The 72,089-nt window shown below is 37.0% G+C and overlaps 2 protein-coding genes and 2 long non-coding RNA genes across 6 annotated transcripts; all 4 read right to left on the bottom strand.

Annotated features, from left to right (window-relative positions):
* Positions 1–14,980: 14,980 nt before the first annotated feature.
* Positions 14,981–30,301, bottom strand: LOC104596253 (very-long-chain aldehyde decarbonylase GL1-4-like). The gene is made up of 10 exons (XM_010257338.3): positions 30,088–30,301; positions 29,762–29,985; positions 29,446–29,678; positions 27,236–27,455; positions 25,702–26,077; positions 25,503–25,610; positions 24,852–25,052; positions 16,881–16,979; positions 16,594–16,770; positions 14,981–15,329 (listed from the first exon to the last, which is right to left on the bottom strand). Exons 1-10 carry the CDS (start codon positions 30,145–30,147, stop codon positions 15,144–15,146), a joined length of 1,884 nt encoding a protein of 627 aa, XP_010255640.1. The 5' UTR covers positions 30,148–30,301; the 3' UTR covers positions 14,981–15,143.
* Positions 30,302–44,589: 14,288 nt separating this feature from the next.
* LOC148804283 (uncharacterized) lies at positions 44,590–47,454 on the bottom strand. Of its 2 annotated transcripts, none has more exons than XR_016068595.1 (5): positions 47,271–47,454; positions 45,362–45,515; positions 45,110–45,218; positions 44,936–45,006; positions 44,590–44,790 (listed from the first exon to the last, which is right to left on the bottom strand). It is a non-coding gene; the product is annotated as an uncharacterized LOC148804283 (long non-coding RNA). The 2 variants fall into 2 exon arrangements; XR_016068596.1 differs by having other exon boundaries at positions 47,275–47,454.
* A 9,120-nt stretch (positions 47,455–56,574) lies between these two features.
* LOC148804282 (uncharacterized) lies at positions 56,575–59,294 on the bottom strand. Its single transcript, XR_016080834.1, has 3 exons — positions 59,205–59,294; positions 58,883–59,094; positions 56,575–57,016 (listed from the first exon to the last, which is right to left on the bottom strand). It is a non-coding gene; the product is annotated as an uncharacterized LOC148804282 (long non-coding RNA).
* Positions 59,295–66,585: 7,291 nt separating this feature from the next.
* LOC104596252 (very-long-chain aldehyde decarbonylase GL1-5-like) lies at positions 66,586–71,850 on the bottom strand. 2 transcript variants are annotated; one of them, XM_019197544.2, is made up of 10 exons: positions 71,740–71,850; positions 71,135–71,358; positions 70,802–71,034; positions 70,486–70,705; positions 69,957–70,335; positions 69,746–69,853; positions 68,341–68,541; positions 67,981–68,079; positions 67,340–67,516; positions 66,586–67,019 (listed from the first exon to the last, which is right to left on the bottom strand). In XM_019197544.2, exons 1-10 carry the CDS (start codon positions 71,797–71,799, stop codon positions 66,858–66,860), a joined length of 1,863 nt encoding a protein of 620 aa, XP_019053089.1. In that variant the 5' UTR covers positions 71,800–71,850; the 3' UTR covers positions 66,586–66,857. The 2 variants fall into 2 exon arrangements, with proteins under 2 accessions (XP_019053089.1, XP_019053090.1); XM_019197545.2 differs by lacking the exon at positions 67,340–67,516.
* Positions 71,851–72,089: the final 239 nt, after the last annotated feature.

Here is a 72,089-nt window from a genome sequence, read left to right as displayed (position 1 = left end):
CGCAAGTGAAGCTGCCAAAGAAGTCGTATGGATGAAGAAGTTCATTCATGAATTGGGAGTAGTTCCATGCAGCACATCACTCATTCCAGCGTTATGTGACAACACTGGAGCTATCGCCCAGGCTAAGGAGCCACGATCCCACTCAAATTTGAAGCACATCAAGAGGAAGTACAACGTATTGTGGGAGATAATTGGAAGAAGGGATGTCCTAATTCAGAAGGTAGCGTCAGCGGAAAATGTAGCAAACCCATTGACTAAACCACTAACATAGAAAGTGTTTGAGAAACACGTGGAAAGCATGGGACTCTGACTTATACCAGATTGAACCTAAGTGCAAGTGGGAGCTGTTAGGCAATGTATGCCCTTAGCTCCAATCAGAATGATGTACATTATGACATTTAATGTAAATGAATAAAGTACATGTTTGATTCAAGTTATTATGGTGTGTTTCTGCGTAATACCCTTAAACTAGATACATATGAGACTCGAGTTAGTTTAGAATCTTCATAGTCGTTGGATAGACCTGGGGAGATTTATCCTACCAAGGATGGCACTGATGTGCCGCCATGTTGGTTGGGGTGGCTTATCTCAGCTGCCAGGGTGAGACCTGAGGTACATGCAGTGTGGGTTTTCTTGAAACCCTAAACCGGACCAGAATTCCAGTATTGCATTGGACCTTGGAGATAGATGGGCAAAACAGGAATGTTACACCTGACCCCTAGACTCGATTATGATACTGCACTAGGTGTTAGATTGGGCTGTCTTTAATATGCCAATCAGTGAGATCCTTAGAGGGGGTCAAAACCTGGATATATTGGGACAGTCTGAGAATTCATCTGAATGGGTGATCATAGTGACAGGATCAGTCCCTTTGTCGGACAAAGTGAATGATCAAGGATGCACTCTCTCTGATGGAAACCAAAGTTGCCGGCAGTTGATTTCAACCGTTGAAATTTGTTTTGAAAAATATATATATATAGAGATATACATATATATTATGGTTTCAAAATGTTTGCAAAAGGTTTCAATTCTCGGGATCCATGTGAGTAGAGAGTGTAGCACTGTACCTTGTAGCCAAGGGAGAGGTCCCCTCTTCTCGGGCAGTGTTTGATCATTATGAGTTGAGAGGTTAAGTATAAGACCATTGAGGGTAATACCTGATGGGCTAATCTTGCATTTGCCCACAGTCCTTTGATTTTTATAAGATGGCTTGACCAAGGGAACATTTAGTGTAAATGTTGGGCCCATTAAAAGCCCATGGTGATGGACTCAAGGGTTCACTATCTCCTACAGTGAATTCGGCGAGGACATGTAACAGAGGCTGGGCTGAAACCATGTGGTTGATGTGTAGATCAATGTTTGGGTCCCACACCATATAAGGATACCCAACTGGGCAGCAGTTTGGAGGATAAGTGAGCACATGGACTTAATGGGCCTAATGTCCAATTCGAACTAGTTTAATATGATTAATTAAAGAGGGGTGGTTTTGGGATTTAGATCAGTAGATAGGATAAGGGATTGTCCCTATCCACTCAAAGAGTCCAGATCCAAATAGAGATTTGGATCAAGAAACTCTTAATCAGATTATGAGGACTGATCTTTCTCTACAAATAAGATTAGGGATTACCCTTATCTCTTAAAGAGAGTCCGGATCTAAATACAAGATTTGGATTAGGAAACTCCTAATGGGATTAGGAGAAGCTCTCTTTAAGGCTATAAATAGAGGAAAAGGGCGAACCCCAGATCATCCTTCAAGATTACTGATTCAAGAAAGAAGACAGTTGCAGTTGGACTGATGCCATTTTCTGCTCTTGCCTTCTCCTGTTGTTGCTGCCATTGCTAGTTCGATCTCCACTTGTAGGAGCGATCAAGAAAAGTTCTTGATATCAGTTTTTAGAAGAAAAACTGATCCGAAGTCGTGTTTACTTGCCCTCCATCAGATTCTTGGTGATGAATCAGGTTCTTATTGAAGAACCACCCTACTGATTCTGTTCCACTCTACGCTGTGTCATCTTCAGTGGGAGCAATCTTTGGTGATCTCCTTGGGTGTGAACACCTTCATTGGGAGTTACTACTACTCTGTATCAGGTATTTCCCTCTCCTACCTTTTGGTTTCAGATCTGGTTTGGTTTAGGGTTCAAGATTGATCCTTGAAAATGCAGTTTTCTAAAATAGGGAATGTGATTCCCACATGGGAGAGAGAGAAATATTTGAAATTTTGCCCAACCTACCTGCAGGGGTTCGGTCATCCATATGATGGATCTCTCATCCCTTCACCGTTTGCCTCATGGCCACTCCCAATCATCCTCTGAGACTGTAGGTCCTAAAAAACACAATGAGTAGAAAAGAAGGTTATGCTACAGTTCATGGATTTAGTTAAGCTACTAACAGATAAAAGATTTGTATTAAGTTTAGGGACATGAAAGATAGAGGATAAATAAAGGGTGTCAGAGGTCTTTATATCCCCTTTACCGAAAACAGGAACAAGAGACCCATCAACAAGGGATATTTTCTCATTACTAGAGAGAATGCAGTATGAACATAAAAGGTTAGACAAGTTGGTCATATGGTCTGATGCACCAGAATCAATGATCCAAGGGATTTTATGATTACCTAAAACTGAAGCATGGTTTGTAGAAGCACGAATACCTGAGTGAGAAAATGTTGATGATGATAATGTGTTGCATGAAGAGCGAGATGTAGAAATATTAGCCTCCAAGTGATTTAACAGCCTTTTGTACTTTTCAAATTATGCCTTCATTGCTGCCAACTGTTCAATGGTTCTCTTCACTCTCCTTACTTCCTCCTTTTGGTATTGTGGCAACATTAGCTGTCTTAGGCTTTACTGTCTGACTGCCCTTCTATTGTTGTTATTCTTAAACCGGTTAAGAAAAATATCAGGATGAAGCTTCCAGCAAGTGTCCTTCGTATGCCTCGGTTTCTTGCAATATTCACGTACCTGCTCTTTCTTCTTAGTTGGACCCTTTGGCTTTATTCTAGCATGTGCAAAGTGTTCCATAGGTGGACTCTATAATTGAACCTGCCACCTACTCTCCTCACTACTCACCATAGCATATGCCTAGGTAAGAGTAAACTCATCTTTTGGCCAGAATATTCTACCTAATGATTGAAAGAATGGTAAGATCCATCATATGGATGCCAAAAGGGTGCGGAATGGGTGAGTGAATTTGAAAAATTTCTTACCTTTCTTCCAACTAGGAATCATATTCCCTAAAATTTAGAATACAGTATTCAAGGGTTTGACTTGAACCAAAACCGAACCAAATCTGAACCAAAAGAGAAGGGAAGGGATATACCTGATTCAGAGAAACAGTATCTCCCAATGTTGATGTTCACGCCCAAAGAAACTCCCAAGAACCCCTTCCACTGAAGATGACACAGTGATAATGAAGCAAAACCAGCAGTGTTCGTCCCATGAACATGTCCTTCTTAAGAACTCGATGGAAGCAATGAGCACCACACACGATCAACCTTTCAGCAAAGATTGATATCAAGAACCTTTCTTGATCTTTCCCTCACAGAGAAAACAAACTAGCAGTAGATGGCGGCGGCTGCTAGAGGAGAGGGCTAGAGTAGAAGGTGGCAAATAGCTTTCTTCTCTTTAGGGTTTTCTCTGAGATCCTATCTCAAGATGTAGTGTGTTCTGCAATACCCTTAAGGTTTGAGTTCTTGTAATCCAAAATTAGGGTTTCTCCTCTTTTCTTAGTGATTAAGAAACCTCCTAATCTCATTAGGAGTTATCCTAATCCAAATCTGTATTTGGATGAGGAGTCTTCTTAATCCTATCTGCAGATTAGATCAGCCCACTCCTGATCTTATCAGGAGGTTACCATATTCAAATCCTAATTTGAATTTGGTTTCCATGAGTGGATAGGGTTAAGACCCAATCCTTTTTGGCTTGACCTAACCTCAGATCCGCCCCTTTAGGTGACTGATCAAATCAGCCTAGTTCGAAATGGGCTTTAGGCCCAATATGCATTAAGTGCTCAATAGGCTTCCAAACTGCTGCCCAGTTGGGCTTCTTTGTATGGTGTGGGACACAAGCATTGATCTACACATCAGCCACATGGGTTTGGCCCAGCCTCTGTTACAAGGCCTAGCCGAATTCACTGGAAAGCCCAGTGAACCCCTTGAGCCCATCACATGGACTCTATGGGCCCAACACTTACACTACGTGCTCTCTGGGCCAAGCCATCTTATAAAAACCTAGGGACTGTGGGCAGATGCAAGATTAGCCCATCAAGTATAACCCTAAATGGCCTTACACTTAACCTCTCATCCCATAATGATCCAAAACACTGCTCGACAAGAGATGACCTCTCCCTCAACTACAAGGCACAGTGCTGCACTCTCCTCTAGGATGGACCCCGACAACCTTTTTGCAAACGAGTTGAAACCGTACATATATATTATATCATTATAAATATATTTTTTAAAACAAAATTCCAACGGTTGAAATCGGTTGTCGGCAGTTTTTGGTTTCCATCAGAGAGAGTGCATCCCCGATCATTACCTTTGTCTGACAAAGGGGCTGATCCTGTCACTATGATCTCCCACTCAGATGGGTTCATGAACTATCCCAACATAGTTTTGACCCCCTCTAAGGATCTCACCGATTGGCATATCAAAAACAACCTAATCCGCCACCTAGTGCAGTATCATAATCGAGTCTAGGGGTCAGGTGTAACTTTTCAGTTTTGCTCACTCATCACCAAGGTCCAGGGCAATACTGAAAATCTGGTGCGGTTCAAGGTTTCAAGTTGAACCCTCACTGGATGTACCTTGGCTCTCACCTTGGCGGCTGAGACAAGCCTCCCCAACCAACTTGGCGGCACATCAGTGTCAGCCTTATCAGGATAGGTCTCCCCAGACCGACCCACTGGCTGTGAACATTTTAAACTAACAGGAGTCTCATTAAGTGTCCAGTTTAAGGGTCTTACACAGAAACATATCACACAACATGAATCAAACATGCACTTTATTCATTTACACTAAATGTCTAAAGTACATCAAAACTGATTGGAGCTAAGGGCATACAAACTGTCTAACAATGATGTCAAACTCAGGGTTGAGTCCAGTAAGAAATTCAAAAACCCAGTTTCTTTCCACCAACTTCCTAAACATTTCTGCATCATTCTTACTCTCCCTTACAACTGTCTCCATAACATCAATTTCTTGCCATAAGGATTTCAGTGTAAAATAGTAAATTGCAACACTCTTCTCCCCCTTTCTTAGGCTCTTCACATCACTTTTCAGCTTGTAGACTCTAGTCACATTCAAATTCCGTGAATAAGTTTCAGTAACACTATCCCCCTTGGCCGAGGACATCCAGAGATAGTGCTAACTTATATGAGGCTGCATAGAGTTGGCCAACCATCCTATGATAGTACAGTTCTCCTACATTCATTTCTCAAACTCAGGGTTTGCCTCTTCGGGTTTCACTTTACTGCCTGTGAGGTACCTTTATTTTCCTCTACTACAAACATAAATCCTTATAGACTGTGCCCAAACAAGATAATTTGTCCCATCTAGCTTAATTGTGGTCACACCAGTCAAAACGAAATCTACCAGCCAAGCCCAGAAATCGGCACTTGCTTGAGCTCACTTCTGTATTGCTCCATTAATAAAAAAAAAATCAAAAAATCAGAAATTTGGTCTTTATAAACTTACTTGAAGTCAAACCAGTACCCGGATGCTTGAAAATTAGGGTTTCACTACGTCCAGCAATTGGGGAGAAAGAGAGAAGATACAACCACTCCTATAAGAGTTTCCCAATCTCTTCCAAACCTGAACCGCCCTCTTTTAGAAGTCAAAAAACACCTCCCAAGCATAGAGCGCCACACCCAAAGCTTCACTTTTAATTGTAACTTTGAAAATCTCTAATCGGCTAGGGTTTTGAGCAGAAACAATACAACACCACTTCTTGGCAATATCCGACCAGATTTAAACTGTCCAAACCGTCTACCAACTAGGCAAAAGATCCTCTGAACTAAAGAGGACCTATCTCTCCAGACATTTTCTTAATTGAAGGGTGTATGGGAAAAGAAAATGAAGAAAAGAAGGAAGAAAGAAACCTGCTCTAATACCAAGATGTGAATCGGTCCTCTAAAACTGATGTAAACTTGGAAAAATTAGAGAAGAAAAGGAAGAAAAGAAGAGAACAGCAGTACGAGAGAAAGAAGTTGAAGAAAAGAGGGAGAAGAAGAGTTCGAATGTCTCTTCCCTTCCTTCTCTAATCATTTTACTAAACTTTAATATTAACATAATTACAAATATACCCTTGAGTGGGCAACCAGCTAGGCAGTAACATAAGAAGAACTAGAAAAAAAAATAAATAAATAACAGGCCCATTAGCTAACAGATAAACAAAAACATATTATAAGAAAAGATATTAGGACCCATTCGACCCAGTCTCTTTACAAAAGTCTTGAGGGCTTTGGTTATTAATTATTACGTGCCCCAAGTTTTCAATCGCCTATTGTAACCATGTTTAAACCTATATTTTCTATTTCATGTGACCATTAATCACAAAACCCTAAGCTTAGGTGGATAAGATGATTGTGAGAGATGGTGCCACGTTCACCTAATATGATCCATGAGATGAAAATGAGTTGGGCGCATCAGAATTGGTTGGGTTAGGGTACGTATATTGTTTCATGTTCACACCCTCATTCCGGCCCACTTCTCCATTTATGGGTTGCTGTATAAATGGGCGGGCAGGTTCAAGTTGAAGCTCAAATCGTCACCCAATTGCCAGTTTGCCACCAGTTTGTATTTATGAGTTATGGTTCCGTTTGGAAAAAAGTAGTGTGTAAAATCTTGTATTTTGTATATATTTATATTTGTATTCTTTTCAAATTGAGTCTTTAAATCGACAGTACAAGCATAGTGACAACATCACCGTGATTAATTAGGTTACTGTAGGAGTTACACTGTTTGGTGCCAATATTTATTAGGTTATAACTTGAACTGTAGGGATTGAGATTCGAGACAGGAGGGGGAGTTCATAAGTGGATCATTTTTCTACTTTTTGAAAGTCTTAGTGTGTCCCATCTTGATTGATGATGGATTTTGATTCTTCTTCAGTCCACTTGTTCTGGAGATGCCTTCTTGCGTGTCTCTGCTTCTAACCTACTTTAACAGAGGGACCGAGACAAAGAACAAGAGATGTAAACATCTTATAAATTAAGATGGGCCTTTCACTCTTTTTACAACTGAATTTGTCAGATTATATTTATTGGTCTGCATTATTTGGTTTAGTTTTCTGATGAATTGATGGAACTAGGCTTTTATTATTATTTTATTTGATTGAAAATGACAAAAAAAATTTCAAACAAATGACACATCGATATTGATTAGGCATTAATTGGGGTTTTATTGTTCAACTCAATCCTCTTCAAAAATTTTTATAAATTTTGTATAGTTGGGTGGGGATTTGAGATAATACATCGAGAAAAACAATAAAAATTTCCAAGGAATAATAGACCACAAATTTCCCTATATAAAAAATAATACAATTTTATTGACATGACAGTTAATTTTATTTTAGAAAGTGAAACCATTCACACCAACAAACACCCCCTTAATTATTTTCTTCTTCTTAAGAAGTAATAATTATAATGTTGCTTTATGATTTAGTCGGCAGAAGTTTTATTGCTATATGTTTATTTTGGTTTCACTAGTGGAAAACTCCACTTAATTGATCATGGCTTATCTTTGTGATGCTTAATTAATGATGATGAATGAATTTTGTCTCTGGGTTCATTCTCATTGTATTGAGTTTTAAAAAATGATCTTTAAGGGTGCGTTTGGTACCCTTGGAAGATAAGTCAACAGAACCAAACTAAATGCCACCAAAATATTGTTTTATTTTCCTCCCGGTGTATGAGATGGGTCTCTTCCAATACCAGCTTAAGAAAAAAGCCTCCATACCTGTTTTAGATAATTGGGTTGGGATATTTTAATATATAGTATAGATGATTTATATGTATTGATCAAAAAAAAAGTATAGATGATTTATATGGTGCATCCCCTGACAAAATATCAAACCAAAAAAAAAAGAAGAATGGGTTTCGAAGACTGAAAATTTTGGTAATTAATAGATCATCCTAATGAACCAATAGACTGAGCGCTAAATTTCCCAAATTTTTATCACTACTTTTACTGAATGTGCTTTCTTTTCCCCCAAATGGGTCAATAGGAAAAAAAAGAAGCTAGATGAACAAAGTAGAGGAGAAATTAAATGGAGGAGACAATTGTGTTACGAATTGGTTCAATCATTCCAGCTGACTGACAAGTTTCTCTCATAGCTATTGGGGTCCATATATAGTGTTACACTAACGTTTTTTAACTGGTGAAAAAGGAACAATACAATATCACTTATTAATTTTATTATCACATACATTGCTTTAATCCACGAAATTTTGTTGACATAATATAGATCTGTTTGTTAGGTATTTACAATATTTAATAATTATTTTTTATATCTACTTTGAGGTGGTCCAACCGGCCGGCCAAAGGGGTGGTTACATGGATGGAGTGGCTGTGATCCAGCAAAAAGGATTTGAGATCTTGAAGAGATATCTCTTGATGGGTAGCTAGGTTTTGATCACCATGCATGGTTGCTATAAAACTAGGTAGTTGGTATATATTAATAGGGATAAGGCAGTTGGCTTCCCTTGCAAATCAAAGTAGTTGGCATTTATTTATAGGGACAAATTGCAGTCCCCTCCAAGTCTATTAGTAGCCCCCCCCCCCCCCCCCCCCGAATTTGGCAACAATCCATGGACAAGATTCAGCCCACCCCTAGAAATCCTAGCTCCATCCTAGGGGTGGACTGAACTATAAAAAACCCTTATTTATATCAATTATAAGCTGATTACCCTGTATGTAGTTGGCACATATATTCACACTAGCGGGGATTTGCGCATTAGTGAAATAATAAGGAAGGATTGCGGTGTTGTTTAAAATAAATAATCATTATTTTAAGAATTTATTATAAAAATAATTTTGTAATTTGGATTGATTAAATTAATAATTTTTAACAAAAATAATAAATTATTGTTAATTACTTAATAAAATAATTACTTTTTCCATATTATCCATTGGTGTTCTATTTTACTTTATTAATGATTAAATGTTATAATTTTTTGTAAATGCTAATTAAATATTAGTAAATATATAAAGTTAAGTTGTAGTCATAATTTAAGCCCAAACTCGAGGTTTAGGACTTCGGGTTGGGCTTTGGATAATTATCCTTAACCTGACCCAACCCCCTAAGTTGCACCCCTAGCGGGCAGGACCCAAACTAACCCCTAAGCTCAACTTGGAAGTTATATACATATATATTTATATAACAAAATTTATATTAATATATGGATAAAAATCTTTATATATTTTTATAATAAACTAAAATTAAATAAAAAATTTAGTTTATAAAAAATCATAGTTTTATAATTAACACAGGTAAGCTTGTCCCTGTCCAATTATCCTGGATTTGGATGTTAGAACTTGCATCCCATTAATAATCAGATTAGATGCGAACTTAACCCTTTTCAATCCAACTAAAATTCGAGTCCAATAAAAAATTATTATTTTATGTATATATGTAGTATAATTATGTATGCACACACATATATATTATGTATAATTATATAAAGTTTATAATTGATAAATTTAATACTTTATATTTATATACATTTATTATACATATATACTTTAAAAATAATTTTTTTTTCAAAACTATTTTCAATTTTTGGTCATTTTAAAGACAATAAGATGGTTGCATATTAAATCAGAAGATGATCCAAAACCCGATATAATAATCAGATGTGAATGTGGATCTAAAGATTTTATAATCGAATGTGGATGCAAATGCAACTGGATCGGATTTGAATCCAATCCGTTTATAGTCCTACTTTACACATTATGTGTGAGGTTGGTGTAGATCTGAGCTAGACCAAGGTTAGAAGAAAATAGTTGGCTGAACTCGAAACTTTGTAGGTCTAGCCGGGTTTGGGTAAGTTATAAATGATCATCCCTAAGTAAAAGGAGTCGTATGACATTTATAATATGGCCATTATTAGTTTTATTATTTTAATTAATTTTTATATAGAATGCAAATGGTCTAGTTTATTACTTTTAATAAAATTTTTATTATTATTTTAATTATCCTATTAATATTAGTTTTTTAAATAGAATTCAAATATATTTAATTTTTAATTTATGAACTACTATTTTTTTACTAATTTCTTAATTTTTAATAGTTGCTAGATAAAAAATTGCTAAAATTTAATATTTTTATTAATTTTAGTTATTAGGTTTCAAATTATAGTTTTCTGGCAATTAACCAATTAATAGGCTTTGAATATGAATAGGGATGGTAATGTTCCCCATCCCATCAGGTACTCAGCTTCCCTAACCCCATTGGGTCGAGGATAGAGATTGCGCTGGTGGGGATGGGGATTGATAGTAATGCCCAACCAAGGATGGGGGTGGAGATGGGAGACTGAATTCCTCACCCCACCCTAACATTGATTTCCCTTATTTTAAATAAATCTAATTTTAAAAATAATTTTAATTTAAAAATTTCTAGGGTTTAGGTTTCCCAACAAGGAACCCATCTTCACTAGGAATCGAGGATGAAGGGTCATTTTTATCATCAACAAGAATTAAGGTTGGGGACAAGGAATATGGTCCCCACCCTATTGCCATTCCTAGATAGAGGAAGGAGAGCCATGATGACATGGCATGTATTGTTTTATTATATATATATATAAAGAAACAAATGAATGGATATGGTAATCCATTTGGAGTATTGGGAATAAATTTTAATTATTTAATTAAAATTTCCAAAAATATTTTACATAAAATTTTAATGGCTAGAGGGCCCATAAGAATGTTTGGATTCATTTAACATGTATACAAGATTGACCAATTGGAGAGACATGATCAACAAGACTGGTCAATGGCAGCAAATGTAATTTGCACCACCTTTGGCACCAAATACTTGACCCACTTATTGTTAGATTCTGATTGGTGCAACTAGAGCCCTCATTCTATACCATATATATATATATATATATGCTAGTAAGTTTGCACATGCTTTGCACATGACAAATTTATATGATGGTAATGGCAATAATATTGTATTTAAAAATTTTTATAAAACTTGTATTTTTTTGTTTTTATATATATTCTTTTATTATTTAATTATGGCCTCATGGGTTGACCCATTTGATTTGTATGGTTGAATTTCTTACTTGCCACATGGATAAAAGAAGGTTTTGTTTTTGGGTTATTTTTAAATAAGAATTTTATATTATTAAAACTATTGGATATAGATCTAATTAATAAAATTTATTTATGAGAAAAAAATACCTTTAATAGAGAGAAAACAAGGTTTAATATCTCATATGTAAAGTTGGAAATGACATCGTTTTTAAAAATATTAAAACAAATGCCCATTGGGTTCTACGAAAAATTAATGGAATAATGAATATACAGAATCCTGATATTAATGCCAATACTGACATATTTGTGTTTAACATGTTAAACCTTCCATCTTTGCCATACCATAGTGTTTTTATATTAATATGTACAAGAAGGGGACTTTTGGATTTTGTATTTATAATAGCTTTTTTAATTTTGTTGTTGTTGTAGTTGGAAAAGTGACTTTGATTAAAGAGCTAATTGAGGCAGATCTTATAACAAATTTTAAAACTTTGTAATTTACTTATCAAAGAGGATGACAATAGTTAATAGTTGTTTCCAATGCAAAAGTGATGGTAGAGGCATTGAATGGCAATGAGTCATCGATATCTTGGTGTTTAGGTTATTACATAGATAAAATTAGGAAACTTGGTAAATAATTTTCTTTTGTCACTTTTATTTACAACTCTTGATCTTTCACTAAACTTGTTCATATTATACCCTAAAAAGTTAGACTTTTGAATAAATGTTGTATATGAGAGAACCCCTATTTATAGTGCTATAAATGAACCAGATTCGGATCAGATTGAGCAAAATCCAAACCCGACCCAATTATTGAAAACTTGCATTTGAATCCAATTGGATTTGGTTTTAATTTGGATCTGCATTCATTTATAAAATAAAAGGTTAATTACTTTTTAACTTTTATATATAATAAATTAATATAAATAACATATTGAAACCAATAAAGTTAATTATTTTTTATAACTATAAATATAATTATATAAATTTTATATATTAAAACCAATAAATATTAAAATATAATCAGGTTCAAAGTTTAATTTGGGATTGGATGGAGTTAAATTCGAATTTGATTTGATTATTAATCAGATGTAGATTACAAAATATGAATTGTAGATGAGTTCAAATTTTTACTATAATTTTTTATATTTCTGTGTGTAAAAATAATTCTGATATGTCAAACTTACTTTTGTTATATTTCTATGTGCACAAAAATAGTTCTGACCAAGTAGAACTATTAGTCTCTATCTATATTATTTTTATTTTAAAAATTTATTATCTAACTACGACTTCATTGGCTAACCAATTTGATTTGAATGGTTGGATTGCTTTGTCACCACTTGGATTAAAGAATTATTTTGTTTATGAGTTAGTTTTAAAATAGATGGGTTTATATTATATTAAAAATGTATCTAATTAATAGAATTTATTAATGAAAAAACAACTTAAATATATGACTTAATAAGGGTGAATGGGAGTTAATACCTCAATGTAAGACTTGATGATAGGGAATTAAATTAAGTGAAAAGTAATAGTGGAAATTATGTTTTCAACCCTCACAATTAGTTATGGACTAAATTCACCAATATGGGTATTTTAGTCAAAAAAAGTTTCATGCCCTCAGTCATTTAATAAGTAGTATAGATGATTAATGCAACTTCAACCATCTTAATAAAGTTTTATCAAAATACAAATTTACCCCTTAGATAACTTAAGTTGAAGGGGCAAAATTTGTCCAATGAAAATTTCAGAAATTTAGACTGCACTTATACTTTTATAAGTAGTATTTATATTCAGTAACAATTATCCGTAGGAACTATTTTGGGATGCGATTTTCATGTGTGGTTGAATGTTGAGATCTAAGGGTGTATACACAATTTTTTGTGAGATTTGGGTTCAATCATTCTATCCAAATGGACAAACATTAGATGCCTAATGGGTACATTTTTGTGCGTCAATAGTATTATGTTGCATCACATTGTATTGGTCTGATATGCACTATCACATAGATATATGCTATTGGAAACTTCGAATTAGTCATAAATTTCTTTATTAAAAAAATTCCAAAGGCAAATGTGACTTGAATTAGTATTTTTAAACATTAATAAATGAATAATCGATTAAATCCACATTTATATCAAAATTTGGTTTTTAGTCTCAAAAAATTATATGAATAAAAATACTAATAAGAATAATTTTTTATAATTAAAACTTATGAATTTTCATATGTGATATTTATCATTGATAATAAATGATTAATTGATATTTTAATTTACATTAAATAATAACATATTTATCATTGACAAAAAAAAATTTACAAAAAATATTTGAGAATTGTATGATATCTAGGTATCATATTTTATTTATCAAAAAATTTACAAAAAAATTTACAAAAATAATAACATATTTTATTTATCAATAAAATTGTATGATATCTAGGTATCCCACTATATCTATTGTAATGTATTTCTTCATGTGTATACCATATCATTAAAATGTGTGTTTCTTATGTTTTTATACCTTATCTATGGTTATTTTAACTTTAAAATTAGTGTTATTGATGTATTTGTGAGATTTATATCAATTTTCCCAATGTATCCATGTATTTCTAAAGTATATTTGTATATGTATCTATATCTAAGTTTACCGATATAATACTCGACACCAATACTTTGAACCTTGGTTGCCTTGGAATCTGCTATAATAAACAAGATGCATATAACAGGTTACATAGCCCAATCATGAATCAACACATCATCTATAAATACGGTTAACAATAATTGATGTGTTTATTTGTGAATATGAATTATGTAGCCCATTGTACAAGTTTTGTTTGTAGCAGATTTAGTGTCATAAATGATCTAAGCATGGTTCAAAGTATATATCATACATCTCAGTGTATCAATGATTTATACAATGCACCTTTTATTTCTATTAATTTTATATTATTTAATAAATAAAATAAATAGGTTCCTGAAACAACATTAAATAGTTATGTCGAAAAATACGATATGGTACGCTCGATACAAGACCTAACCTATCAATTCTTTGAACCTTGGTCGTGGTAATTGCATCATTTATGATTGGCTTACATTGTCCATTGTACGTTGGTTGAAAACATTTCCTTGTGACCTCCAATGAAATGTGCACACACACACTAGCACTTGAAATAAAAATCTGTTGATGTGATGCCTTTAATCTATTGCAAATTATGGCACGTATTCACATTTTTTTGAGGGGTCTCTCAATTGTCGGGATGTCATGTGATCAACTCAACTACTTGATTAATGCTTTTGTTGGCTAAATTATCGAATATATAGGAAGTTATATTGTTATTTCAAAGAATCAAAGTTAGGAAGAACAAAAGGGTCAAAGTGTAATAGATGCATGATTTAAGTGTTCATAATTTAATTAGTCTTTCTGTACACAGTTGGGATAAGGCTTAAATGATAATGAAAGTCTTAAATTTTCATATTTATATATATGGGTGATGTTGTTTTAATATCTATCATTTCCTTCTTTCTTTCATTTCCTTTTAAAATAATTGAATTTACAGATTACTCCATTAGTTATGTAGTTATTACTGGTTTCTAAGTTTGCAACTTGAGCCGGTTCAGGTTGAGCTTTTGTCAAAATTTGAATGAGCCCCAAGATGAAGCAATGTAAATTGAGATGCATTAATTCTTAGAGAAACTAGCACTGTAATAATGATAAGTAGATATACGTATAATAAATATTAAATAATAATAATAAATCGCTTATAAGTTTAATTTCAAAAGCCATGGTCAATGGTCAAATATTAGTAAATACATTTCAATGTTTTATGAATGATACATTGATACATCTGTACCTAATTTATTTCACACCCAACAAACACCAATAACTCTTAATTAATTAAGAGATGTGAAAAGTGGGGACTGGGGGGACAAAGGAAGGAAGCCATGACGCAGAGCCGCAACGTATACCTTGTGCACATCAAGCATGGTTTCCCCGCATTCATGTTCTTTCCATCCTTCCAATGCATGCACTATTCCTGCTATACGCCATGCGCTCATCACCCTCCTTGGCAACCAATTCTGCAATCATCCATAAACACATAACTCAATTACCTCTAAGAGGGAGTGTCAATGGTGCAATTCATCATCAGAAACAGCTCAGTTGCATATGCAGCTCTCTCTGCAACCTAAAACAACACCTAAGCTCCACTTCAGTCTTGGCTATCACCTCCTTGTAATACCCCACTTTATATTAAAGAATGGAGGAGGTAGGAGGTAGGTTATTTATTCGGGAGGAATTAATATGGTAGGACAAAGCAAATTGAGGTCTTCCCTTTTTTCTTTGAATGAAGATAAGAGTAATGTGGTGCAAATTTTGCATCAATCTTTTAATTAGGTTCAGTTTGAAAAGAGTGTAAATACAAATATGTACAAGGTTTGGAAATACCATATATACAAGGTTTTGTACCGGATATATTTGTATTGCATTTTGCAATGCAAATAAATTTGCATTGATGTAAAATTATGATAGTGCAAATGATTTGAGTGTAAATTCTAACCTATTTTTGTTTCAAATTTTAGCTTATTTTGTTTGATTGCAGTACAAATGAAGTAAACAAGAATTTGCATTTTTTACATTTTGCACTCCCATGCATTTGCACTGGTGCAAATAAAATTGTACTGCAATCAAACACAGCTTTAGGCTGAGTTTGTAAGGAGTACAAATGCAAATACGTAGAGTACAAAACCTTATATTTTGTATGTATTTACGTTGTACATATTTCCATTTGTACTGCTTCCAAACTGAGCCTTATGTGCAAATTTTACATTGCCAATGAATACAAATGAAACAAAAACTGCAAAGTTTGCATCAGTTAGGAATGCAAAATAATACAAGATACAAGGTTTGACACTATGTACATATTTGTATTTGTATTGTTCTCAAACTGAGCCTTGGAAAGAATACAAGTACAAACATGGATAGTACAAATACAAATATATAGAGTGTAAAACCCTTCGAAATACAAAATACAAACATGAACAATACAAATACATATACAGAATACAAGAATTTACACTCTATTTATATTTGTATTTGTAGGCTCAGTTTGGAAAGAGTGCAAATACAAATATATTCAGGGAAAAAGCTTCTATATGGTATTTCTAAACCTTTTATTTGCAATGTATATATTTGTATTTCAACTCTTACCAGACTGAGCCCAAAGTACAGTTCCACAGCTTATGGAGAGAGATGAAAATTAAACGAAGTTCCAAATGCACCAATATAGAATAATTGATTGCAATGTATAAGCTTGAATTAGAATGTGTATGATGCTCAACCAACCTCACATGAATGGACGTTCTCAAAAGCCTTGGGGATGGCCATGGCCGGTGTGTTATAATAAATACAATCCTTGCGCACTTTCTTCGGTGGAAAATGTGAGAATGGAATAAAATGAGTTCCTTTTGGTGCCTTCCTCTGCTCTTCACTTGTTATAACTCCTTCATCCACCAACCATACCTGCACTAGTGCAGTGCTGGATGTTCAACTGATCTAACAACTTGTTTAATCCTCCCCCTTCCACCATTTATGATCTATCTATCTATCTACTTGAAAACACTGGTACATACCTTTTGGGAGTAACTACTTGAAAGGCTCAAGTTACTCCACAACTCCTTAGGAAGTCGTAGTTTAAGCTTCTCAAGATCATCCTTGCATGCCACAGCTACCTGTTCATGGTGCGGTGTCCCAAGTTATGTCTTTGAAGGAGATAAAAGGGTTTGGAGTAGATCAAAGGACAAGGGTCTCAGTAGTAAAAATGATTTTTGCACTCATAATGTCGCAATGAATATGGCATTAAACAAAACAGAATGGTAAAATAGGATCGATATAGCCAATCCCTTAAAACTAAATTTAATGACTTAGAAACAAATATTAACTAAAAATAAATTTAATATTGTATAGGGTATATAATGACTTAAAGATTTTTCTCACCTATTGCATTGGTGATATTTACCTGCATCGATACCCAATTTTGGACTTTGGCCGTATTGACATTTTGATCATTGATCACTAGTTGCCTCTCAAACGTGAAGAGTATAAAGCACAGTTATATGGCATTCATGATATCAAGTTAGGGGTTAATCATGGCCCAACTAGTCTAGGGTAGTTTCGGGCTTAGACTGATCTAATGTGTAAAAGTCCAACACAGGCCAAGCACAGACTGTAGGACTAATTGTGGTCCAGGCTTGGGCTAGAAATCTAAAATTCTGATTCGGTCCCTCTGGCTCAGTGTAATATTATATTAATTTTTTAAGTTGATGCAACATGTTATGGTTTAACTGTGTAATAAAATTTAAATGCATACTTCTCTAAAAAAATTAAAATTTAAATATAAATAATACAAATAACTAGCTAGATTCACTGGTGGAGTCTAGTGGATCTAAGTAGGGTCGGGCCTAAGCCTGTTTTCTAGGCCAAAGGTATGTACCCTACTTTTTTTAAAGTTGTAATGCCCGGCCCGGCCTGAAATGATGGATCACGGGCTGTATTGGGCATGATACGATTGTATGGGTCATATTGTGCTGCCTGTGGCCCGTGGGCTAACATGGCCCAGCACATGGCATGGCTTGGCCCGTAGTGGGCCGAGTGTAGCTCGCCCAAAGAACTAGTCATTAGAGACTCCCTCCCCCCAATAACTAGTTTCAACTTTTTTGGGGGGGTTCTAGAAATACCCCCCAATAGCTATAAACAACTATATAGGGGGGTATTTATGTATTTTGGCTTGGGGGAGATAAAATGACAATAATGCCCCCCAACAACTATATAACAACTAGTTCAATGAGGTATTTAGGTAAAGTGAAAAATTACTTTACAATGATCAAAATACCCCTCACAACAATTAAAAAATGGCTAGTTTTTAGGGTATTTTGGGGAATTAAATTATTTTTAGTTCCTATAAATAGCTTTATCCTCCACCATTCTCATGACACCAATTCTCATACTCTCTTATACTCTCTTAAATCTCAATCCCTCATATATCACACTCTCACATATACTCTCATACTCTCTCTACTCTCTAATTCTCAACTTGAATCAAGTTTCAACAAGAATAAGACTTGCTTGGATATCTCAAGTTAGCAATTTTGTAGACTTAGAGGCTTCAACCGTTGAAATAAAGTTGAGATTCTGAACCAACAATCTGGTTAAGTGCAATTAAATTAATTTTTATTTTTTTATAATTAAAAAAATGGTCAACTCCTCTTGCTCTTGACGCCAATTCCCTAACGTGCTCAATGTCGATGTTCAGTCACAATATGATAGTGCTAGCGCTGATATGAATGTTATTGATATTACTGACATTCCCACCACTAGTACTGCTACTAGAAGTAGGGGAAAGAAAAAGAAGAACACTAGGTTGATTAGCCCAATTCGGACAAAAATAGAGGTTAAGGGGAAGGGAAAGAGAGTCGTTTGTCAAAAATGTAGGAGTGAATTTAGCTACAATAGTAATGGTAGTACCATTCACTTGAGAAAACATTTGAGACACCATATGATAAAAGAAGGGAAAGAAACATCACAAGCACAAATAGGAAGTGAGATTTTTGGTACTTTTAAATATTCGCAAGAAAGAATGAGTCAAGAGTTAGCAAAATATATTGTACATGTTGAACACCCATTTTTATTAATTGAAGATACTAAACTTGAAAAATTTTTACATAGATCTGTAAATCTACAATTTAAAAAAGTTTCTAGAAATACTATTAGAACATATAATTTAAAATTATTTATTCATATAAACAAAACATAATTTCTATGTTATCAAATCTTAATTCTAAAGTTGCAATTACTTCTTATGTTTGGACATCTAGGTTTAATATAAGTTATATATTTGTGTTACTGGTCATTTTATTGATGAAAAATGGTTTTTACATAAAAGGATTTTAAGTTTTACTAGGCTTGAATGGTCACGTATTGGCCCAATTATTGCTACACATATTTTAAATACTTTACATATTTATGGAATTAAAAATGAACTTTTTTCTATTAGTTTTGATAATACCAATAATAATGATTCAACAATAAATATTTTAAAATCTCAATTAAAACAATGTTTAAATGGTAAATTATTTCATATTAGATGTGCATGTCACATCTTAAAATTATGTACTAGTGGGGACCCGTGTGGTGCATAGGACTTATTAAGCGAAAGCTAAATAATAGAAAGACTCATTTACTAAAATACCCCTTATAGTTTCGTGGATTTAATAAAACATACCCTATAGTTAGCATTTTACTAAAAACCACTTATAATTTGTAATGGATTTAATCAATCTTTCATTAGATGACAGTGGAAAATGATAGTGTTAACCCTAATGTTCATTTAAATAAGTATAACCAAAAGAAAATAAAAATAATAATATCATTTTTGCCCTTAATAAGACACAGGTAACCACTCTATTGGCTATATTTGGTCAATTTTGTTTTCTGTACAAAAAAGTGTTAGGAGTATTTTTAGAATAAAATTCATAGGTTTAATGGCTAAACAAACACTCCTTAATGAAATGTTAATTAAGTAAATAAGTTGTAAGATATATGGGATGTTTTAGTAAAATAAAAATTATAAGGTAGGTGTAAGTAAATATGTAAAACTATAAGGTGTGTTCTAATAAATGACCCTAATAGAAACACATAAGAGTATACAATTGTTTTACATTTTCAAAATTTTAAATAATTAATAATTATTCATATTTTATATACTACTTTTAATAAATTTTTTATAATACAAAAATAACAATAATTAATTTTAGTTAGGTTTATTCATCAAACTGATGAAACCGATCAAGTCGACTTGAGTTGGTCAGTTTTCTAGTATTTTAGGTTGGCTTTGGTTCAAAACTTTTCCAATTCGACCAAGTTGGATCAATTTCACTTTGGCCATTTGAAAACCGACCAAAATTGAACGACCTAACCATGGATATATATTAATTTTTTATATTTCAAATATAATTTTAATACGGAAAAGTGGGAAATTTCCCATATTTATTAGTCTAAAATGTTTTATATCATAAATCTAATTTTTTAATACTTGCACTATAATTTTCAAATTTAAATTTAATTTTTAAGTTTAAATCTTTTCAACTGATTGACCAAACCAAAAAATTGACCCAAACTGGTACAACTTGTGTGGGTTGGTTTTCACAAAAGGCCAACAGGTTTTAGCTTACCAACTCCCCAACCTGACCAAGTCAATTTGGTTTAACAGTCTCATCTATGACCAAACTGAACCAACTCATGAACACTCATAATTTCAACTAAATTAATAGTCTCATCTCTGATAAATAACAATAGTTTAATATCTAGTAGTCATTGAAAATTTATAGTGGAAATAGACAATTATTGAAAATATATTAATAATGAAAAAAATATAATAAGTACTAAAAATATATTAACTTAGTCAATAAATAGTATAATCTCAAATATTAGATTAATCTCTAATAAGTTATAAGAGAAATACAATAAATACAATAAGTGCAATAAATTAAATTTAAAATTTTCAATAACAGTAGTTTAATCTCCAACAATTATTGAAAGTTTTCTATTAAATAACAAAACAAAATAAGTTTATATATAGTCAATGAAAATGCATTTATCACAAAAAACAATAAATAATTATTGATATAAGTGAAATTAGTTATTTACAATATTATGTAAAAATATTAAATTATTATTACTTTCAATATTATGTTATAATTATTTTTCTACTTTTTAGATTTTTTAAATTTATTACATAATTTCTTTATTTTAACTTTTTCCAATCTAGTTATGTTAAGTATTTTGTTATTTAAATACTTAAATAATATGTAAAATATTTAAACTTTAAAATATTAATTATTTATTGGGTTTAATTATCTATAAAATCATAATTTATACTATTATTACATAATTTCATTATTAATTTTATAATATATTAAATTATTATTAATTTCAATATTAAGTTATAATTATTTTTCTACTTTGAAGAAATTTTTTAAATTTATTACATAATTTTGTTATTTTAACTATTTAAAATCCAGTTATGATAAATATTTAGTTATTTAAATATTTCAATATAATCTATAAAATATTTAAATTTTTTGTTATTTGAATTTTATTTATTTAAATCTATTGCATATTATTAAATATTTGGAAAACATTTAAATTGATAATCCAAAAAAATGTAATTTAAATTGTTAGTACATAATTTCGTGATATTTTTTAAAAGTATAAAATTATTTTTGTGTTTTAAATAAATATTTTAAAGTTATTATATAATTTTGTTAGAATATTTAAATAATTATTAAATTTTTAATCCAAACTTTATTTAGGTAGACATAGATAAAAAGTAGGGGAAAGGATAAATAGGAATTAGAGATATTTTGGAGAAAGTGGGGGAGGCTATATATATATATATATATATATATTCAAGATGCTTTAAATATTATTTATCATCATATTTCTAAAATTAAAAATTGTATAATAGATACTAAAAGTTTTGGAGCAAGAAAACAAGATTTTAAATATTTATGTCAAAACTATGGTTTAAAATATAAACATTTTGTATTAAATGTTCAACATAGATGAAATTCTACCTATTCTATGTTAGAAAGTTGTATTTCTTACAAACAAATTTTTACTGATTTTTATAATACAAAAATGCCACAAGATATTGTACTTGAGGAAGATTGGGAAATGACAATTTGTACAAAAGAGTTTTTACAAAATTTTTATGATGTAACTAATGAATTTTTTTTTGTGTTTATTACTCAACTAGTTGTCTTTTAGTTAATCAATTTTTTATGATTAGTGAATGTTTTGCAAAATATAGAAAAACAAAATCCACAATTTCAAAGTATTTTTGAAATAATGGAAAATAAATTTTAAAAATATTAGGAGAAAATTTCTCTCATTTATTGCTTAACTACAATATTAGATCATAGGATTAGGAAAGATGATTTAGAAGTTTTACTTGAATCATATTGTGAAAGTATGAATATTGAAATTGGAAATAAAAAAGAAGAAGTTAATATTATTTGAAATGTATAGTTTATATGAATATCGAGTGGTAGGGTATAGGACATCTAGTACAGGTGCAAATTCCACTTCTAAAACAGCTAGTTGTAGTAGTGGAAAAGACGAAATTTGGTCTCTAATATGTAAGAGGCAGAAATCTACAACCACTTCATCAACAAGTTCATTTACTGAACTTAATTTTTATTTATAGGCAAGTTTTTCTACTTTAATTGATTCTTTCAACTCGAAGGAACGAGATAATTTTGATATTTTAGCCTGGTGGAGAGGACATGAAAAACTATCTAGTCCTTGCCGCCATGGCATATGATCTATTAACCCTTCTGGTGCATACAATTCCCACGGAGTCTTATTTTAGTGTAGGTACTAGGGTGTTGGACGACAAGAGAGGCTGCATGAATGATGAAAGTCTAGAGATGTGCTTCGGCCTTAAAGATTGGTTGGATGCTGAGAATAAATTACAAGACAAAGGAGACATGACATTACACCTAATATTTCACCTGAAGTAGATGATGAAAATCAAGGAGATGAAGATCTATGTGGAACTTGAAGAAAAATGATGAAGTCAATATATTTTTTATTTTTTATATATACTCAATATTTCAATTATTGTATTTTTTTTCAATTTTTAAAATTATTGTATTTTTTTTATTTTATTTAAATTAGTTGTTATTTTTCAATAATGTAATTTTTTATTTTCAATTTATAATTGTATTATATTTTTTATATTGTATTCCATTTTCTATATTTCATTCGTCCTTTGACCATTGTATTGTTCAAATTCAAGAAATAAAATTCCCATTTTTTCCAATTTGTTGTCCAATTTGTATTTTAAGTATTTAAGTATTTTTTTTCATTTCTTTGTTAGATTTTTTATTTTTCCAATTTGTTCCGGAAAGTGAAGTATTTTAGTTTTAGTGTTTATTTAGCAAAAAAATATAAAAGAAAATCAAAATGAAAAAAAAAACAACTTGGCCCGATCCAGCCTAGGCCCAAGTCCCAACCCATAGCCCAGTCTAACATGGGCTAGGCCCATGGCACGACTTGCAACCTGTGGCACGGCCCAGCCCAGCATATGCTTGGGCCATGGGCCATGCCAGGCCAACCCCCCGAAGTATCCTAGGGGAGAGAACCACGACCCGACTCGGCCCGCATGTCGACATGGCACGGGCTGTACGCGGGTTGTGCCATGCTAGACCAACATGACTGGATTTGCACCTCTACATTTTTTTTTGTTTAACATCTTAGGTTGTGTTTGGTAAAGTTGTTTTGGTGTGTTTGAACCCATTCTAGAATGAGTCACAGCAAAACATGTCCTTTTAGGGGTGTATCTCGTACCAAAACAAGTTGTGGCTGGTTCTAGAATGTAAAATCTTGTGCTAGTCTAGACAAACTTGGATTTCCTACTCACTTTCTCTACATGCACTCTATCCACCAATGTTTTAAAAAACGGCCCAAAACCAAAACCGTTTTGGCCACCAATTTTTAGGTCAATGGTTCAATCGTTCGGTTCGAACAAATGACCTGTTCTTACACAAAATTAGAAAAATAAAAAAAATAATTAAAATATAAAAAAGGCCAAAAACCATTGAATGGGTCAATGGTTCGACCACCCGGATCAACAAGTTATTGACCAATTCAACGATTTTTGGCCAGGGACCAGGTTTGGGGTAAAACAGAACTGATTGCTTGGACAGTTCTCGAGGAGAATGGTCCAACCATCCAAGTCAACAATGGTTTTAAAACATTGCTACCCACAATAAACTACAGCTTCACATCTTACAATACAAGATTGGGATGTGTGGCTGCAATTCAAGGCAGGTAGAGACTAGCTAGAGAATAATGGGCAAGAAATCTTATTTGAGTCCAGACACATTAATTTATCATGTTCTCAAATGCACCACACCCTTCATCTGTGTTTATCTCTTATTTGCTCCTCATCACAGTATGGGTGTCAATTGGACTCAATTTAGTCCAATCCGATTCAGTCCAATGTGAGTCCATTATAAATGGACTAGGTCCAATCCAATCCAATGAATATTTTAGACCAGTCGAATTCAATATCTGAACCGTTCAATCTATTTAAATTTGTTTTGATTTAGACTGATTTCAACTCAAACCCGATCCATTAACACCTATATTCTTATATATATCAATGGACTAGATATTGGCTTAATCCAACCTAATCCAGTATGAATTTATTACAGACGGACCAGATCCAATCCAATCTAATAAATATTTTGGATCGGATTGATCCAATCCAATATATTTTATTGGTCCGTCCAATCCATCCAAATTGATTTTAGACTGAACAGGGTCCAATCCAAAGCGGGTCCATTGACACCCTTACATCACAGTGCAGAAACTTATTTTTCTAATCAGGACACACCACACTACAGCTCCCAGAACAAAACAAGCCCTTATTCCCTATTTTGGTCCAGTCTGACCCATATCTTACGTAAGCTACTATTCACAAAATAGTTTCGATCATATCACTTGTAGGCTTTCATTAGAAGAGAAAGACAATGTACCTGAACCCCTTTTTGGCATAAATAGAGGGCAATGGCACTAACAATTTTGTACGGCTTTCCTCTTAAAAGTACTTGTTTTGTTCCCTTTGGTATGGTGTTAAGAACAATAGCAACCACCAAGCTACTCCCGTCCACAAGTCTAATCTTGAGTTTTGGGTGTTTCTTGACATACAGTTCGCCATTTCCGTTCAATTCCTCTCCCTGTGCAGCACAAATCTTCTTAAATGTCAGTATTAACAAATTTCTACTGTAGATATCAACACCCTACTGAATGAATTTAAGAAAATGAATGACTTTTAGCTTTAGATTTTGGTCATAAATTTGACATACAACAGAGGATCAGACTGGACAGTCGAATCAGCTGATTTACAAACCGGACATGGCTCCGAATCTGATTATAGACCCCAAAACTCTTCAACCGGGATTTGGACTGAATGGCTGAACCGTTTGACGTAAGAACCGATGGTCAAAGCAATTCCATTTCCGGTCCGATTTCCAAAACCATGATACTAATCTATGTTTTATGGCTAAAGCTAAAAAAATCATGTTTTAATTAAAGTTCTATGCAATAATTAATACTCACACACTTCTTTTTTGATAGATATAATACTGACAGACTTAATCCCCCAATACAAGAAAATAGAACCTTGCCTGGTTTAGAAGTCCCAAACTCAACACCCTGACACCTCCTGCATCGGCTTCCAGTACAGCTTTCTCAATCAAACCATTGATTGAATCTCTTTTCCAAGAAAACAAATACTGTAAAATAAAATCTAATCAATGCATGATAACAAATATCACAAACTATATGAACTAAAGAGAGAGAGAGAGAGCAAAGCTTCTTAATTACCTGGAAACTGTATCTTGGTATCGCCCATGTTTGCATCTTGAGTTCATTAAACAGATTCCTCTCCACAGTAAAGATGGAACTGGAGATCCATGCAAACAACATGGACACGTACGTCACAGGCCATAACATCCATAGATACCATTTTGGAGTGTAGGGTCCGGAAGCTAATGAAGCAAATCCTGGCCGTAGATGGTAGATGGATTCTAGCGTAGTCAGATGTGTTAGATGGACTACATGTGGTGTCTCCTGCTGTCCTTTGTGTGAAGTTTCATACACTGTATCAGAGGAATCATCCATGGTGGCATACATGTAATCATATATAGGCATGAAGAGCGAGTAGTTGGTTCGAAATTTTGTGTGGTGAAGAGAGTGGAACCTGTGTTGGATTAAACATTAATTAATTCTCTACATGTTAATTAGAAATCAAGCTTCCATAACATGGGTAAGGGTACAAGTAGGGCAGTCTGGTCCGGGTTCAAGCTCAATCCAGGCACAACTATAAGAATTGGGTCCAAGACTCGAAGTTGGATCGAGCCTGAGGTTATGTTTAATCTGCTTAACCCAAACTCAGTTCACACTGAAATTTGATGCATGCAGGTTGGGTTAGTCTGGTTTAAGGGTGTCAATGGAGTACTGGTTTTGGATTGGATCCCGTTCAGTCCAAAATCAATTTGGATGGATTGGATGGACCAACAAGGCATATTGGATTGGACCAATTCGATCTAAAATATTTATTAGATTGGATTGGACCTGATTCGTCCATAACAAATTTATATTGAATTGGGTTGGATTAAGCCAATATCTGGTCCATTGATATAAGATAAGAATATATGTGCCAATGGATCGGGTTTGGGTTGAAACCAATCTAAATCCAAATGAAATTGAACAGATTGGGTGGTCCAGACATTGAATTGGACCGGTCCAAATTGATCCAAAACATTCATTGGATTGGATTGGACCTGGTCCATTTATAATGAACTCACATTGGACTGGATCGGATTGGACTAAATCCAGTCCAATTGACACCCCTAGTCTGGTTAATTGGTCACTTCAAACTAAAATTTAACATAAATGTCACCACATCAGCACCACATAGGTGTGTTGGCATTAATTGTGCATGAAACCACTGTTTGGTTTCACCGTTTATTAAATAAACACTAAAAATCATAAATGCTTGGATTTTAAGAAAAATTAAATTCTTGTTTTCTCCAATACCCCAACATTTTTTAAAATAAAATGCTTATGTGGCACACTTTTATGGGATATTAGTCTGAGGTAAAAAATAAAAATTGTTTAAAGTAATGACCAACCGAACAATAAAAACAAAAAAAAATTATTTAAAGTAAAGTTGCACAAATAAACGTTTAAAGCAATAAATGGCCCATCTATGAACACCCACATTACCAAAGATATACATAATTAAACTGGACGTTCAAGCTACATATAATGATATTAATAGAATACGTTGTGAATTGTTTCAAAATCAGAATGTTTAGTAGTCTAAAATGAAAGGTTTAAGGGTTTTTAGACTTACGATGGAGTATACATGAGATACTTGAGAAAGGGAAAGATGCTGAAAAGCCTCTTTGGCACCATCTCGAAGTTGCAGTGCCCCATATTGTTCATGAAATCAACGTAAGTGAAATACAGACCAATTGCTCCAAGCGAGATTGTCCCAGTAAATACCGTGGCCATGATGGGGATTGAGAACAGGCTAAAATAAAGCAAATGTTCTGCAAATGGATGAACCACAGCTGCCACAAGCAGAAAACAAATTAGAGGGAAGTTATATATATATATATATGAGTAAGATTTAAGTACAGAGTGTTCGTCTGTATGAATGATATCCTACGTACTTTCGTCCTATATTTGCACCAGCTGTTCTACTATTTGGCTTTGGAAAATTCAAAAATTTGTTCACTGGTAAAGCTTATTTCAATATTTGCTTTTAATTTTTTCATCTAAAGTCAAAGCTGATGGATGAATAAAATCACTGGTTTTAAGAATTTGTTAATTTATTCCATTTATATGTATATGTTGGTTCAGTTTTACTGGCATTTGGTAAGAATGTAATTGTATCTTGAAAATAATAATAAATACAAATTTCAACACATATTTGCATTTAAAATGAGGAACAAACTTTACACTCAATGTTGGTCAATATAAAAAAAGGCAGATTCCAGTATTGGGATTTGTATTTGTATATATCACAACTAAAAATATTTGACAAGAGTATAAAATTATCATTATAAAATTAAACCAACTTTGTATTTTTATGAATCAGACATATTTTGTATTTATATTGCACAATTTTGTATTTACACTCTTCCTAAAGGGAGCCATATAGGATCGATATGGTTAACGAACATTGGGGTCAAAGACATGGATCGATTTGGTTAACGAATATCGGGTCAAAGACATGGTGAAAAGAGAATAAGAAAGAAAAAAAAATCAGAACCAATAATGTGGGATTCAATCCCATTTTAGAGTTGAAGCAGTTATCCGTGAGCATATCTCCCCTGCAACCTCCCAATGAAATACGAACAGACCAGTGATGGAATTAAATTACAAGCATCACTTTGAGCTGCTTTTTAGTTTCCAATGCTAGAGTGCCTGTGTTTCACTGGGGTTACAAGGGAATGCTGCGACCGCAGTCATAGGAGATGTAAACTAGGGATATGATCTCGGTGAATCCAACCTGAGCTTGGATTGATTCAGCATAGGATGGGCTTGGATTTTCAGTTATTAGGCTGGGTGTAGTGTGTAGGTCCAAAACATTGTGATTTTCAACCTTTTTGGGATGGAACCAGGCTTAGGCTTTAAGAAGCTTGAACCTGGCCTGAGTATACGCAGACACAACATACATATATATAACATCTTGCCTGTTTCAACAAAAAAAAAAAAAAAGAGTTTTTATAACCATTTAATGCAGTGGGCTTAATAGGCCCGCCTGAGATTGATTGACCACCCGAGATCATAACCCAAATCGAACCGAGTATTGTCAAATTTCAGTTTGGGTTGGAGATCAAATTTGACTTGGGCTCAGTCCGAGCTCAGGCCTTAGGCCCAGTTCTTTGGGTTGGGTCTGGATCGACCTTAAACCTGGCCCAGCATGCCCGACTAACACCAACACCCCTGATACCGTGCCACGTGGATGATTGTAATATACGACAGCAAGAATAAATGGCAAAGGAAATAATTATTATGAATTATGATATTTGCATTCTCACCTACCCCACCTTCTGGTTTGAATGAGAAAGGAGGAATGCTACCTAATAGCCATGCGGGTTGGGTCAAACCTTACGTCCTATCTTTGAATTCACTAAATTCCGGATGTTTTGTTCTGGTTTGAAGATTCTTTTTAAATTAATAAATAATCCTACCATGAAATACAAACTTTTGCACCCCTCTCACCCCCATCATGTACTTATTAAAACACCCAGAAGAAATAACTAACACAGACAAATAAACAAACATTTTTATTAATTTAGCGTATTATATTGTTGGTATGGACTATGAGATTGAACTGATGGTGATCATGATCAAATCTAGAGGGCCCCTTATCTGAAGGTGGGTCATCTTCCATCATTGTATTCCCTTATTTCCTGATGGACATTTATATTAGAAAATATATGTACCAAAATATGCATATATGCATGTATAACGCTGAGAGCATGTACATATATGTACATTGTTATTGATGCATGTATATATGTATTTATGTATGGTATGAAATGATCTTACATGTAATGGGCTCAGTGACAACAGAGGCATGATGATGGGAATGGTAGCGTGAATAAAGAAAGTGATGGTGCAGAACTCTGTGAAGCCAGTAGTAGAGAAACTCCACGGGGCCAGCGTGAAAGAGTATGACGAGAAATATGCCATCCCACCTCCACATTGGCAATCTTGAAGCTCCAGGAAAGATTTGTGGTATGATATAATTGACAATTCCATTAAGAATGATCTGGTCATCCCTGCCAAATAAGCTCATGATTTCAGAGAAAGAAGAAGGAAAAAGAGAGAGAGAGAAGAAGAAGAAGAAGAAGAGACCAGTTACCAGTTTCTTTCTCTGTCCACTTGTTCAAACTCGATACCCTTGTGAACGATCCTGTGCTTGCTTTTGGCAGTCTGGTAACGAGCTAAGCTTATCCATAGCTGGCTATGAAGCATCCTCGACAGCAAAAAGGGGAAGGTAAGCAAGTAACCGACGTCCCTCTCATTTTCATCCTTGGTAACAAATTGATAAATGCTATGTACTACCCAAGGCGCCAAAACCACATACTTGAACCATAAAAATGAAAAGAGAAGAAATTGATCAGATTAGTTTCGAACTTCACAAGCTACCGAAAAATGAAAAGAAAATGAAGAATAAGAATGAAATACTTTGAAGTTTCCGAGCTTTTGCCATGGCCAGTTGGTCAAGGGACCTGGTTTAGAAGCCATGCTTTACTTATCGAATCTCGATCGGTCTGCAGGTTGAAGATTAATGAGTTTAGGCATGCACCCCGCTGCTGCTTCAAAGAATTTAAATATACAACATCTCAAACGGTTTTGTTTGTGGTGTAACCTCCTGTAATGCAATGATAATAGGAAAACCGGCCGGCCACAATCGCTCGTGAAATCTATAAATAATTTTGATTTTGATTTTTTTTTTTTTTTTTTGAAGGAACCAGGAGCCACGCCTTAGCCCTGGTGAGGTGACAATTAATGGCTACGGTGAGGTGACAACCATCTGTGACTTATTCTGAATTATTGAGCATGTAAATGGTTAGTTGGGTTGGTAGGTGAAAATAAAAAGCTTACGAAGGCGATTCTTTTAAATGCCATCCAGAGAGAGAGAGAATCCTGCATTTGTTGGATGTGTTCACACCTTCGCCCCTGAAGGAGGCACCCTACAATGCCCCACGGCACATCTCGACCTTGTATAATACGGTAGATGTTCTTAATACAAGGTCGGGATGTGCAATGTGGGGATGTAAACTCGTCAAAGTGGGAATGGCATTTACTCTATTTGACCGTTATACTGAGTCATAAATAAATGTGGAGTACAACCATGGAAAATCAGATTGAACCCACTCGGTCGATTTGGGCCGGATTAGAAAACTGTGGACCTGACTTAACTCCCTGTTGAGTTAGGGTTAAATCTTGAGCAACCTCATCAAACTTGTGCATGACGTGTTCTTATATCCGAAGAATTTGTAATCCATCAATTGGTATCATAAATCTTTTTAACAATTAGGTAGAATTTATTCAAATTCATGGGTGGATTTGGATTAGCCAAAACTCTTCAAGTACCACGTGTTCCTGGCAACATAGATTTTTCCGTGATAAATATAAATATGTTACAGTAGAACAAACTGAAGACACAAAAAAGTTTGATAAAGAATAAAGAAAAACAAGAACAAAAACACCAACAAAAAATTAAAGAATCACGTGATTTGGCTTTAGCTACATCTGCTGGAAGGAAGATATAAAATTCATTGTATTCTCTCAAAAACCTTTAACCCCACACACTTTAATTTTGATTCATTCACAATACCAACAATCTCTCTATCTTTTTGTACAAACCAAATGTCATATCCATACTACTCTTGTGGCCTCCATTTCCATCACAAACCACTATTTCTCCACAAATGCAGATTAGGACATAAAGTTGGCCACAACGAGAATTCAAGTAACAACACAACAATATGAATATATATGCATATATGCATATATGTGATGGAGGGTGATTTGACCCAACCTCTTAATCAGGGGACACGTGGATATGACTCGACGTAAATGACAGTTCAGCATGACAGCTTTGTCACAATTCGGCGTAATGAGCTCGTTGAAACCTCAGCAGGACTGTTTGCCACAAAATAGTTCGCTACAGCTCGCTACAAAATGGCTTGTTGCAAGGCAGCTCACTACAAAGGAGTTCGCTACAAGGGAGCTCGCTACAAAAGAGCTCATTATTGAGCAACCCAAAGTTTTTGGGAAACTCCTTACCCGACAAGACCGTGTCTGTCAGATTGCTCCTATGTCTCTTGTCTAGCAGCGCAGCACCTGCCAGTCCAAAGGACTACGCCCACGTCTCACGTCAGGCGGCGTCATGCACGCCAGCTCTGCATAACGTCTCTCAACTGACAGGGCCATACTCTGCGACGGTTACCTGCATCAACTGAATCAGCCTGGCGAGTAACAGCTGTAGCAGAGAATCAGAGGCAGTTACACCCGATTTGACAGAGCATCAGTATACAAGGACTCCAACTCCCAAGGAAAAGGGTAATCGAAAATCGCGCATCTTCACTCTTAACATTTATTCCTTCGCAACTCTCACAGTTTTCCGCCGAGTTCTAAATTAAGCATCGGAGTATTCCCGCTGGGCGAGCTCCCCGGGAATCCTTTACCTTCTTCCTTGCAGATACCTCGTCCAATGCTAGATAGGAGCATAGCCCCTGCCAGCTAGGAGTGACCAGATCGCGCTACATCATTTGGCGCCGTCTGTGGGAAACGCTTCAAAAAGCCTCTCACCAAGCAACTTCAGTAAGATTTCAATGGCTTCCTCCAGCAACGCTGGACGAAGTGCCGACCAAAACACCTCCGGGGAACGACCTCAGCTCCCTACCGTCTGCATTGGCCAGTTAACTGTACCCCTCTCCACGGATGGAGTCCCTACCCTGAGCGCGCCTCAGGTCATGGCGCCAGTAAGTGCTCCACTCCCTTCGTCGGTAGAGGCGACATTTGTAGAACCATCAGTTCTCCCGGTGGTCACTGCGTGTGAGCTATGCAAGCTCAAATGCAGCAGGTCCACTAGTTTCAGCTGTACTAGCAGCAAATGCTCCACCACGTTTACCAACAACAATACCAGCAGCAATTTCCACCGCTGCATCAGCATCAACAGCATGTTCCACCTCGAAACCTCGGGCTTGAGCAGCAGGCCCAGCCCCGACACCCCGGTACGCAGCAGGCCCAGCCCCGCCATCATAGTGAGCGTCTCCCCCGCCGAGGAGAGACCTCCCAAACTCAGAACCCTCTCGAAAGCCAGGTCTCATCCCATGGCAGGAGGGAAAGACAAGTTGCTCCCCCCACCTCGTAGCCTGTAGTCATGTCGGGGGCCTCTCAGCCAGTCAAACCCGTGTCGTCTCGGCCTTCACAGTTCGAGCTTCCGTTCGCCGAGAACCAGTTTGAGGTCCTGGCCGTGGACTATACACAAGGCCCTTTAGTTCACAATCATCAGCAGCAATCCGAGCCCCACCTTGGGCCCATCGAGCTCGGCAACACAGAAGCAAGCAGTTCTAACGCCGAGCCAGCGAAGTAGCGGAGACGCCGTCGAGCTCGCCGAACTGCCACTCACAACCTGCCCGAGCTCAAGGGTAAGGAAGAGGTGAGCTCAAACGAAGTGAAAGCCACTCCGCTCCTCTCAGTGTCGCCCCCCTGTCTCTAGAACTTCTAGTCGTCCCCATGCCTAAGGACTTCAAGGTCCCTCCCTTGGACAAGTGTGATGGATCGTTCGATTCAAATGACCACGTCGACGCCTTCCAGTCGCAAATGCACTTGGCAAGGGCCAGTGAGTCCTGCATGTGCGTGGCCTTCTCCACCACCTTCAAAGGAGTAGCCCGCACATGGTATAGGAACCTCACGCCCGGGTCAATAAGAAGCTGGGCGCAGTTCGCGCAAGTCTTTACCTCCCATTTCGTCACCAGCAAGTGGTGCTTGAGAACCCAAGAAAGCCTCCTCGGCATAGTCCAGAGAGAAGGGGAGCCTATCTGCAGCTACATCAAGTAGTTCAATGATGCTTGCCAACAGATACCCCTCTTGGACCCCGCAGTGCGACTCACAGCAGCCAAGAGAGGCATAACACACAAGGAGTTCAAGTGGCATGTAGTTGTCAACCAGCCTAAGACTGTGACAAAGGAGGTCCTTTACCTCCGCGAGTTCCTCAAACTCGCGAACCAGTTCATAGGGACAGAGGAGGAGATTAACCAGAAGAATGAAAATGTGCCTAAAAAGAGGAAAAGAGAAATTGAGCCCTCGACCCATGGGGACAATAAGAAGAAGAAAGATCCAGCTCGGGGGGCAAGACCAGGTCAACCTTTCTGAGCCCCTCCAGCAGAAAGAACTGACTACACACCCCTGAATGCGAAGCGGTCCGAGATCCTCATGGCAATCAAAGACACCCCGTATGTGAAGTGGCCACCCGCCTGAAAGGGGACCCCAATGTAAGGAATAAGAATCTATATCGTAGTTCTTATAAAGATCATGGTCACAGTACCGAAAGTTGTAAGAACCTCTGTGACGAGATAGAAGAGCTCATCTGTCGTGGATACTTAAGGAATTTTGTACAAAACCTAATAATATTAAGGCAGGTCGGCAAGGGGAGTAGGGTAGAGATGCTCCCGAATCCAGCAGCAAGCAAGCTGAGCAGCCACAGAGGCAGCCTCCCGAAGAGAGACCAGTTCGGGGCACTATACATGTGATCGTTGAAGGTTCGATCGTCGCAGGCTGCACTTCGGCTGCAGCTCGGATTTCAGCTCGAGAGGTCGGAAGGGAGGAGAAGAACCCCTCGAAGCGGCCAAGGACAAAAGACTGATCTTCTTCACTGAGGACGATGCGCACGGGACCCACTACCCCCACGATGATGCGCTCGTCGTGAAGATAAGGATTAATGACTTCGAAGTCAAGCATATCCTCGTCGATTCCGGCAGCTCGGTAGATATTATTTTCAAGGCATCATTCGACAAGCTTCAGCTCCAAGAGAGTGATCTCAAGCCCACATGTACTCCCTTGGTAGGCTTCAGCGGAGAGGAGGTCAATCCCCTAGGAAGAATCACAGTACCTGTGGAGGTCGGCACTTGGCCTAGCATAGTAAGGCTCAACCATAATAGGTCGGCCCATCACCCATACTCTTCATGCGGTGGTCTCCACCTATTATTTGGCTATGAAGTTCCCCACGAACTTCGGAGTTGGAGTAGCGTGAGGCGATCAACTCAAGTCTCGCAAGTGCTACGTCGTCGCCCTCAAAGGGAAAGCCAAGGTGGCCGACGACCTCGAGCTGGAGTGACCTACGGAGCAATGCGAAGAGAGAGCTACACCTACGGAAAAGACTGTTTTCGTGCCCACTTCGGCGGATACCCAGCTCGGACACTCCAGATCGGCGCTTCAGTCCAGGAGCCCCTGCGATCTCAACTGGTAAGTTTCTTACTTCAAAATTTAGATGTTTTTGCACGGATCACGGCAGAGATGCCCGGTATGGACCCTAGCATCATAACTCACTGGCTAAATATTGATCCTGTAGTTAAGCCCATTAAACAGAAGAAACGCAACCAAGCCCTAGAGCGCTAGAGAGCAGTTGACGAGGAGGTCGGGAAGCTCCTCGCAGCCAACTTTATCAGAGAGGTTCATTACCTGAGTTGGGTAGCCAACCCAATCCTGGTAAAGAAGGCTAACGGTAAATGGCACGTGTGCGACGATTATACCGACCTGAACTGAGCTTGTCCGAAGGATTGCTTCCCACTCCCCAAGATTAACTACCTAGTGGACGTGACCTCAGGGCATGAGTTGCTGAGTTTCCTGGACGCCTACTCGAGCTATAACCAGATAAGAATGGACCTTGCCGACAAAGAAAAACAGCTTTTATAACTGAACTAGGCCTGTACTGTTACAAGGTCATGCCCTTTGGACTGAAAAATGCCGGGGCTACCTTCCAAAGACATGTAAATAAATTGTTTGAGTCGTTGATTGGCAAGAAAGTAGAATGCTATGTAGACGACATGGTCGTCAAAACTCAGTCTTCAAATGATTTAAGAAAAGATTTGCACTCTGTTTTTGAAATTTTGCGTAAGTTTAACATAAAACTAAACCCAAACAAGTGTGCCTTCAGTGTCACCTCGGGTAAATTCCTAGGGTACATTGTCAACCAGCATGGCATTGAGGCCAGCCTGGATAAAATTAAGGCTATCCTAGATATGAGACAACCCCGGAAATTGAAGGAGGTTCAGAGGTTGAATGGCCGTATAGTCGCCCTGAGCCGCTTCATGTCCAAATCGACAGATCGCTGCCTACCTTTCTTTAAGGCGATTAAAAGCAAAGGCTTTGAATGGACCGATGAGTGCCAGCTTGCCTTCGACGAGCTCAAAAAGTACCTCACCCACATCCCAACCTTGACCTGACCCGAAGTCGGAGATATTTTGGAGCTATACCTCTCCGCAAGTGACGAGGTAGTCAGCTCGGTACTAATAAAAGAGGTAGATCGGGTCCAACGGCCTATCTACTATGTTAGCAAAGTGTTGCAGGGGGCAGAGACGAGGTATCCAGAGATCAAAAAATTGGCGTATGCTCTAGTTGTTGCAACTCAGAAGCTTTGCCCGTACTTCCAAGCTCATACTATCATAGTTCTCACCAATAAGCCTTTGAGTCAAGTCTTGCTCAATCCCAAGGTGTCTGGTAGGTTGGCAAAGTGGGCCATCGAACTCAGCGAATACGACCTCCAGTACAAGCTGCGAACTACTATCAAGGCCCAAGCCTTATCTGACTTTGTCGCGGAATGCATTTTCAGCACCGAAGTCCTCAGGCCGGTCGAGCCCGAGGCCCCTAGGTCGGATGAGCCCGAGGTTCCCAGGCCGGTTGAGCTCGAGCACCGTGAGGTAGCAACCAATGCAGCTTCTCTCCTAGTTAGAGCAAACCCGAGCTAGGATGAGGAGCCCTGGATCCTTCACGTGGATGGCTCGTCCAACCAGCAGGGCAGCGGATCTAGAATTGTTCTGTATGGGCCAAGTGGGGTGAAACTGGAGTATGCGTTACACTTTGAGTTCGCGGCGTCCAACAATGAAGCGGAGTATGAGGCGTTAATAGCCGGGCTGGCTCTAGCAAACGAAGTGAAAGCCAAGCACATCGTCATCTGCAATGATTCTTAGCTCGTGGTCAACCAAGTTACAGGTGAATATGAAGCTTGCGAGCCAACCATAATCGCCTACTTAGCCAAAGTAAGAGAGGCTCTGCTCAACTTCCAGTCTCATTTCATCAAGCAAATCCTGAGATCTGCGAATGCTGAGGCTAACGCCCTGTCCTAGTTAGCCAGCACCAGTGATAATACCATGAGAACCATGTATATAGAGAACCTGCCTCGGCCTAGCATTCTCGGGGGAGCAGAGGAGGCCGCTCATGTCATACAAGCAGAGCCGAGCTGGATCGATCTGCTTGCAAGCTTCCTACTACACGAGACCCTCTCTACGGATCGTAATGCCGCTAGGCAGGTAGAGCATCAGGCGGCCAAATATGTCATAATAGAAGAACGGGTGTACCGAAGATCTTACATGCTCCCCTATCTGCACTGCTTGCAACCTTCCGAGGCCGAGCTCGTGCTCCGCGACACTCATGAGGGCCTGTGCGGCGCACACTTGGGGGGCAGGGCTCTCGCCTAAAAAGCACTACGACAGGGTTACTACTGGCCAATGATGAAAGTAGATGCGATCGAGCTCGTCAGAAGATGTGACAAGTGCCAGAAGCACGCCAACATCCACCACCAACTTGCCGTCGACCTGAAGTATCTCACCAGTCCGTGGCCTTTCGCATAGTGGGGGATCGATATACTCGGACCATTTCCGCCAGTGACAGGGCAGAGGAGGTTCTTAGTGGTGGCAGTTGATTATTTTACTAAGTGGGTAGAAGTTGAACCTCTCACAACGATCACAACGCGGAACGTGCAGAACTTCTTCTGGAAGAATATAGTGTGTCGTTTCGGACTACCCCGAGTACTAATCTCTGTCAATGGTAAGTAGTTCGAGGATATTAAATTCCAGAACTGGTGCAAAGATATGGGAATTCAACAAAACTTCACCTTGGTGGTGCACCCTTAAGCAAACGGCCAAGCAAAGCTCACGAACAGAGCCATTCTCCGCGGACTGAAGGCACGCCTCGACCGATCTAAGGGACTATGGATAGATGAGCTACCCAGTGTACTATAGGCTTATCGAACCACGGTAAAGACCACAATAGGCGAGACCCCCTTCAACCTCACTTATGGCACTGAAGCAGTTATCCTATCCGAGATCAAGGTTCCCACGCTACGTATAGAAGTGTACAACAACAAAACAAACGAATACGAGCTACGCACCAACCTCGACCTACTTGATGAGGTACGGGACCTCGCATACATTAGGACCGCGGCCTACCAGTAGAGAGTAGCTCGGTACTATAACGCCAGGGTCAAGAAGCGGAACCTTCACGTTGGAGATCTGGTTCTTCGTAAAGTTATGGTGCCTGAGCGCGGTGTTGGTAAGCTCGGGCCAAATTGGGAAGGACCCTACCGAGTAATGCGGGTGCTCGGGGAAGGAACGTATGAGCTCGAAACCTTAGAAGGGAAACAAGTACCTCGGACATGGAATATTGTCAACTTAAGGCAGTATTACCTGTAATCACCAAGCTGAGTGGACTACAAGTCGCTCTCCGAGCCTAAGGGCCAATGTGCCAAGCTAACAAAAGACCTCAGCACTATAAGACCCAGTCGCCGACGCCTCTTCAGCATGGGTGAACTCCAGAAGGGGGTGGATCATAGTCGCTCCCAGAGCCTAAGGGCCAATAGGCCGAGCTAACAAAAGACCTCGACACTATAAGACCTAGTCGCCTCTTTGGCATGGGCGAACTCTAAGAGAGTGGACTATAAGTCACTACCCCAGCCTAAGGGCTAAAACGCTGAGCTAACGAAGACCTCGGCACCGTATAAGACCTAACTGCTTCATCGGCATAGGCTAAGTATTAATACCAAAGGTGCAGATAGCTCGGGTGTGAATCCTGGGATGCATAGCCCGCCCCGATATACAAGTTGGACCCGTTAGGGACAACCGACTTAACTTCAATAACCCAGGTGTAGACAAGTCGGGCATACGCCTTACTATGTTGCTCACCTCGGTGTACATCATAAAATCACCCCTACTAAGTACGAGGAGACAGCTTGGGGTGACAATAGTCGAGAAACTCCACTTCGGGTACTTAGCTCTAACAGTTCGAGTGAAATAGTCACTTCGGAAAAAGAGTAAATCGCACAACACTTAGCAAAAAAAAAGAGAGGAACATTTCATTACTAGCTCTTATAAAAAAAAAAACGGGCCTAACAGCCCGGGAGCTACCCAGGAACAACCATTTCAAAGATTCATTCATTCAGAAGAAAAAAGAGCAACTGATCTCAAGGTCCCACCACCTCTACGTCCTCGTCGCTCTCCTCCAGGGAGTCGGGCTCCTCCTCCTCTGCAGTGTCCGTCGTCTCTGGGGCCAGGTCCTTTATTGTCACGCCTTCAAGGTTAAGGCTGGAGAACTTCTTTCGGACCAGCCATCGGCAAGGCCAGAGAACTTCTTCCTCGACCTGGAAGTCATGGAACTACTGGGACTCTTTAAAGTCCTCCACCACGGCGTCGAAGTTTCGGGTTCGCTCGTGGACCATGGACTCAAAGCTCTGGACCTGCTGACGAAGAAGCTCCCTCTCCGCCGTCACCCTCAAAGACTTCTCCCTGTAACGGGCACTCTCCTCAGACAATCGGGATATCCACGCTTCCTGGTACTTAACGAGCATCTCCTGGGCCTCACTCCCCTTCTGAGCCTGGAGGACCTCACCCTGGGCCTGGTCGAGCTCGCGTTGTAGCCTCCGCACTTCCGACCTCTGATTGGTGGCGTCTTGGGAGTGAATAGCAGTCTGACAGGCCATGGCATTGATGGCAGAGTTCATATGCCAATAGAAAGCCGATGTAAGTAAAAAAAGGGGGGGAGAAAAAGGGAAGAAGTAGGCACTTACCACCATGCAGTGAGCTGAGGTCAGCTTGAAGAGCTGCCTAGGGTGCATCCTGGCCCAGTCCATGATCTCCTCACGACTGACCACTTGCCGGCTCCACCGCGAGGCCACGAGGAAGTTGGTGATGCTTTCATCCCTCCCCTCGGTAGGGAACTGCTGGAAGACAGTGGGTCGGACTGCAAGGCCGGAGGGTACTGCTCTTGGGGTGGGACCTCTTCTTCTTCACTGCCTCCCATGGCTACTCCCTCGAACGGCACAGGTGGGACCTCCGACGATGGAACGAAGGCTGGGTTCGCAGCCTCGAACTCGGTGGCCCTAGAAGTGGACACTTGGTCGAGGCGCGACCTCTTCACCCTACGCTTCTAGTTGCTCGACAACAGGTGACGTGCATCCACACCAGACATGTTGGCTGCAAGAATCACAAGGCATTAGTCCAGCTCGCAAAAAAAAGAAAAAAAAAAGAAAAAAGAGAAGGCGACCTAAAGGTAACCTACCGGGGCTCAGTCCGGCCTACACGAGCTTGTCTTTAGCCAAGTAATCCAAACAAAGAAAGCCAACCCCCGCCCAGGACTGCAGCATTTCCCGAACCCTTGGGTCCAAAGTAACTTCCGGATCCTAAATAGTGGCCCTCCAGTGGGTTGGAAAAGGCCACCCCTCGGGGTTGCAAACTACAAAATAACACCGCTTCTAGGTTGGGATCCTGTTAGGCAGCTCGTGGAGGAGTTTGAAGCCAGGATGGGGGGAAAAGTAATAAGAGCGCCTTTCTGGAGGGGCTCCGGGGGAGGCGTTCTTGATTGACAAAATAGAGGCGAAGCTGTCGAGGGAAAGAGGAAGACAATACTCAAAAAAAAAAAGAAATTGTCCCGACCACATTCCGGATTGAGTTCGGGTGGAGTTGGTCTATGGTGACATTGAAGTGGGAAAGAACCTCCACTATCAGAGGGTGTAGAGGGAGTCGGAGACCAGCCACGAGCTGCTCCTCAAAAATCACGATCTCGTCGTTATCGTGTTCCCAGGGATAGTTGCCGGATGAGAGGTTGTAAATAAGATCCCTGGGGACGTTGTAATGAAAGAATAGGGCCTGAAGTCTCTCTAGAGACATGGAGGAAGGGCTGAAGCTATCCGGCTCCTGACCCCGGGAAGTGGAAGCCAAGTTACTGGAGGCTTCCCGAGCTTCCAAGGACCGCCCTTCGGGGAAACCCCAAGCTCCCCCCGAGCTCGAGGGGACCTCGTCCTGGTTACTGCCCACGAGTACCCAGACATTATTGGACAAGACAGGGGACTCACCAGAAAAAATGAACTGGAAAAGCGATGCGAACGGGGAGAGCTCAAATAAACAAGGTGAAGGCGCGACCTCAAAACCGAAAGCAAGGCAAGTTGGCGTAAAAAAAATGAGGCCTGGGGCCCTCCTATTTATAGACACTATGCCCAAAAGCCAACGACTCCGATTAAAGAAAATCCAACGTCTCACAATAAAGATGGCCGCGCGTCTTCCGAAACTAAAGGCAGCTTAGCACATTTTTTGGTGCCTGAAAAACCTGAAAACCACACGCGGTCGGTCAAAGTAATTTGAATTGTGGGTCAAATCCACCCGTCATTTCATGAACTCCCCACGCTAGAGCAAGACCCTTAACCCGAGGAGTGAGGGGCAATTGATGGAGGGTGATTTGACCCGACCTCCTAACCAGGGGACACGTGGATATGACTCGACGTAAATGACAGCTCAACATGACAGCTTGGCCACAACTCGGAGTAATGAACTCGTTGAAACCCCAGTAGGACTGCTTGCCACAAAACAGCTCGCTACAAAACGGCTTGTTGCAAGGCAGCTCGCTATTGGAGCTCGCTACAAAGGAGCTCGTTATTGAGCAACCCAGAGTTTTTGGGAAACTCCTTATCCGACAAGACCGTGCCTATCAGACTGCTCCTACGTCTCTTGTCTGGCGGCAAAGCACCTGCCAGTTCAGAGGACTGTGCCCACGTCTCACGTCAGGCGGCGGCGTGCACGCCAGTTCTGCATAACGTCTCTCAACTGACAGGACCGTACTCTACGACAGTTACCTGCATCAATCGAAACAGCCTGGCGAGTAACAGCTGTAGCAGAGAATTAGAGGCGGTTACACCCGATTTGACAGAGCATCAGTATATAAGTACTCCAACTTCCTAGGAAAAGGGTAATAAAAAATCGCGCATCTTCACTCTTAGCATTTATTCCTTCGGAACTCTCTCAGTTTTCTGCCGAGTTCTAACTTAAGCATCGGAGTGTTCCCACCGGGCGAGCTCCCCGGGAATCGTTTACCTTCTTCATTGCAGATACCTCGTCCAGTGCCAGTTAGGAACATAGCCCCTGCCAGTTAGGAGTGACCGGATCGCGCTACATCAATATGCATTGTATATGTATGAAACTATAGTATAGTATTATACATCTTTTTGAGTGATATATATGTATGAAACTATAGTCATATATATATATATATATATGTGTGTGTGTGTATTAATATCTTAATTTTGAAAGCAAACGTTTTATTACATAAGGACATTTCTAAAGCAACTGTGACTTTGTCCACATAAATATATGACAATTAAGTAACTCAAACTCAACCCAACCATAAAGCCAATATAAAATAATTAGGTTGAGGTCAGATCAATGTTTTCAATCGTCATTGACTTGGATTGTCGGACCATTCAGCTCAAGAACTGTTTAGGCAATTGGTTCCGTTTCAATCTAAATTAACTTAATCCTTGGTCAAAAACTGTTGATTTGATCAACAACCCACTAACCCGAACAATCAAACTATCAACCTGCTTAATGGTTTTTAACTATTTTTTTATTTTTTTAAGTTAGAATAGAATGTCTATTTAAACGAGACAGTCGAACTATTGACCCAAAATTATTAATGGCCAGAACAGTTCCAATTCCAAGTCAATTTTTAAAACCTTTGATCAGGTTCAACAACTACCCCGGATTGGTTTTTCTCTTTTTAGTGAAATTAGAAATTGTGCTACCCCCCCCCCCCCCTCCCCACTGGGTTAGGGTTAACCAGAATATGACCTAGCCTAACCCTATGTGCAGCCATATTAATTCTAATTTTGCTACTATTGTTGTGAGATATACAAATTTCTCACCGCGAGGTTGTACTCTTATACCAAACAATGACCTGTTATTTATTTATTAATATTCAAGTAACAGCATCCAGCATTTAGTTGCAAAGACAGTTTTGTCATTCGAAAATAGTGATGTCATTAAATAATGCATTCAATATTGTGTGTGTAGATATATTAAATAGTGGTGTTTGATGCATTTTTCAGTTTCTCGAAAGCTTATAAGATCAAAGAATGGTCTTTTCTATTTGGTATCATGTAGACCAAAAAACCCAAAAAGGAGGAGTGTATGAAAAGATAAGAAAAACCCAAAAAATCGGAATAAGATTTTTTATTTAACCCAGTGAATCATGATGCAAACCAAACAATCTTGATCTTTGACAAAACCTCAAAAGCTTAGTGTATCTTCTTATCGATTGAGCTGTTGGAAAAATCTTTTCTTAAAAAGACTATCCAAACAGTTTTTGTTCTAAAACGAGGGCATATTTATAAATACAAAGCTCAATCTACATCTCCAAGCATTTATTCCCCTGCAGTGGTCCTGTTACAAGTTAGATGAAGGTTGTAAACTTGTAGTCATACCCGGATCTGTATTCTCTTTTAATGGCGTAAGTGCGTAACAACCAACCACACCGAGTGAGGGCGAATGGTCTACAGTTGTACTTGTTTTATTACTCCACAACAGTTCCATACATGAACACGATGCACCATGCACCATCAATCACCGACAGACTTGTTGAGAAAGGATGCAGTATGATATGGTTTTATGGTGTAACTCAGACGGCCCAAGTAACTAAGGTCATTGTCGTCCTTTGGTGACCGAAGTCCGAAGAGATTTTGTTGTCTTGCCAAAACACAAGCGACGCTAGATACGTGAGAAAGCTACTTTACTTGAATTTAACATTTTTTTGAGAAAAAAAATACAAAAGAACATAAGGTCTCAGGCTGGTTGTAATGTAATGAGCAACGTTTTAAAAAACAACACGGAAACGGAACTGTTATCGGCACTGGTTTTTGGGTTAATGGGTCGACCATCTGGTTTGAATGGATGATTCGTTTTGATAATAAAATTTAAAAAATTAAAAAATAAAAAACAGTCAAAATTATTGAATGGGTCGACGGGTCGACAGTTTGATCGCCCGAGTCAACGGTTTATTGATTTTTTCAACGGTTTTTTTTCAGATTCCAGGTTTTGGGTAAAACGGAACCGGTTGCCTGGATGGTCCTGGGCCAAACAGTCCGACCGTCCAAGCCAACATCGGTTCAAAAACGTTGGTAATGAGAATCAATTTCATAGTTTTATGGTTTTAAAGAATGAGTTATGAATTAGGGGTCTATCTGATTTAGTAGGCATAACAAAGTAAACACGTTAAATAAGTATTTGATAAATATTTTGACAATTGTCAAAAGTGAGTATTAATCCTTTTCAAAGATAGATTGGAGATATTTTAAGGGATAGATGTTAAAACAATTTCTAGGTGCTCATTTACCATGCTTACAACGTTATGCCTATCTGATCCAAACCGTTACGCTACAAGAAAAACAATCAAAGCCGGCAGATCAAAGACTGCCAGCTTAGGCCTTTGGATCTAAAGCCGTCTAAGCAAGTGCCGCCTTAGGTCAGGACCACCGCTTAGATAAGAAAGACCGCCGCCTTTGATGATTGGTCCGAATTGGTTTGAGTATCTCTAAAGCGATGGTTCTGCCTTATATTACATAACCCTCTTAGACGGCGTTCGGAACCGCCACCTTAGATTTTTATGACCACCGCCTTTGGTTCTGCCAAACATCTTCCCACATTTTAGCTTTATGACCGCCAGCTTAGACCCTGTTGTTTCTTTTTCTATATACCTTTCGTACGTGCAATTTTATTGATTTGTTACTTTAATACTTGCTTAATGCAAATTCTATAACAATAATACATAGAACTTAAACATGTAGAAAAATGCAATTTAAAACAAAATTTATTAATTTCACAATTAATTATTATAATATCCAAAACAAATTGTTCAAATAGAAAAGATTAAAAAAAAATCAAATTCTCGATAATACAATGCCCATTTTCTATGTAATCATAGAAGATGAGGTTTCCATGTAGGAAGTGAATATACAACCATGCAAGTTTCAAACTCTCTGAAGTTGTGTTGATATTGAGTGTTAAAGCGCTTAATGGGTGTGAATAGCCATGCCCATGAGCAATACGACAAGTGTTGGAGGACCTGAAATGAAAGGGAACAAAATCAAATAAGTCTTTGATGAGGGGGGAGGGGGTAAAACTAAGTAGAACACAAGTAATATCTTTGAAGTAGACCTGAATGCAGAATGCTAATCCCAATATATTGTTAGTGCTTCTCTTTAACATACCATATATGCATAGAAAAAAGTTCTTGGGATTACAGTAACAATCTGAGATTTCGTGAATTCAACCTCTACAGCTGTGTAAGAAAAGCACAAAGATAAACATTATTCTGCACATTAAATGATATGCGTAGAGTTCATTAAAAGTTGGCAAACATAGTGCTTCAAGTAACAAGTTACCTTACACAGAAATAGAAGGGCTGAGAAATCTTAAGAAAGCTTGCCCCATGGTCACTTCAAGAATTCATAAACTGGATTATGATGATTCTACATCCACGCTAAAATCAACCTACAAAAGAAAAGAAAAGAAATTATTAACCCAAATAAAAACATGATTCCACAAAACCTCTATATTAGAATGCATGAAACCATCAGGAAATCAAATGAAATGTATATAAGGAATGAATCTGAGCATAAAGCCATAAACCAAACCTGCCATTGACTCTTTTAAAGCAAAATGAAGAGATTGGGGAGCACAGAGCACGGAGCTGGAATGAAAACATCAGAAGAAGATACAAGGCTGTAGTTGTAATAGATTAGGCGATATCTCTGATTGCAACAATGTTATGGTTGGGAGTCACGGCCACTGTCATCATCCCATAAAAGGTTAAGTATAACAATGCTATGTACATGAAGAAGAGATACCAAAAAAGTATGGTCACTGTCCATTCAAAGCCAATCATCGAATACACTATAACTCCATATATTAAAGTCTTCAAGAAGATATTAAAGGCTACTCTTCCTTGTTTTGATTTGTTTTCTTTTTCGTGTCATTTCCAAAGAAACCTACTTACATGGCTCCAATTGTTCAAGGAACTCATTCACTACTTTTGCATTTTGCCCATACATCAAAGGTGAGATCCAATAACTCCATATTCACCATTTCTTCAAATCCAAAACTCCACATTCAAGCTATTTGGTATACAATCATAATCGAAATGGTTTATTCCCCTACCTGTCTACTTCAGATGAAAATCGGATTCCAAATTGGAATCAGTTGGAATGGTTTCTAAATCCCAAGGGACGGAAAAGGAATAGCCATTTCCTTCAAATAGGGGAATCCCATTCTATCAAAATTCAAAAATGAGAATGGGATTCAGATTCTACCCAACCGTTTTAGTTGGGTTTCAATTTCAGACCCCTATTTCCGTAAATCAAGGCCATGTTTGGTTCAATCCTCATTCTTTCTCATTTTCATCCAAGATGAAATTCTAAGATGGAAAAAGAAAATGAGTAAAAATGGGAAGAATGAGAAAATATTGCTACGAAACAAACACTTTTTTCCTAAAAAATGATTTTTTTTACAGCAAGAACGAGACTGAAATTTGTAACCTGTTTGGTTACAATTTCATTCTCATTCATTTTTTTTTATTAATCAAAATAATAACATATATAGGTATACATACAACTAAGGGTGTCAATGGACCGAGTTTGGGTTGAAACCAATCTAAATCAAAATGAATTTGAACAGATTGGACGGTCCAGACATTGAATTGGATCAGTCCAAAATGATCCAAAATATTCATTGGATTGGATTGGGCCAGGTCCATTATAATGGACTCACATTGAACTAGATCGGATTGGACCAAATCCAGTCCAATTGATACCCCTACATATAAAACTCGATGACAAATATATCATGGAATCATGTGGGCCCCACATCAATAACACAATATGAAAAAGGACAAAAAAACTTGAAAAGATTTTGTAGTTTGTTGCATTAAAAATATATATAAAAAATGAAAAGAAGCAATATATAACATCAAAATTATTTACTTTTCATAATTTTGAAGGGGTTGGATTGAAGATTTTCATAATTTCATAATTTTCGGTTTGGATTGAAGGGGTCAGGTAATTTCATAAGTTCTCTCTCTCTGTCCAAAATTATTTACTTTCACTGCTAAAGCAAACTAATTTCTCATCACATTTCCTTCTTCCCTCATTTTGATCAATTTCAGAACCATTGAAAGTCTGATACTCGGTTATGGTAAGCGAAGGCTAACTTGTTTCCCTGGTGGTCCTAAGTTGATCATGGATGTGGTGAGTTAACTCATCATCTATATATCATTCAACCATGTAACTGATGCATCTATTCATTAATACATATAAGTGCATATTCAATGCCATTGATGTATATGCTAATATGCATTTTCCATCAATGCATATATATGCATCCATACATGTATATGTAATAAGAAATACTTTTGATATTAAAGCTGGAAGCAATGACAGATTCCTGGAGATATGGTGGCGAATAGAAAAAATAACTACAAAGTATCTCTAATATTCTGAATGAAATCCATCCTTCTTACACCTATAATTTCCAAAAGATAAATCTTACTTACGGACTATGGGAACACCAAGCTAACAATCCTGGCTTTATACTCTCTTCCATGCAGCTAGCCAGCAAGCTTACATTATTCTCTCAAATCTTCATGGAGTTTTTCTCCCTGATCATCATCAAATCCTATTGAGTTAGGAGTGGGTAATTTGCATCCTGTGGTTTAGATTTAGAAAACAATGAGAATGACAATCTAATCCTCTGGATGCAGGTTACCTCTTCCTCACCAACACTTAATATATAGTGCCATGCATAAATGCACGTGTATTGGTATTGATGAAGTAGGTGAGAGCTCATGTGAATGGTGGGTCCCTGACAAGCAACATGCCAATATTGCTTGTTATCTTCAAAGTTAGCATTTTAATTTTAAGATTTCAAGTAGTAGGTTGAATTTTCTACTTATGACACTAAAAAAGTACCATATTTTTATTCTCAAATATTCATTCTTTTTTGTTAATTTAGCACTTAATTGGACTTATTACTCTTATATTTCGATTCAGGGCAAGTAAGAAGGCAATTGGAAGAAAATAAGGCAAATCGGATGATTTGGCACAGTTTCGGCATCATTCAGTAATCTGTGAATAACTCTCAATTCCGGACTCCGATTTAGATAATTCAAGAGGCATCAGAAAGATGAAAGAAAAGCCCACAACTTTTATGTTTTAGGTTTTGACAGATTCGGTCCGCCTCGAAGACAAAATCGGGCCCGAATTTGGAGCAAGTTCGTTGCAAAGCCCATTTCACAACTGAAGCCCAATTCGCAGAAGAGCATTGTAGCAGCTCAAGATATTAAAGCAGCCCAACTCGAATTCAAGAGCCTAGAATCCCAATTTCGAATGTAACCTCCAGAAAGAGAGTCTTATTAGATTTAAATTTTGAATGTAATCCTATAAAGATAAGAAGATTGGATTAGATCACTAGATAAGAGATAGGATAGGATTAATTCAAAACAGATCAAAACTTTCTAACTTGAGGTTAATCTCCTAGAAGGAGTTGGAAAACAGCCCTCTCCCTTAGCTATATAAAGAGGGGGGCAGACCAGCTTTAGGCATCAATCAATCAATCAAAAAATCCATCAATCAAGCATCAAGCAAGTCAATCAAGAAAGATCATTTCAGCCTTCTGAGAAGCAAAGCCTGGAGGATTCAAAAATCATGAGCAGCTAAGCTTTTCTCTTTTGGTTCAAGGGGGGAGTTTCGATTGTGTCATCGTAGACTTCTGTATTTAATTCAAGTTCTTGCTTTTTAATTCAAGTATTCGTTGATTCTTGTGCTTATTCTCTATGGATGTTAATGTTAATTAGTCTGACAAATTAATTAATGTTGATTTTCCTACTGTTATCCATGGTTCGGTGATCCGTAATTGTCGCAAATAGTGATACAAGTAGCAATTAGGTTAATATCTTTCTAGGTCAATTGTTCGTGACAGCCTTTGACCAATGTATTGACATGTTTTAACCTAAAGAGAATCAATGGGATAAGATTCGATAATTGCAACTATCTCAATTATTGTTATTTTGGTTTAACTGTTTTCACAAAGTTTAATACTATCACTAGTTAATATGGAGCGCTATCATACCCAGTCGATTAGTGATCACTATTACTACAAAAAAAAAATTTATTGTGAAACTAGCATTAATTTTGAGGGCTTCGACAACCCGTCATCTACTGAGGCTGTTATTGGTTCCTGAAATTTCCATTACTTTTTTTTCCCATAAGTTGGTAGGCCATTTCCCCCTTGGAATATCCTCCTGAATTCAAAACATCCTCAATAAACAGATTTGCATCATTTTATTTGAATAAATTTGTACTCACTTTTTGCGATCTTATCAAACTTACATGTCAACTTTACATAACAACAAACACAAATTGCAAAAATTAATAAAAAAACTTCAGTCCCATCGCAAGACTTCCCCAGTGGAACCCATCATTAGCAATGTACCCTGATGTTAAGCTAGGCATTTAATAGTTTGCGTCCCATTGCAAGACTTCAATCACTCTTTAGTCCTCCCCTAACAGGACTGATATCAGAACCCGTATCCCCATTTAATCAAATTGGTTCTTGGGATTCGTTCATCAATAGCAAGTCACTTTCAACATCCCTTGGTATTCCACCCAAATTTCTTATAAGGGAGAAGATAGTAAAACTGAACTGATCAAAGGAAGATCACTGTATATTCCTACCGGACACCACTAGGAAAACGATTGTATAGTTTCATGCAAGATGTCCTTGCCCTACACTCAAAACTCAAAACTGAACATTAGATGGATTAGTTAAGATTTATGGTATTGTTGGCAGGTGGAAGAAGATATTTTCTTCAGACTAGAAGAAGAGATATTCGGTTTCCCAACTACATAGACCACTACTGAAAACTGAATTTGTGGGGCAAAAATTCAGAACCTTAAACACTAAAACATAATATAGACTTACAACCCAAAACCCAAATTCTTTATTACACTTAATTTGTGGGGGACAACCCAAAACCCTAATAGCTAACTTCTTCAGATCTCCCACCTCCCCTTTGCAGATTTGAAATGTATGCCATCTTCTCAACTCCCTGTTGGACAAAGTAGAATAACATTTAGATAAAGACCCATCTCCTGATATGAGGTAGATCAATCAGCATGAATCATGAATACATCTGTATACATCTAGGTCATGATGAGAGAGAGGAAACTGATTTTCCAAATTTTAGTAACAATATTTGGGAAACAAATAAACAATAAGTAGATCATGGAATGAAATCTAGTAACCTGGTACAAACACTTCTGTGATGGAAAAATCTTTTAATACTCCTAACAGAAGTTACAATTTTGGCTAGAAAACCTCAATACAGAAAATTAGTGAGAAAGGGAAAGTTTGGTTTTAGTTTGGCTGCATTTGATTCCTTGAATTAGTGAGGAAGGGAAAGCTGGGAAAAACAAAAAAAAAAGATCCTTAGGTTTGACAGAAGTAAGAGAAAAAACAGAGAAAGTCAGGCCAAAGACATATACCACAAACAGTTTTCAAGTATAGGTCTTGCATGTGCACATGGGGGATTACAGCTATATTGCATATTTGGAGTGGACAGATGACATTTTATTGAAGTTTCTAATAAAACAGATTTACCTGAGGTCATTAATGCCTAAGAAAATCTAACTGGACAAATATCACCATAGTTTGCTTTTTTTCGATAGATGACCACAGCTAGCAAAAGATTAGTCACACTTGATTACATTCGAAAATGAATAATAGAATTGAACATGGAGCTATTCAAACCTAAGTAAACCCAGAAATTATATGCTTGAACCAACCCTTTGAATCAAAATTTAAAACCACCCAACCCCTCATATGCCAACCTAACCAGTAGGAAACTTTTGAGATCATAACCAAAACCCAATAATATGAAGCCCCAAAGGTGAATCCTACCTCACTTTGGACATTAGAAATAAAAAAAAAAAAAAAAACTCCCCTTCACCTTCGCCTAGACTTGGCCTTAATTCATCAAAATAGGGCAGGCATAAAATGATCATGGTAGAGATTTAAAACCAGTCCAATCAAACCAGCCCTTAGTAAACGAGCTTTCAAATCTAATCAGCAACTAAGAAATGAGTTAATTTGTCACAACAGGGGGAGCGACTCCAAGTTTTTGTTTTTTTGCAAGGGTTTTAGTTCACTAGCACATTAAGTTCAAATTTCTGTTGTAACGGTCCTATCATCACAATAGCAAGCTGCCTTTTAGTAACCAATTATGGCCTTATGAATGGAAGATTTTCAAGCCAACCAGTTTACTGTAAAACTGTAAATTGTTTATATGTGGATAAAAACATGTGTTTTTAATCAAAGTTATCTTATACACTATGTCACTATCTATGAAATTTACCTGTTTTGTCAAAAAACAAACAAGGTTACCAACAAATGTTTTTTGACAATAAAGATCAAACAATTCTACTAATTCCTGTTATTTTGTTGCTCTCAACTGGGGTTGGACAAATTATTTGTTTCAGTTGCATGCAGCAGGTTTGTGTTACTCGAGTGAAGCAGTAGAGCTAGCTCTAAATTAAGGCACGCACCACCTTCCTAATTAAAAGTTCAAATCATGACTCATTGGTTTCTAAGAAGGAAATCATAATGGCCCTTGTAGCTTTCGCCGGCCACTGAATGTTGCATCTTGAGACTTGGCGTTTGAAAATTCTGTTTTCATACGACCAATGACACCCTAGCTACCTATATCTATCAGTTTTGTTTTAGCAGGAGAGCCCCCACAGAATTATTATATGGGCTTCAATGAAGATGAAGATGAAGAAAGATGAAAAAGAAAAAGAGAAGAGAAAAGATCGCACTGTTTTATTTTCTTTATTATCAAATATCAATCGCAGAACATTAATACTAATACACTTCATATATATATTGATACAAGACAAGGCCGAGGTGGGCCACTTTATATCGCGACTACTGTAAATCTGCTCCATTAGCGCATTCTTTTATTGCTTCAAGCATGGAAAGGGCAGATGAAGGTACCAATGACGCAGAGCTGCAAGCCATGTTTTCTACAGGTCGAGCATTGTGTCTCCACACTAATATTCGTTCCACCCTTTCATGGTGTGCACAATTTCTGCCAATTTTGTGTTTATCTATTGTTGGAAAAATAATAATAAAAGGCAAAATGAAACTTATCGGTAATTGCTTTTTAAATCGAGAACTTGCAGAACTGTAGTGTTGTAGAATTATTAATCTAAGAAATTGCAAAAACAAGGAGAGTTGAGTCGTGCCACTTGGTCACTCTCCTTAAAATTGCATTTGCCCCTACGGTGTAAGCGGGTGATTGCAAATCGGTTGCCAAGATAAAACAGCCTATCACAGGCTACTGGTAGACATGCATTCGCTTACCAAACCTCCACGAACCACTAAGAATGATGCTCAAAAAATGACACTCGACAGTGAGAGCAAACTGTGTTGTATGCACTGATGTGTGTTTTCGGGTTAACCAACACTTTCTTTATAGAGTGTTCTCAGTCACCCGAATGGATATAGAAGTGTCATTTCAAAGAGATGTCTCTTCAAAACAATGCACTTGTTCGAAGAGACACAAAATGGAAGAAAAAAATGTTTAAAAATGAATATTTTGAAATTCAAAAGTCAAGTTGTTTAAACTTGTCAAAACCAAAATGATTCGGTGGAGCGCACATATATGTACACATACCTGCACCCACACCCACGCCCGTCCCGTTCGAACTCAGCCCGACTCGACACGCGCGTGTGAAAAGCACCCCCCACCCCCTACATGAATGTGAACATCTGTAGTGCTTTCCTCCTATAGGCCCCTACCCATAGAGAGAACAAGTTTATAGATATATTCAAACTCAACTCCCTTCCCAAGCAATGTAGGACAAGGAGTCATGCATTTAAAGGAGGGAAGAGAAAAATACAAAACCCAAAGTACATAAGGGAGGGAAGAGAGATTCTTGAAATTTTGAATCTCCCTCCAATAATCCCCCCACAAGATTTAAAATTATAAGAAGATCGAACAATCTAAGCATCATTGTGAGAAAAATATTCATGGTAGTGTCTTTTAGACTTCAATCAACACTTAGGTATGACAGGCTATGTTACAGAGTATGAGTGGAGTCAGACTCCTTCAACCTTTCCTCTTTAATGTAACTAGCTAACCTGCCAACTATTCTTTTGTTTTTTTGGAACATTTAGGCCTTGTTACCCCCTTGAAATCATAAGTGTTTTAGAAAGTCAGCCCTTAGATCTCTCTCAAAAGCGGTCACACTTCACACTCACTTAAATTAGTTATTTAGCGTGCACTGCACACACTATTCTTAACTGATTAAGAACCTTATGCTCAACCTCCTCAAACTGTAGTGAGCACTATGTTACTTTGGCATTTAAAATGGGACACAAAATAATAGTGCTTTATCAAGTCATATAGCGACTCGTTTTTATCCATTCAACCTAATTCTAGGGATCTCCTTTCACATAGGTTAGGTGTCCATAACTAATGACTTATGTAACAAGTTTCAACATCATTCCTACCAATGCTTCACAAACCACTTTAGAAGTTTATGGTTTGGTTAACGAATCTGCAAGGTTTTTTTCAAACCTCACAAAATCTAGAGTGATTGTATCTTTGTTAAGGCATTGTCTTACTAGGTTATGCCTTAGGCGGATATACCTCATTTTACCATTGTAAGTTTTGTTTTTGGCTCTGACTATTGCTGTTTGCCTATCACAATGGAGAGACATAGATGGAACCGACCGTGACTAAAATTGTTTATTTGCCAATAAGTTCCTTAGCCACTCTGCCTCGGACCCTATTAATTATAATGCAATGAATCTGGCTTCCATTGTTGAGCTGGTATTACAGGACTGATTTACCAATTTCCACAATACTGCTTCACCTAGGGTAAAAACATATCCACTGGTGAAAGTACTATCCTTTGAATCTAAAATCCAATTTGCATCAGTAAAGCCCTCTAAAATAGGAGTAAAACCTAAGTAGTGTAAACCAAAATTTATAGTTTCTTTTAAATATTTTAATAACCTCACTAGAGCTTCTCAATGTTCATTTCTGGGATTATGAGTATGTTGACTTGATTTCCCAACAGCTATTGCTATATCTGGTCTTATGCAATTCATTAAGACACAAATCCAATTATACTTGCACACTCCTTTTGTGAATCAGGTTCTCTTACATGTTTCCTTAAGTGAATACTACAGTCAAGAAGTGTTTTAATAGGTTAACAGTCATACTGTTCAAATTTCCTAAAAATATATTCTACATAATGTGATTGAGAGAGAATAAAATTTCATTTTTATTTATTGATTGTAATCTCCAAGATTATATCAGCCTCACCCAAGTCCTTGGTATCAAATTTAGACATTAGAAACTGTTTTATTTCTTTTACTACCTCCCGACTTGTTCCCATTATTAGCATATCATCAACATATAAACAAATCAAAACTCTTTTATCATTTACAAACGTGCAATAGACACATCTATCAGAATCATTTATGTTATATCCATTTGTTATTAATACATTATCAAATTTTCCATGCCATTATTTGGGAGTTTATTTTAAGTCATACAAAGACTTAATTAATTTGTATACTTTATTTTCTTGTCCTGGCATTATGAAGCTTCAGGTTGCTTAGTATATATTTTTTCTTCTAATTTCCTATTTAAGAAAGTTGTTTTTACATTCATTTGATAAAGTACCAGTTTGTAAAAGGAAGCTATAGCAAACAAGACTCTAATTGTAGTTAACCTTACAACTGAGAAATATGTGTCAAAGAAATCTACATTTTTCGTTTGTGTAAAGCCTATAGCCACTAATCAAGCTTTGAATTTATCTATTGTACCATCTAGTTGTAACTTTTTCTTAAACATCCACTTACAGTCCAGTGCCTTAGTTCCACGTGGGAGATCTACAAGTTCCCAAGTGTGATTAGTAACTAAAGAGTCTATTTCACTTTTTATGGCTTCTTTCCAAAACACTACATCAGGAGAGGTTACAACTTTCTGATACGTTATTGGGTCTTTGTCCACTAGAAATGTGAACATTCTATCACCCAAGTTTGTTTTTTTTCCTTTGTCTTTTACTTCTTAAGTCTAGTTCTTGATTCCTGGAATCAGTGTTTTCTTGACTTAGTGAACTATTGATTCCTTGAGCATTCAACTGTTGTTCTTGGTTTCTGTTATAGACTTGGGAATGTTCCCTATTTATTGTTTCTATTCTCCAAGGAAAAATATGTTTAAAGAATTCTGCATCTCATGACTCAATTATTGTATTGTTTCCTACAACATTATCAATTGTTTTAATTACAAAGAACTGATAAGCTGCATTGTTTTGTGCATATCCAATGAACACATAGTCACAAGTTTACGATTCCAATTTCTTTCTTTTATGTTCAGGCATTCCAACCTTTGCTAAGCAGCCCCAAACTTTTAGGTAATTTAAACTAGGTTTCCTATTATGCCACAGTTCAAATGGTATTTGTTCTTCCTTATTGGGAGGTATTCTATTATATAAATGACAAGCCGTTATGATTGCTTCCCCCCACAAATTTAGAAGTGCACCTGAACTAATAAGCATAACATTCATCATTTCTTTTAACGTTCTACTAACTCTTTCTACAACTCCATTAGATTCAGGTTAGTAAGGGGTTGTGGTTTCATGTATGATTCTATTTTCTTCAAAAAATTTCCTGATGGTTTCTCTATCATATTCAGTCCCTCTATCTGTTCTAAGTCTTTTTATTTTCTTTATAACTGATTTTCTACTTCAATCTTGTAAGTTATAAAAGCTTGTCCAGTCTCATCTTTTGATGTAAGTAAGATTACATTTGCATATCTAGAAAAGTCATCTGTAAAGTTATATAATATATTTTTCCTCCTCTAGCTTTATGAAACTTAAGGTCTCCTACATCATTGTGTATAAGTTGCAATAATTCAGTTTCTCTTTATACACTTTTATGAGGTTTTTAAGTGAATTTTGCTTCTATACATACTTGGCATTTTTTATTTGTAAAATCAATAGGAACATTCAAAACTCATAATTTACATGACCGTTTTAAATAAGGAGCACTACATGTCTTAATCTGGCATGCCAAATATCAAATGATTCAACAATATAAGCATAAGAAGAAGTGATACGTTTAAAACTACACTAGCAAGTGCACTAGCCGATCAAGTAATATACTGATGAGTAAATAAAGTATCGCTCCCACGAGGATTAATCCAACAACTACTAGTACTTAATCTACCTTATGTTATCTGATAATTCGAAATTAATTAATTACTTCCTAATTAGCTAACTATCCTAGGTGCTCTCGAATTAAATCACCCTAACTAAATGGAGAAAGCACTTCACGAAAACTCAATTGATTGCAGAATTAGTTCCATAATTATCTCATTAAACTATCCAACTGATGTTAATTTCAGTTATGGGTTGGCGGTTTCCTTATTGTCATGAACAGTCTCTTTCGAGCACATACCAATCTATTTAACATGTAATAACTCCTATATTTCTATCAAGAGTTTAATTATTGTAGATGCATTAAAGACAAGAAAATCGAATGGTATCAGTTCTTGCTAAATGAATGCCAAACGAATCATGTAAATTATCTCTAAGGTACATTCAATCTGTTCCCTTGATCAGTTAGTCTGATTACCTAAACCCTTTCTCAAGCAATATAAGTAATCTCAAGAAATAAGAGCAAATCGGCCAAAATTACTCTTAATATTAAAAACCCTAATCAAGAAATCCCAATAACTGAATAACCATCAATTAGATTACATTAAAAAATTAATTACATAACTGAAAGAAAAGCAATCATTGTTCGCATGGTAGAATGAATAAAAGATTCAGATAAAGAAAACCCTAGTTGAACATAGGTTACCGAAATTGTTGAATTAAAGAAGAAGACAACCTAAAATTTCTTGCGTGAAATCCCGATCTCCTCTCCAGTTCTCCTTCGGCAGCCTTGTGATTTTTCTCCCAGCGCTTCTTCTTTGGTTCTTGTCAAGAAAATTGAGAGAGAGAGAGAGAGAGCTTTCTTCCTTCCCTTTTTTTCTCTTATATTCTTTCTTGCAGCTTTACAGTCCTACTCCTACTTGGACTCTACTAAAATTAATTGCCTATTGGAGCCTCCCAGATAATATACGCCTGTGCCTCTTTTTTTCTCCTAGGCCGAAGTGCTTCCTTGCAGCAATATCACCATGTCTTCATGCTCTATCAACCCGAAACTGTTCCAAACTCCTGTTTTCCTAAAATTAAGCTCAATTAGGGCAAGAACCATTAAAATTTATCATAAAAACCATATATGAGAATAAAAAGTCTGTGCATACACACACATCAAGAAGCATTGACATTCATAACAATATCAGAAATGTTTAGTACAAATAGTCCATTAGCATTATATCATTTTCCAATAAATACATTATTTTTTGTCAATACAGTCTTGTCTGCTTCAAATGTGAGATTCAGTCCTACTTTGTTAAGGAGTGCTCTTGATACCATTTTTCATCTGATCTCTAGCACATGCAGCACATCATTCAACATTAGGATTTTTCCTAAAATCAGTTTCAAGATTACATTTCCTTTGTCGACAACCTTGAAAGTTTGTGAGTTTCCCATGAAATTTGCTCTCCCTCAGACCGAGTTGTGGACTCATAAATGAAGCTACAGTCCCCACACATGTGCTTAGTAGCACCCTTGTCCAATACCCAGTCCTTCGGTTTGTCAGCCAAGTTTGCCCTATTTACCATGGTTGCAATAATATCCTCAGTCAAATTGACCTTTGGTTTCTCAGAGTCTTTCTTCTTCGGTACCGGAAGTCTTTCTTGTAATGCCCGGATTTTCCACATACAAAGCATTTTCCTTTCTTTTGTTACTTCTTGAATTTCTGATCATTTTTCACATTCAAATTCTTTTTGAATTTTGTAGTCGTTTCCACTACCAAATTGATTTTGGAAATCTGATTTGTCTCATACTCATTTTTCTTTCTATTCTTTTCTTATATTTTAATTTGAACCACTACTTGGTCCAAAGTAGTGTCCTTTCTCTTATGCTTCATACTTGTTTTAAAATCATTCCATGTATGTGGCAATTTTTCTATGAGAGAACTAGCAATAAATTCATCTAGCATTATCATGCCTTCATTTTCTATTTCTCCCACAAGCACCTAAAAGTCATCTATTTGGACAAACACGTTCATGTCTCTTTTCATTGTAAGATGCAAGAAATTGGCAATTACATATTTTTTATTCCCAGCATTTTTCAAAGCACACTTGTTGTCCAATGCATTCCAAATTTCATAGGTAGAGTTATAGGAAGAGTAGACATTGTATAGTTCATTGGACAAGCAATTGAGGATATGCTTTTTATAAAGATGGCCAGTCATAATCCAGTATTTTGCAACAACATAATGGGTTGGTTCCTCCATGTTCAATGGGTTCGGTCCAGTCAAAGCAAAGGCTACCCCTAACAGTATCCAATTCCTCATGATGGGTTTAGTAGAGATAGGTTCCATAAATGTGATTTTAAGATTGTTGGAAAAATAATAATAGAAGGCATACTGGAATTTATCGGTAATCGCTTTCCAAACCAAGAAGTTGCAGAATTTTGAATCTAAGAAATTGAAGAAAAGAGTACTGAGTTGTGCCACTTGGTCACTCTTCTTAAAACCGCATTTAACACACATATACACATACACATAACCCATGCCCACACCCCATCCCATCCCAACCCGGCTCGGTACGTGTGTAAAAAACTCCCCCAACCCTTTCACATGCATGTTATGGGCTCGGTGACCATGGAGGCATGATGGTGAGAATGGTAGTGTGAATAAAAGAAGTCATGGTGCAAATTAAAACTCTGTGAAACCAGTAGTAGAGGAATTCTATGGGGCCTGCGTGAACGAACATGGTGAGGCATACACCAATCCCACCTGCACACAATGGCAATTTTGAAGCTCCAAGAAAAAAAGCTAACGCCACTAGCACATAAGACTAGCAAAAATGATATGGTCATCCCTGCAACATTTCCTTTCCTTCAATGATATATATCTTAGCTAGATGCATTAATTAATTAGAAGACAAAAGGAATAGAAGAAGAAGAAGACACCAATTTCTTTCTCTATCAACTTGTTCAAATTCGATGCCGATGTGCTTGCTCTTTGCAGTTTGGTAACGAGCTAAGCTTATCCAGAATTGGCTATGAAACACCCTCCATAGTATAGTTGGCAACACAAGCAAGTACGCCATGTTCCTCTCTTTTTCATCTTTCGTCACAAACTCGCGGATGCTATGCACCACCCAAGGTGCCAACACTACATACTTGAACCAAAAACATTTATAAATTAGAGAAGGAACCAAAACAGCAAGACTTTAGAATAAGGAGAAGCAGCAATAGTACATATACATAAGAAGCCATCAAAAACAAATACTTTGAAATTTCAAAGACTCTGCCATGGCCAATTCGTCGAGGGTCTTGATTTAGAAGCCATCTTTTCTTTCTGGATCAATGAGCAGTTTAATGACATGAGACAGCTGCAGCGCCTCCAAGAATCAATTTATAATACATCACAATTACCGGAGGGGCCTTGCTTCGTACGGACTGGAATGGAACCGTCGATTCATTAACCTATTGACTCAATCCCTCATAAAAAATCGTTGAATCGCTCAACGATTCATTGACCTAAGCAGTCGAATTATCGACCCGTTAACTCGTTCAATGGTTTTTAGCTATTTTTTATTTATTTTTAATTAGAAACCATCCTGCCAACTGGTTTTGTTTTATCCTAATCTCGGTTTCTGGCCAAAATTCATTGAATCGGTCAACGACCCATTGACCCAGGCGGTCGAACCATTGACCTGTTCAATGGTTTTTGGTCATTTTTTAAATTCTTTTAATTTCTGTTGTCAGAACGGGCCATCCGTTCGAACCGAATAGTCAAACCATCAACCCAAAAATCGGTGGTCAGAACAGTTCTGTTTTCAGGTCATATGAGTCACATGCTCGAATGACATAACACGTATAGTACTGCTTAATGGACATCACACACTCAATTTTTCTTTCCTGTAATTTTTTTTGTCAACACGGGTCGTCCATTTTTTTATTTTTTTAATTGGGAACCATCCAGGCAACTAGTTATGTTTTACCCCAATCCCGACCCCTAGCCAAAAACTGTTGAATCGGTCAACGACCCATTGACCCAAGTGGTCGAACCGTTTAATGGTTTTTGGCCTTTTTTAATTTTTTTAATTTTTGTTGTTATACCAGGCCGTCTGTTCGAACCGGACGGTCAAACCGATAACCCGAAAACCAGTGGCCAAAACAGTTCAATTTTCAAGTCGTATGAGTCACATGCTCGAATGACATAACACATATGGTACTGCTTAATTTTTGTTGCCAGAGTGGGTCATCCGTTCGAACCGAACGATCAAACCTTCAACTCGAAAACCGGTGGCCAGAATGGTTCTATAATTTTTTGCTTGTAATTTTTTATTGTCAGAACATGCTGCCTATTCGAATCGAACGGTCGAACTATCAACCCAAAAACCGGTGGCTAGAATGGTTTCGTTTTCAGGTCGTATGAGTCATACGCTCGAATGACATAACATGTATGATACCAAGGTTCAAAGTATCGACACGTATTGGCCAATACGTATCATTCTAGGACTCCACTGATACGCCCCTATAGTGGGTGTATTGGGGGTCTGACCGGTTTAGGGGATGGAGGAAACCTAAACCGGCCCCCTGAACTGGTTTCAAAAAAAATAAAAAATAAAAATAAAAAAATAGTATCGATTCACCTGATATGCCCATACCGGCGTATCAGGCGTATCGATATTTTGAACCTTTATGATACTACTTAATGGACCTCACAAACTCAATTTTTTGCCTATAATTTTTGTTGTCAGAATGGACCGTCCGTTCGAACCAGATGATCGAACCGTCAACCTGAAAACCGGTGGCCAGAACAGTTTCATAATTTTTTGCTTGTAATTTTTGTTGTCAAAATGGGCCATCCGTTCGAACCAGACGGTCAAACTGACTGTTGTTAGAACGTTATTAAAAACATTTATCAATAATAGTAAGTAATTATACTATTTAATTAAATAATCATTAATGATAGCTTTAATAATATTATTTAGTTATTTTTAATATAATAGTAAATAATAAATTTATGAATAGGATTTATTAACAATATTCATTAAATTAATAATTACCAAAATTAAATTAAATTAACAATATTTATCAGTAATAGTCAGTAATTATAATATTTTATTAAATAATCAATAACAATACTTTTAATAACATTTTTAATATAACAATAATTACTAAATTTATTAACAGTATTTATTAATAACAATATTTATAACTTTAATTTAAAGTAAAATTAAAGTAAATATCTATTTATTAACAATATTTATAATAACAGTAATTATTAATTATAATCACTAATTATATATTTATTGAATTACTGTAATAATCAGTAATTTATTAACAATATTTTTCAATAACAGTATTTATAATTTTAAAGTAAATATCTAGTTATTAACAATATTTATAATAACAGTAATTATTAATTATAATCACTAATTATAAATTTATTAGATTACTGTAATAATTAATAATTATTAAATTACAGTAATTAATTACTGTTATTTATATGACAGTAATTACTGGGTTGCTCTCACGTGAGAATCTATTCGCACGGAGATTCCATTTCCTACATGAAGAGAACACCCCTATCCTATTAATATATATATAAGATTCGCAAATGACTTATACGTATACAGGAATTACTAAGGCTGCATTTGACATTCTTCATTTTAAGATTTATCTCCTTTTATCTGTTAAAATGTCCTTATAAACATTGAACTTTTAACCGTAAAAAGAAAATAAATCCTAGAATGCCAAATGCAGCCTAGCTAAGACTTTCAAGGGCCTAACTTAGATTTGTATTAGCTTTTTTTTTTTTCCTGAGTGGGTGAGACCGGATGCTTGTGGGCCATGTTTTATGACTGACTGGGGAATTATTACTTATACAGTTTGGGGCATAAATCTTTAATTAGAATCCAATGATTTTGTATCTTGATATGGTTAATAAAATTTCAAGGTGGCCATTTTTTACCTAAGTAAATTTAGGGATCTTAAAAGAAAAATTTAGGGATCATGAAAAAGAATTTTGATTAGTGCAAAACCCTTTTTTTCTTCCCTTAAGGTGGCATATCCTTACTGAACAGAAAAACAATTTTCTTTGAATTTTTTCTTCTGGATTCAAGACACCCCTTCTTGCTACAACAATACCCCACCCCTAAACAAAACCCCACCCCCTAAACAAATTGTCCAATAGGTGTGGCATGTTCTAGAACCAACTAATCCACTAAAAATTTACATTACCAAAAACAACTCAACTTTTGATTAATTAGTTCAGATTTATAAACTTCCGATTCCACTCTTTGGGTCCTCTTCCATAATTAAGCTCAAGCCTTCAAAAGAGTTCAGATCTGTTCCTCACACCAACTTTACAGCACAAATTATTCATATATTATTAATATTTCTTATGAATAATAATATACAAATATGAGAGATATTTTCGATATACAATTGGGACGTGATGTGAGATTGGAATAAGGAAGAGATTTGAACTCCCTTCAAAATGTGCAAGTGAAGGGCTTTTTTATTTTCATCACAATTAAACTTCAAGCCTTAAGGAGAGAGAGAATACAAAAATTTTTAACTGACAGTTAATTTGGACTCTCAGGATTTTTCACCAAACATAACTTAAAAAGACTATCCACCTAGAAAAACCCAGAAGCCGCTGGCCGCTGGCTTCAGCCCACCCAAATGGACACTTTAAAATCCTGGTGAAGTTATTGATAAAGTATGTCAAGTGGACTCCAAAAGCCTATCTCTATCATCAAAGCTGTTTAATAGCCCTAGTGTAAGGTCCAGCAATCAAAGCTTTTTGCTTATCTATCACAATTGCTTTTTGCTTATCTATCACAAGCTTCCCTCGCTAGTTGTTGATTCCCACCGGAGAAATATAAATATTAACTCATGCATCACCCATCCATCTCACAACTTTATCCAGATGTCAGACAATTAATTTGTTCAAAAAACAAGCATTTATGTTTTTTTCTTTTCTTTTCTTTCATTTTGATTTATTCAATGAGGAATGCTTGTATTGAGAAATGCACAATATTGAATAGTTTTCACTTTTCAGGAATTGTTAAATATAATCATATAAATATGTACAAGATGAATATATAACAGCATAACATAATTCAACATATATATGGAACAAAAATATATTATAGGTTGGGTGAGATTAGATTGAGTTAGGCTTGGACTACTATCATTACCCAAGCCTTCAAAGGGGTGTCAATTGGACCAGGTTTGGTCCAATTCAATCTCGTCTAATATGAGACCATTACAGATGAACCAGGTTCAATTCAATCCAATGAGACAAGTCTAATTCAATGTGTCTAATCTGTTTAATTTGGTTTTGATTTAGATCGATTCCAATCTAAACCTAGAGATGCTCATGGTTTTGATTAATTAAACCATGAGCATTTTTTAGAAACCAAAACCAGTCTTATCGGTTTTTCTATATCTTCAAACCAAAACCGAATCGATACCACCAGTTAACCAGTTGACTAGTTTCGATTTTTGATTAGTTCGATTTTTTGGTTTTTCGGTTTTTTATATTTATAACATATATTATAAATAAATATATAATATATTATATTATGAATAACAAATGACATATAATATATTATAAATATGTATATTATATTGTAACTACTATAAATATATATAATATACATATAAATACATATATCGGTCGGTTCGGTTAACCTTCGGTTTTTTTCTAGATTAACTGAAACCCGAACTGATCCTTCAGTTTTTTAAAGATACTGAACCAAAATCGAACTGATTGGTTTAGTTAACCGCATTTTTTATTTGGTTTGCTTGGTCCAGTTCTATTTTTCGGTTTTTTATGAGCACCCCTACCTAAACTTGGTCCATTGACACATGTATTCTTATCTTCCATCAGTGGATTAGATATTGGTTCAATCCAACCCAATCCAATATAAATCCATTATGGATGGACCAGGTCCAATCGAATCTAATAAATACTTTGAAGCATTAAGTTTGGACTGGTCCAATTCAATATGTTTATTAATCCGTCCAATCTGTCTAAATTGATTTTGATTTAAACGGATCCAACCCAAAACTAATCCATTGACACTTGTACCTCAACCTAAGCCCAGCCCATGCAAAAACTTAGGTTGGGTCAGGTTAAACTTAGGTTGGTTCATATTCATAGCATGTATATGGGACTAACCCAATCCAATCCACTTGAACCTGCCTATTTATTTTTCTAGGTGCACCCATTTAGGTTCAAGAGTAAATTACTCACACCTACCTTATGGTTTCAGTCAAATAAGACCTCTACTTGAATTTGATTGAAACAGCAGGTCGCGTATAACTAATTTATCATAGATAAAACATTGTATTTGACATTTCTTCATACCACTTTTCCGATTTCCAAGGTGTGATCTAGAGCAATGTTTCTTCTGGAAAAACAGTACCAAACAAGAGGCCATTTTCTAAAGCACTACTTTTTCTAATGTAGCACCTATGTGGCGTTTTCTCAAAAAACAGCATCGATGCCAAACACTGCCTTAATTAATTGTTATACCTAGCTATAGAGCTGTAAAATGGGCCATGCCGCCTGCGGCCCAGCACGACAAAATGTGGACCATGTCAAGCACGGCACGATTGTATGGGCCATACCGCTACGATCCATATATATATTTATATTATATTATAATATGTATATTATATTATATTTTATTTTATATAATAATTATATAATATATTAATATATATATAATTTTATTTTCAATGTTATTATATTATTTCATTTTATTATTGCATATATAAATAATTGTATACATCAAAATTCATAAAAATATAATTTTAAGATCTTTTTTTTGTCTATTTTTTAATTTATGTTAAATTTTCATTACTTTTCTGAAACGCCTATTTCTAGGTGTTTCGGACCCCCCTATTTTTTTAATAAAAACTTCCCAAAAAACTAAACTTTGAAAAAAAAACTAAAAAAAAAAGTATGTATCAGCCATTTCTAAGAACCGATACGACACGACACAACACGGGCTTACGTGGGCTCAGGCTATGGGTCGTGCCAAGCTGACCCAAAGTATCCTAGGAAAGGGAAGCACGACCCGCAAACTAGCACAGCATGGCCCACACTTTGCATAGGCCCACGTCCATGCTGTGTCGGCCCAGCACGGCCCGATTTACACCTCTACCTAGCTACCTTGCTCACAACTTGAATAATCTAGAAAATCATAATTTATATTTTTTGTATAATTTCATGATGAATTTTGTAAAAATATATAATTATTAATGATATGAATATTATTAAATCGATTATAATTATTTTTGGTCTTGTTAATAAATATTTTAAAGTTGTTATATAATTTTGTTAAAATATTTAAATAATTCTTAAATTTTTTAATTCAAACTTTCTTTAGAGAGATGTGGATAAAAAGTGGGGGAGAAGATAAATAAGAATTAGAGATAATTTAGGAGTGAAACTCTCTACTAAATCAGAGATAACTTAGGAGAAAGCCTAAGATAGTGGAGGAGGAGTTCGGCTTCAGTCAGGGAAAAGACCATTCGGGCAACTTTTATTGCCTTGTACTGAGAATATCTCCGTACTTGTGTGCTTTATTTCATGGGGAGATATTCCCAATGCAAAGTTGCAAAAGACTGTTAGAATGGTGTGGGTACAGATTTGCCCTGTTAGAAGCCAATTCGTGGAGGAGGTTGTTTAGGAGAAATTTTAGGATATTAGATTATTTAGGTTATTGGAATGTGTGTGTGTATGTGAGTGAAAGAGAGAGAGAGAGAGAGAGAAATTTTGAGAAGATTTTTTTAGGAAAAGTAGAATTTCTAATTGATAGTTTCGAAAATGGCAAGGATTAAATTTCTAGTAGTAATTTATAATAGAAGTTGATTAATAAAATATAATAAATTTTGTTTGGGCTTCAAACTTACTAAATCGGGTTTCAAGTTTTATACAAGGACCAAGCTCGAGCTCAAGAATAGGCCCAATGGTCGATCTAGGCTTGCGATCTAGTTTGGATAGACCACTTGTGAAGGGAGGAGCCAGAGGGGGGACCTAGGGGAGCCATGGCCCCCCCTATGGCTAAAAAATCCCTAATATTTCATGTAAATTTCCCCCTCCCCCATTCCCCACTCGAATGGGTTGACCCCGTAACCATCCATATTTGCTCCCCCCTTCCCCCCAATCCACCTTAGATTTTGATCCCCTCATAAAATTTTTCTTGCCCCGCCCCTGCACTTGTGAGACCTCTACATAAAAACTTGCTTCAATGTACACCACTAATGACTCGCTTAACCCGGTTATCAGGTCACATGTTACAAATTACAATGTATTAATCGAAAGGGTAGGGGTATGCTACCAACAAAAGGCTCCCATGCGGACAATACGATTGGTTTCATAGCCCATCCGAACTAGGAGTGTAATCGAGCTGAGTCGCGAGTCGAGTTTTGGGTGATTCAAGTTTGAATTTGATTCAAAAACTCGGAGCTCGAAACTTGTTCAAGCTTGATCAAGTTTTGATTTTCACACTCGAATCCGACTCGAAACGATACTCACAAGCTAAAGTGTAAAGGGTGGACGACTAAAAGAAGAAGAATGAAAATAAAAAAGAAAAGAGAAGGGAGAAAAATATAAATAAAGGCTGAAAAAAGAAATATAATAGAATTATATATATATTATTAATAACCCTAAAAAATTATACTTCTACAGTATATCCAACAAGTCAAAATCCATTCATTAATATTATTCAATAACTAGGTTAACTAGGTGGAGATCTGCTTTTATGCTTTCAGCTTTCCCAGTTTGGGAACGTTCTCTACAAACAAAGGAAAATTTTCACATATCACAGCCATCCTTTTTTTAACACACAGAGAAGACAAATATCAATACTATCATCAACAACTCTTCGAGTGGGTGCAATTCAATGGATCAAGCGCGAGCTACAGGAAGGAATCCGTGGCGAAGACTTGCAGTCCATACTTTGTCTACGTCAAGTACTGTGTCTCCACACTCATGTTCATCCCATCCTTCCAGGGCATGGACTATTCCTGCCACACGCCATGCACTCATCACCCGTCTTGGCAGCCAATTCTGTTGTGAAACATATAAGAAACTTTAGTCTCATACTTTTATAGAGACGGATTGAAGTATTTTTAGACTAATTGTTAGAGAATAAAAACCTATTTAAGGACCCTAACAGCTTAAGCTTTTAGATTGAATGATTCGTTAAGATGGCATCAGAGCCTGTTTGATCAAATGGTCTAGCCGTTCCATCTAATCACCCCATTATATATGGGTGGGCTTTGGTAGAGAATAAAAGCCTATTTAGGAACCTCACCTAACAGCCCTTAATTAGGTTTAAAAGTTCCTTGAGACTAATTAATAAATGCCCCAAAGTTGGAGGGACTAACCTCACATGAGTGAACGTTCTCAAGAGCCTTAGGGATCCTCAGGGCTGGTGTAGTGTAGTAAATACAGTCGCTGCGTACTCTCTTTGGAGGAAACTGAGAGAATGGAATGAAATGGGTCCCTTCTGGTAACTGTCTCTGTTCTTCGTCCTTCAGAGCTCCCTCTCCCACCAACCATACCTACAGTATCTCAGGTGACTTTGTTAGATTCCTTTGCTTTCTTTATGGATAGACATGTGGGTCAAGATAGAGGTGAATACTGAGTAATGGTGTTTAACTTTTAAGGCCAGGTCTGTGGGGCAGAAATCAGATGAAACATGAATAAGCCCATGGTGATGAATTTTCTGCAGGGAATATCCCATTTCCCACAACTTTACTTCAATAAGGTAATTAATTAGAATGATGATGATTTAGGTTGAATCAAGGAAAAGACAACTTAGTCCAGACCTTACTCGATTGTTGATTGGGTTAGCTGATTGTACAGTCAGCACCCTCCCGGTTTTGGCTTAGTTAAAACCTGAACCAGGAGAAAGACTAGATGTGTTTTGGGCAGATAGGCTGAAGAAATAATACCCCCAATAAAAAATAATTTTTATTTTTATTCTGTAACTTCTTCTCAATGAAAAAGATATTTCCTCCCTTACCTTGTAATTGTAGTTAGTGGAGAGGAACAAATTACTCCATAGCTCTGTAGGCAGTCTTAATTTGAGCCTATCAAATTGATTCTTGTCTATCATAGCTACCTGTTCCAGTTCAGCAATGTTAGAGACAACCAATTCATCATTTTATAACACCAAAATTTGATCAAGTTTGTTGAGGACTTGAAGCAATAATATTATGAAGAAATAATACAGAATATTTTAATGTAGAAAACAGGTTTTCGCCTTCAAATGTGCAAAATATATAGCTTACAATTTTCAGTGGTTTGCGATTAGGAATGACGAAATGCTTATAATATGAGAGAAAAAGAAATTAACATTATTTATAGTGATTAATTAGTGTACCTGGATCCCTCTTTGGCATAAAACTCTGGAAATGGCGATTGCAGTCTTGGTAGTCCTTCCTCTCAGAAGCACTTGTTTTGTTCCTTGGGGAATGCTATTAAGTACAACACCAACGGCCAATCCACTACCATCTACAATTCTAACTTTGAGGTTTGGGTGCTTCTGGAGATAAAGTTCTCCGTTTTTGTTCAGTTCTTCTCCCTGATAACCACAACATTGGCGTTAAATAAGATGTCAGTATTTGTTAACTGATTATTAAGAGAACCCCTAAAACGAATTTTTCAGGCAGAAATGTTTGAGCTATATTTTCATTCCTTCTACAATGGAATTGTTTTCCATTTCTTTACCTTACCATATAAATCAAAACAAATTATTTAACATTTCAGCCTGAAAAAAAATTTGAAAAATCTCCCCAACATGACCCAAGTGAACCATTGAAAACTATCTGGGAATCAGTTTTCAACTTTCAATAACCTGTCCAGATTCCAGGCCATTTTAATTACCATAATTTATAGAAAGACTCAAAACCTATAATCTCCCATTTACAATAAACAATATAGCCAATTGGCCTTATCATGGTTACAACAGCTAATCAAAATCCCTCTATTATTCAAGAAAATATAAGAAAAATGCTAGAGCGAAGCCATGGTTGCCTTAATTTCCAGGTCACCCTCACAAAATTTGGGACTCTATTCTATCAAAGATCCGGACCCAAGCAGTGAAAATGACTCATTATCAGAACGGATGAGTGGTTCCAATTTGCAGTTGCCTTGCATAATTAAAATAATGCTTTGTAAAGGTTTTCCTAACTTTCCCTTCCTTTTCCTTCAAACCAAACATAACCTTGATAGGGACCACAACTAAGGATGTACTACTCACCCTAACTCTTTGCTAAAAATACTACTCACCCAAACTATTCTGAACATGACGTCCAACTACACTTGCTCTCATCAATGAATTCCAACTACCTTGTGCTTGTACCAACATACCATGAAGTGCTAATAAACACCAACAACCTAATTTATATCACTTTTAACCGTTTGGGTGGAGGTCAAGAACTAGACTTGGTAGAGTATTTGTCAATTTGACAGGTTACAGTAGATAGTGGAGGGTTAATATTGACACTTTTTTTTTTCTTTTTGATTCAATAATCAGACCTTTTTTGAGCAGCTGATATGAAACTTATTTGATTTCTTAACTCTACTGTATAAGGAAGAAAGCATAATTTGCATCCTTCTAAACTAAGAAAAAAATAGTTAAATGTGCAATTTGGGCTCAGTTTGGATAGAGTACAAATACAAATATATATAGTGCAAATGCATACAAAATACAAGGTTTTGCACTCTACATATTTGTGTTTTTTACTCCTCCCCAACTGAGACTTATGATGAGCTGATAAATATACCTGATTTAGAAGACCTAAGCTCAACACCTTAACCCCTCTTTGCTCGGCGTCCAGTATAGCTTTCTCAATTAAGCGATTGATGGCATCCTTGTGCCATGATAAGAAGTACTGCAACACAAAGATGATCATTTAGTCATCTACATCCCAATATTAATTAATATATACCATCACAAGCAGAGTATAGAAATTGAACTATATATATGTCTCTTACATGGAAACTAAATCTTGGTATTGCCCATGTCTGCATTTTGAGTTCATCATCGAAGACGTTCCTCTCAATGGTGAAGGTGGAGCCAAAGATCCATGTCAACAGCATGGACAAATATGTGACCGGCCTCAGCATCCATAAGTACCATTTGGGAGCGTAAGGCCCAGAAGCCAATGAGGCGATAACTGGTCGTAGATGGTAAAGGGATTCAAGCGTGGTTGGATGTGTTAGATGAACCACGTTCAGTGTCTCCGGCCTCCCCTTGAGTGAAGTCTCGTATAGTTTATCTGAAGAGATGTCCATGGTACCATACATGTAGTCGTACAGAGGCATGAACAGAGAGAAATTGGTCCGGAATTGCGTGTGGTGAAGAGAGTGAAACCTGTTGCATTACTTCACGTCATGTTCTATAGCTAGTTCTATCCTAACTCCTAGCTAACTAATGAGGTTTAATTATAACAAGTACAATATAGGAAATTATGGATCTAATTAAGGGTCTGAGATTACAGTGATGGTGGACTTTGAGACTTACGATGGAGTGTACATGAGATACTTGACGAAAGGGAAGATGTCGAAAATCCACTTCGGAACTACTTCAAAATTGCAGTGACCCAAGTTGTTCATAAAATCAACGTAAGTTATGTATAGTAACAAGGATGCTATTGAAGCAGTTCCATTGAACAATGTCACAACCATGGGGATTGAGAAGAGTGCGAAATAGGCTATGTGTTCCGCAAATGGATGAACAACAGCTGCCACAAACAAGAACAATAGTACAACTATGTTAGTGAGTGAGTGAATGAGAGAGAGAGAGAGAGAGAGAGAGAGAGAGAGAGAGAGAGGATTACCTGTAATGGGTTCTGTAACAATGGACGAATGATGGTGGGAATGGTAGCGAGAGTAAAGGAAATGGTGGTGCAATGCTCTGTGAAGCCAATAATAGAGGAACTCAACTGGGCCCATATGAAGGAGAAAGCTGAGAACCACACCATCTGTCCTCCACATTGGTAAATTTTTTGATTCATTCAAAATCAAATTAGCCATGTAGAACAGAATACCGTTTAGGAGAATAAGGTCATCCCTGCAGCCATTCATGCATACACACATGAATATATAACAACTACTATTAACATTAACAGCACCAAAAGAAACGAAAAATGAATTAATTAATTAGGACTAACCAGTTTCTTTCTCTATCTACTTGTTCAAATTCGATGCCCTTGTCCAGTATCCTGTGCTTGCTTTTAGCAGTTTGATGGCGAGCCAAGGTTATCCATGCTTGGTGGTGAACCAACCTCCATAGAAGATATGGGAGGATAAGCAAATTTGTCAAGTCTCTATCTTTTGGGTCCTTTGTCACGAACGAATATATGCTATGTGCTACCCAAGGTGCCAAGACCACGTACTACCAATTAACCACAGTGCACCCAAGCGAATTAGATAAGTAGCTAGTAGTTGATTTAATTTCTGTTATGTTTCTTTTGGAAAATATTTTAAGAAGAAAAGAACCCAACACTGCAACAACTTAAACAGAAAGAGTTGCAGGTTTTTGATTACCAATCGCAAACCTATTGTTCTTGATCAGGTAGATGTAAGTTTTTCAGAGACCCAGTCCAGTTGGTTGATGAACTCTACCAAATTTGATGCATGGAAGGTAGAGAAGAACCGAGGAGGGGGGGGGGAGTTTACAAGAATGTGAAGTAGCAAAACCAAGTAAAAAGAAAATGCAAGTTCTACGAAATATAATGTGAAAACAAACAGAAGGGGAGAAAAGTGGATTGATTACCTTGAAGCTTCCGAGCTTTTGCCATGGCCAGCTGGTTAAGGGGCCTGGTGTTGTAGCCATTGTTTCCTCCTGATGAGCTTCGAAGTTGATGGGATGTAAGGAAAGCTCCTCCTGCGAATTTATAACACGTCAGAAATGGCTTGTGAATGTAAATTTGTGCATCGTTAGGGTCAGATAATTGCAGTCATGTCAAGTAAGTTGTAACCTATTAATTAATGCATTTTTCATGCAGGTGGAGACAGGTAGAGCTTATAAATGCTTTATGCCACACAAAGAGGGCTGATCATATGGTCTTGTGAATGCACATAATCAGGACAACCCATCACCACATAATTGCAACCTGTTCTATT

The sequence above is a fragment of the Nelumbo nucifera genome, chromosome 1 (assembly GCF_055504915.1).
Source record: "Nelumbo nucifera cultivar China Antique chromosome 1, China Antique-T2T, whole genome shotgun sequence".
In the NCBI taxonomy this organism is placed as follows: Eukaryota; Viridiplantae; Streptophyta; class Magnoliopsida; order Proteales; family Nelumbonaceae; genus Nelumbo; species Nelumbo nucifera.
The sequence above is the reverse complement of the archived record's forward strand: the minus strand, read 5'-3'. Positions and strand labels throughout refer to the sequence as shown.

Bases quoted from the DNA above. Each gene is read 5' to 3' on its own strand.
- LOC104596252 (XM_019197544.2), bottom strand. From the start codon at position 71,799: ATGGCTACAACACCAGGCCCCTTAACCAGCTGGCCATGGCAAAAGCTC. The intron at 71,359-71,739 runs GTAATCAATCCA...GTTAATTGGTAG, and splicing joins AAAAGCTCGGAAGCTTCAAG to TACGTGGTCTTGGCACCTTG. The intron at 69,854-69,956 runs GTAAGAGACATA...TTTGTGTTGCAG, and splicing joins TACCAAGATTTAGTTTCCAT to TACTTCTTATCATGGCACAA.
- LOC104596253 (XM_010257338.3), bottom strand. From the start codon at position 30,147: ATGGCTTCTAAACCAGGTCCCTTGACCAACTGGCCATGGCAAAAGCTC. The intron at 25,053-25,502 runs GCAAGGTTCTAT...TGTGCTGCACAG, and splicing joins GTTTGGGACTTCTAAACCAG to GGAGAGGAATTGAACGGAAA. The intron at 15,330-16,593 runs GTTGGTTGAGCA...GGATGATTGCAG, and splicing joins AGAACGTCCATTCATGTGAG to AATTGGTTGCCAAGGAGGGT.